This window comes from Dysidea avara, chromosome 5 (assembly GCF_963678975.1).
Source record: "Dysidea avara chromosome 5, odDysAvar1.4, whole genome shotgun sequence".
Lineage (NCBI taxonomy): Eukaryota > Metazoa > Porifera > Demospongiae > Dictyoceratida > Dysideidae > Dysidea > Dysidea avara.
The window spans coordinates 15,330,740-15,402,828 of NC_089276.1; the positions used below are offsets into that span (position 1 = coordinate 15,330,740).

Here is a 72,089-nt window from a genome sequence, read left to right on the forward strand (position 1 = left end):
ATCTATGGTTGTAGGTGGTCACAGTTGGGGAAAGCCAGATTCTCTTGTTAGCTGCTGCATTTTTGAACCAGCAAATAGTCACCTTTGTAGTGTCTCACTTGACATTTTGGCCTTTGCAGATGGTAGTGATATCTTAAAGCTATGTAAAAGGCTATTATCTCTTAAACAACAGCACGATGATAATTTCTTTAGAGGCACTTAGTATGCACGAAGGTGCTGGGGGACAATTTTACAGCTAGTTTGACTTTGGTTCACTTTCAAAATGGTTTCAGGTGAATTTGTAATAAATGTTACTAATTCAATGTGCATATTTTCATGAATTGTAAATTGATCTTGTATAAAATTTAGCATTTTATATCAGAAGTGGGGGGGCATTTGCCCTAAATGCCCCATCCTGGATCCGCCATTGATATGGTAGGACTCGCTAATTGTCACGCCTGTTTTGAGGTGAGGTTTGCAGATACCACATGTACAGTAGCTAGCTACAGTGAGGTAGTCAAGGTAGGCTTGGCTCTTGCGTGATGCCTGGCTCAGTAGCACTGTGAAAAAAGAGGGATATAAGATGGTATTTCCAGTGGCTTATTGAATACAAAAAAGCTTGGTATAACCTGTATTATACTAACAATCTCATGTAAGACTTCAGTTAATGTGTTAAATATACTGAAACCATATATATATGCAATGGTATAGTGTGGGCATTATACTAGATATAAGCTATTTGAGGTAATGTGGTAAATAAACTGAAACCATATATGCAATAGTATAGTATGGATTATACTAAAGTATAAAATGAGTATAATACAGGATTTATATTAAGGCTTATTTGTATTCAATAAGCCACTGGAAATACCATATTATATCCCACTTTTTGCACAGTGTAGCCCTTGGTCGAGTAGAAAATTGATCAGTTCAAGGCTTGGTTTACTTTTTTCTTCACCAGCAAAATATTTGGATGGGGAAAATTTGGCGAATTCATGGTCATTCGTCAAAGTTGTCAAATTTTAATGGTGCCAAAGTTTCCCCTCCATACAGTATAGCTAAAAAAAATTTAGGAATTTTAAATTGGAGTAGGGACAGTGTATAGTGCTGCAATCAAAAGTACTGAAACAAGCTGGATCAGAGTAGTATGTAATGTCCAAAAGCTGTAAACAATAAGAGGTGAAAATCCCTACTGTGCTTACAATTCTGTAGCAACTTGACAGAAACATTTTCGGGTCAATCTGAAGACAATTTTGGGCTTGATTTTACCCAACCAATACTGTTATTTGATGTGAGGAAAAATCGAGGCAGGTTTTTGGGTTATGTTATATCACGGGCGACACCAACACCTTTGCTGTCCCAATATCAGTCGTACTGTATGATATATGTGTAAAGCAAATGGTTCAATTATGCAGTAGCAGCTTTGTATATAACATAATTCATTTACAGAGCAGTATTGTTATGGTACTGGGGCAGTGTATACATGTGCAGTATATTGGTGAACAGGCGCAAGTTTCCTCAGAAATGCAATGATATAGAGCTGTAAAGACTGTTATCAAAGGTGTTTTTTTTTGTATTTACAGTAGCCTATGGCAGAGACAGTGAAAGAATAACACATGTACACAAAGAAAAAAAAATCATGCATGCATAAAAAAATTTACAAAAGTGCAGTGGAATGGAAAGCTATATATTACAGGTTTCATGTTGTGGTCAGGCAGTAGCTGGAAATACAACCACATTCATTACAACTAGGTGACTTGCTGCTAGTTACGATGTTTCGTAGAAATGCTAATGTAGCGAAACAGTATAAACTTATTAGCTTATTAGTGGTTTAAATTAGAGAAAACAGTTGCAGTCACTATGGTCACTACATTATACTGGTATTGTTCAATCACTGAAGGTATTTATATAGGAGATGTAGCAGTTGCATTGGTTTAGCTATGCATTCAAGCACATTTCCTTTACTACAGTTATACATATTAGTACTGCATCAACATTAGTAACATAAAGAAATATCTACAGTAACAACTGAAATATCCCACTACATATGATTTAAAGAAAGAAACTACTGTATTATCAGACTAGCCTCAAGAAGAACTGATCTTTTGTGAATCAGTAACAGGGCATGATGTTTCAACTTTACGCAAAGCCAGTTAGTGCAATAGTGAGATACTGTAGCAGTGCATAGGTCAAGATGAAGAGGTTCAATTTTATATTAGCTTACACTTTTGTTTCGAATTGTAATGATGGATGTTTATTCTAAGAGTATTTTGATTTTTAGCAGCTTTACGTAGTTCAATGTATTTATCAGTTTGACCCTTTTAAGAAGAGATCATGAACTCTTTCCATCTTCACATTAATTTTGCTTAAGTTGCAATTGCACCTGCACTGTTCCTCACTAGTACATAATAACATTTTGGAAAGCATAAGGCTGGTGCTTCAATACTCCATGCACTCACCCTTGTCATTGACACAAGTGGCTGATTCACTTGTCTGGACAAATATGTAATGTACAACAATGAATTGTAGGTGTGTCTGCTGTATTACCAAATGTCGGTAATATAAACATTGGCTAAAATAATGTAATGGTCAAGTTTAATTACCTCAAGATTCAAACAGATGTTGACTTCAGTGCATGCAGTACCTCCAATTTATTTTGTGGGTTACAAGCTAAGGCTTTACATATAAAATTTATGTATGCTGCAAGCAAGAGCAGGAACACACCATATCTCAGCTTTCAGGTAATAGCTCAACTGATGGTATAGGTATTAAATATAATAATTTATATTAATTAACCAAAGAAATCTATAGTTGAATGTATGTACAATTAATTTTGTGACAATCTTCTGCATATAATGAACTAAGTATATAAAGCAACTGTATGTGTTTGCAGTTCTAAACTCATAACTAATAATGTAAGGGTAGAGAATGAATCATGTAGCTACTGTAGCGGTGTCCTTCACTGTGCACCTATAAGAAACACACAACATTTACTACTATTTGAGAAGTCATATAGCTAGACATGCAGTGCTAGGAATCTTCAGTGGATGGAATACTGTATATAATAATCTAGCCAAGAAATATAATTATTTCTGAGGGGTGTTTATCCACTGAAGAGTCCTAAAAATGCATGCCTTAGTTAAGCATTCTTCAAGCTAATATTGGCAAACCCATCAGTGTATACATATTGACTTACTATATACAAGATATACCCTTATTTGGAAATGTGCAATTCATTATCAAACAGTTAACATTTTTATTATTATTTTTTTACTTCTTCAATCCTCAGAAGTATCAGTTACTGTTATATATAATAACATTAAAAATTGAAGACTTAAAACTACTGCAAGTGAATCCTATACTTAAACAATAGCCTGTGCTACAACACTTTATTAAGTGTTATAACACTGATGTATTTGCTAATGCTAATGCAATCCCCCGCCATGGCATGTTATGTACATGTATATAAGTTAATATATGTGACTGGGTCTGGGAAAACTGTTCTTATCACCCATGTCAGCAGATTGGATTTTTCACTAAGAACACAAAGCGACATGAATAAACTATCTAATTTCACAATCAAAATCAGCTAGACTTGAGTGGTCTGCTTTTGCTGGTTGCTTTTTCAAGCCCAGTGGCGATCAGTACATGTGGTGTGGGGCCGTAATGGAGTTCTGGTCAGTCTGGGGATGGCTGTATGTGGCTGTACAGCTCCGTGGTGTTGAATAAACACTTCTGCTGTGAATTCCCTTTCATTTTAGCCAGTTTTGAGACCTGAATGACCTATAGCTTCATCCCTACACCTTTCTTTTCAATTTTTAAACAGCCTCCTTCCCTCTTTTCGGCCCCCCACCTCCCTCTCCTTTTGGAAATCACCTGATACAGTCAATCACGGTTTAAAAACTATCTAAAATGGCAGCAAACTTAGCTGTTGGATACTTGCACAGTGGATGCTCTGGAAGGTAAGGAATTGGTGTAAAACGTGTTAAAACTTGGTACACATAGCTTCAACCATTGGCTAGCTACAACACACTAAATACTTAAAACTGGCATTTCTCGATGCTTTCAAATAGGTGATAAGACCGTTTTCCCAGACTGGGTCACATATACATGTGCAAAATGCTTTGAACTAATTCCCTACCCAGTATCTGGTCTCTCATTGTCACTATACGTACAGGTAGTAGCATGTAATCGAAACAAAGGTCTAACCTGCAATTCCACCAGGGTGACCATAAGCCTCGAACCTACGAAATCCATACACGGTAACTGTCATTTTAGCATCGGGGTCACTGTGAACAACTTCATTGACACCTTCTGTTATTTGGATCTGTGTAGAGTATGCTTCAGTGATATTATTAACCTTAATAGGCTCCCATTCTTTTGCACCTAGAAGACTGCTCATGCCACATCCTGTCATACTGATCATGTCAGACTGAAAATCATCTGCAAGTACTACAATGTTAGCATAGTGTGCGTACTCAGGTAGACCTTGAAGAGTGGAAAATTGGAAGTTGTTGTCATACTGATTGGTGGCAGGTATCAGTGTCATCATTGGATCACCATCTACATTATCTTCACTTGTTCCATGAGCAAACTGGTTAACCATAACTGGCTTATCTGAAGCTATCGCACAGTATTCTGAAAGTGATAAAGCCTTGCTTATAGATCCACCTTCATTGATAATATGAGACTCTTGTGCATTATTACAGTAAATATCAACATTAGTGGAATTATATGCTGCCAGAACTTTAATAGTATATGACCTTCTGGTGGCTAATGGTGAAGTATAAAATACTCTACCCCATGATGAGGTGGGTGGGATCTGTTCCACTATGTGATCACAGTAGGCAACACCGGTTGGGATGTGAGCACACTGATGGCCACTAAACACAGATATTGGCTTGTCTGCAACAATTTTAGTTCCAGTCAAATCATCCAAATCTTTTATAAGCACAGTTTGCAGCCTATCGATCATATATATGCTGGGTACACCAGAGGTGCTTGTAACAGATACTGTTGTATTGTCTTCTGTACCAACTATAAGCAAAGAGCTGAAATATCCATTTCTTGATAGTGACACAGCAAAATACACATACGTATCACTGGCCTGAGTAGGTAGACAAAGAAATGTATCTATGGCATACTGCACTAGATTCTGACCAATCACATTGACTTTTTCACTACCAATCTTAAGGTAAACCCCCTGATTACCATTTGATGTTGCTATCAAATTGTTTGGAAGGTTCAGAACAACCTCATCCTCTCTTGTAACAAATCCAGTGGCAGAATATCCTACACCTGGAGCCTCGACTATGTATGGAATGAGTTCTGATTCTTGTGTTGTTATAATGATGGATAGTTGTGGACTTCCCAGATTTTGGAAATATCCAAAGTAATAATCACTCCTCTTAGTGCTGAAGCCTAATAGTAAGTGAGGTTAATATTAAAAATTTTAGTGTTTTAAAATCATACATTATAACAAATTAAAGTGATATTTATAAAAGTGAGTCAATCGGTGAGCACTCCACACATAACAGTCAACTGAGTCAAGCTGTAACAAATGTAGCATTCAAAAAGGTCCAGGGTGAAAAAGGTAAAGGTGGCAGCCAAGACATAGATCAAAAAATTGACACAAAATTACTGTCATTATAATTTTTTGACAATAACATTATTGCAAGTGAAAAACAAGTAGCACATTAGTCTACCAGGCACCACACTTAAAATAGATGAATTATGTTGAACACTGTGACAAATTTTTCAAAGATGAAAGTGGCTGTTAACAGTAAAGCATATTTAAATCCAGTAATAAAAGATGAATAAGTTATGATAATGCAAAGACACACATCTACACAGCTGGTGCTTAGATAAGTACTATGATACAGTATATAGAGCAGTCAACACTCTAGTGTAACATCCAGTAAATGGTAAGTTTATCTTGCAAACCATGACCTACAGAAAAAAAGTTAACAGCACTTGGCCATCTTTAGGATTTGCATGTACAAATCAAATAATATCTAAAATACCTACATCAACCAGCCTAACTGTGAAACTATGGATGTAGCCTTTTACTGTTACAGTATGTAATATTTAGGTATAAAAGTTAGCAATCAAGAAGTAGCTAAATATTAATATACTGTACAAAAGACCTTTAATGATGATTTAATTTTAAGCTGACATTGGACTTTAATATGTAGCAAGCATTAATTGCTCCATTACAACATGTGTATGGTCCAGTTATTTGCTTACTTGGAGCCACATCAATATGGTGTATGTACTTCCCGGGAACATTGACATTACTACCGGTGGCAACTTTAATAATATCTGGTGTACCAGAATCAGGATGAGTCTCCTTAATATCATCTATGCTAATTCCAACTTGTGCATGCTGTCCACCACTTGCACTCCAACCAATACCATTATCAGCATATAGAAATATAACATAGGTCCTGTCTCCATCTGTTGCCAGTACGACTTGAAATGTGTTTGTCTAAAAAAGTGACACAATAATTATAATAACATTAAAGTAGTGCTCGACAAGATGTCAACTAAATTTTACAGTATCAATTTGCTTGTTAATATCAATTCCTACAGCCATTATAATACTAATCCTTACTTAATACTCTGTATTCTTAGGTATCTATATTCTTAGGCAACTTTAGAGCTTATTTCATCAATATAATTATTGCTGTTGTTAGGATCTCACAATTAAATTACCCAAACATCCACATACCAATGTCTTTACTGATTATAATCTATCATCATAATTAACATAGCTTCCATACATCACTGCATTTTTATAATATGTTACATGAAAGAAGGAACTACAGAGATTGTGGTGTTCAAGAAAACATGCTCAATATTTGTCCTAGGCAGTAAATATACATTGATTGTACTTTAAGATCGTGGAATCAAGGCTGCACCTTTTAAGTTAAGGGGTGGATTTAGAGCCCCCCCCCCCTTCCCTTCAGAAAATTTTCAGTGTTGTTGTTCCTTGAACATATGGTAGCTAGTAGGCACCTTAGTTATAATTCAAACATTTTATGACTGTGTATAATAAATCTGTCTCTAGCAAATTGCTACCAATGTAGGTATAGCACAAAGGGAACTAGGTGGGTTAAAGCGCCCTCTACATTAAGAGATCGAGATACTCTAGCAAAAATAATGTGCTCTAATAAAACAGTCAAGAATAGTATAATCATAAGTCAATTTAAGCAACTAAAACACCTATTCTAAATTGAGTTACTGATTCTATCCACACCCTATTATAGTTAATATGACTAGAAATTCTAGAGCTGGAGATGAAAAATCATGCATCTGCGCATGCACACTACATGCCAGCAGTATCTATAATAATTATTATGTTTTAATAATTTTCAATGCTTGTGCTCTAGTTTATGTTAATTCTGCTCAGTAATATTTGAACATTCAATAAAAATTTTCCACTTATAAGTTCAGCTGAAATTACCACTCAAAAGGCCAAATTTTCAAAACCAGCTTATAGACCTTATACTACCAGCTCAGTAGTATTCATGTTTCCAACATTAAATATTCATAAATATTTAGTTGAAACTGGCATTAAATTCAAAGTTGATTTTTCAAAATTTCCTTGGGAAGCATATGCAATAGCCTCACTGTATATACTAGCTAATTCTGTTTTCTAGCTCAGTATATACTGTAGTATTCATACTTCCATTGTTGAACTGAGCAGATTTCTGGCACCATTGTTTCTTTTGATGTGGTATGTGCAAGTTCATTAGTCAAAACTATATTATAAAAAAAGTTAAAATCAAGTAGAAGGAAATTAGAAATTTTAAGGATCAGAGATCAAAGAATAGAATAGTAGTGAAACAAGAGAAGTTGCCTATACCTGCAGATATACTAATTGACATTTAATCTCTAATTCAGTCATGGTTTATAGGCTGAATTAGGGATTAAATGTCCATTAGTATATATGTAGGTATACGCAATCTCTCTTGTTTCACAACTTATTTGCTATTCCCTTGCTTCACTACTTTTCTATTCTTTGATCCCTAATGCAACTTAAAATTTCTTTTACTTGTACAATATTATGCACTTGTCAATTTCATGCCCCACCCCCCCACCCCCGGGCGTCCCCACACCCCAGGTGGGGATTTGACATTGCTTCTTGTCCCCACCCCTGGGGCAATTGACAGTTGTCCAATTCACTGACCGATTTTCGGTAGTTGCATTTCTAAACAATAAAATCGCACTTGCTATAATTTTACTAGCTACAGAGCAGGTTTATTACTAGTCGCATGAATAAAATATGCGCTTAGTCATCCTTGAGGTGTTGTAAAATCCTCTACTATGGGGGTGGGGACATAGTGGGGATTTGACAGCGGATTTTGCCCCAGTAGTGGGGAATTTGACACCACGATTTGTCAAATCCCCTGTATTCCCCCACCCCCCCCCCCCCCCCCCCGGGGGTGGGGGGTGGGGCATGAAATTGACAAGTGCATTATAGTTACTCTATGTTAAATAATAATAATTATCATAATTATATGGCACTATATGTAGGGACCCGCCGATTATGCTCATAATTTTACCTATTATGCTATGCTGCACTGCTAAAAAATTCACCTATTATGCTTAAATTAATGCTCAATATTTACCTATTATGCTCGATTATGCTCAATGTTCATGCCTTAGTTCATATGCTTTGCTACTAGTTTAACACTGTATAGAAAAAAAATGAGTGGCTGGAGCATAAATGATAAATTCTTGCTCCATGTAGGAGAAAAGATCGATATACTCTAATAAAACAGTCAGTTTGATGATTGTTCTATTAGAGTTACTGACTGCTCTATTAGAGTATATCGATCTTATTTTGCAATTGTCATTTTCCAGCAAGAATTTATACTATCGTACAAATATTTAACCTATTATGCTGGCATTATGCTCAATGCTTTTAGGTACCTATTATGCTCAAAATTATGCCAGCATAATCAGCGGGTCCCTAACTATATGTAGCTGAATATACAATGCTAAATCTAAATCCAAAACTAACTCCATTTTGATCCTGCTTGTCTTACAAGTAAAATTCCACCACTAAAAACTCTAAATAAGAAGTGTAATCTCAGCAAATTCCTTGATAGCAATCTACAAAAGCTCCAACAGTTCTAGTACACAACTCAATTTAATAATTTCAGTGGTGGATCTAGGATTTTATGAGCACACTGGTAAAAGTGATGACTCCACAGTATGCTTCTTGCAAAATGCGAAGTATATGGTTCCTAGGAGGTGTCTGGGAGCATGCCCTCCCCCCCTCCACCAAATGTTTTTTTCGGTAATTTTGCTGCATATCAACCACTAAGAAACCAGTACAGCCTTCTGAAGGCATTTTTGGGCTTGGTCATGCTTAACCAATACTGCCAAGCTATTATGAAGAAAAACTGAGGCTGTTTTTTGAATGGCAAGAAACCCAAAACACCATGATCAGCAAGACACATGCATATGGTGGTAGTGTGTCATGCAGCCAAAAAGGCTGACATATCACACAGTGTATAATATTATTATCAAGACACACGGTAGTGTGTCGTGCGGCCCAAGAAGCCGGCGCGCCACACCGTGAGTATATTGACAGGAAGAACGAAAACGTCATTTTCACGCCTTTGTATCTCGGTGATCACTTATCTGATTGGAACCAAATTTGCTACACAGTTGCCCGCCAGCCAAGGGAGTCTACATTCCAAATTTGAAGGAAATCGCTCTAGCCATTTCCGAGATACGAGCTGCCAAAGTTTCGTTTTTTTTTCTTCGTTTTTTTTTCTTCTTCTTCTTCGTCTTTTCGCACACTTGCAAAAATTGCTATAACAAGCAAACGCGTACTCCGATCGCCTTGAAATTTGGCACACAGAAAGGGAGTCCAAAGGCGAATCCTAGCATCAAATTTGGTACAAATCCGATGAATGGTTCAGGAGTTATGACCGATTATTCGCGTAAAACAAGATCGATTTGTTGTCACGCCTACAGGGTAAACCGCTTCATGGAATGAGTTGAAAATTGCTATGTAGATGGAGTAACCATCGTAGGAGTGCCTTTTGGTGGTTTGAAAGGAATCGAGATAAAGACCACGGAGATATGACACAAAACCCAACCTGTGTCACAATTACGCGATCGATTTTTATGAATAAAAAAGTATTAGTTTTCACGCCTACTAGGCAAACCGCTTAGAGCAATGAGCTGAAAATCGGTGTATAGCTGGAATAATCTTCATAGAAAGTCCTTGCAGTAGTACAGAAGAATCGGATTACAAACCACTGAGTTATGATTCGAAAGCCAACTCTGTGTAGCAAATGCGAGATCGAGATACTCTAATAGAACAGTCACCCTAATAGAGCATTCGGCTAATTTATTTATTCCATTATAGAATTGTATTACATCATAAGTTATACTGTAGGGAGTTCAGCTGCAAACAGTTAATCTTATAGACAGTTCAGCAAGAAGACAGTCACCATGTGGAGAGTTAAGCAAATATACCACTATAGAGATTCAGAACATTACAAGTCACACTGAAGAAAGTTCAGCTATAAACAAGTCATGCACTGTGTAGAGAATTCAGCTACAATTAAGTCACTCTCTAGAGAATTCAGTTACACAGAATTCTGCTACACACAAGTCACTGTGGAGAGAGTTCAGCTACAAACAAATTACCCTTTAGAGTGATCAGCTACAAACATAACACTTTGCAGGGTGTTCAACTGCAACAAATCAATTACCTTTAGAGCGATCAGCAATGAACAAATCAACACAAATCTACCTGTAGAGAGATCAGCTAGAAACAAACCACCCTGAAGAGAGTTCAGCTACAAAAAATCACCCTGTAGAGACATCAGCTAGAAACTAGACACAATGTAAGGAGTTCAGCTACAAGCAATCACCCTGTAGAGAGTTCAGCTAAAACAAATCAACCTGCAGAGAGATCAGCTACAAACAGATTACCTGTAGAGAGATCGGCTACAAACAAATCAACCTGCAGAAAGATTAGCTATATACACACAAATCAACTTGTAGAGAGATCAGCTACAAACAAATCACCCTGTAGAGAGATCAGCTAGAAACTACACACAATGTAAGGAGTTCAGCTACAAACAAATCACCCTGTAGAGAGATCAGCTACAAACTAGACACAAAGTAAGGAGTTCAGCTACAAGCAAATTACCCTGTAGAGAGTTCATCTACAAACAAATCAACCTGTAGAGCAATCAGCTAGAAACAAATCACCCTGAAGAGAGGTCAGCTACAAAAAATCACCTTGTAGAGAGATCAGCTAGAAACAAATCACCCTGAAGAGAGGTCAGCTACAAAAAAATCACCCTGTAGAGAGATCAGCTACAAACAAATTGCCCTGTAGAGAGATCGGCTACAAACAAATCAACCTGCAGAGAGATCAGCTACACACAAATCAACTTGTAGAGAGTTCAGCTACAAACAAATTACCCTGTAGAGAGATCGGCTACAAACAAATCAGCCTGTAGAGAGTTCAGCTAAAACAAATCAACCTGCAGAGAGATCAACTACAAACAAATCACCTTATAGAGAGTTCAGCTACAAACAAATTACCCTGTAGAGAGATCGGCTACAAACAAATCAACCTGCAGAGAGATCAGCTACACGCAAATCAACTTGTAGAGAGATCAATTACAAACAAATCACCCTGTAGAGAGATCAGCTAGAAACTACACACAATGTAAGGAGTTCAGCTACAAATAAATCACCTTATAGAGAGTTCAGCTACAAACAAATCACTCTGTAGAGAGATCAGCTAGAAACTGGACACAATGTAAGGAGTTCAGCTACAAGCAAATCACCCTTTAGTGAGTTCAGCTACAAACAAATCAACCTGCAGTGAGATCACCTACAAAAAAGCACCTTGTACAGAGTTCAGCTACAAACAAATTACCCTGTAGAGAGATCGGCTACAAACAAATCAACCAGTAGAAAGATCAGCTACACACAAATCAACTTGTAGAGAGATCAGCTACAAACAAACCACCCTGTAGAGAGATCAGCTAGAAACTAGTCACAATGTAAGGAGTTCAATTACAAATAAATCACCTTATAGAGAGTTCAGCTACAAACAAATCACTCTGTAGAGAGATCAGCTAGAAACTACACACAATGTAAGGAGTTCAGCTACAAATAAATCACCTTATAGAGAGTTCAGCTACAAACAAATCACTCTGTAGAGAGATCAGCTAGAAACTGGACACAATGTAAGGAGTTCAGCTACAAGCAAATCACCCTTTAGTGAGTTCAGCTACAAACAAATCAACCTGCAGTGAGATCACCTACAAAAAAGCACCTTGTACAGAGTTCAGCTACAAACAAATTACCCTGTAGAGAGATCGGCTACAAACAAATCAACCAGTAGAAAGATCAGCTACACACAAATCAACTTGTAGAGAGATCAGCTACAAACAAACCACCCTGTAGAGAGATCAGCTAGAAACTAGTCACAATGTAAGGAGTTCAATTACAAATAAATCACCTTATAGAGAGTTCAGCTACAAACAAATCACTCTGTAGAGAGATCAGCTAGAAACTGGACACAATGTAAGGAGTTCAGCTACAAGCAAATCACCCTTTAGTGAGTTCAGCTACAAACAAATCAACCTGCAGTGAGATCACCTACAAAAAAGCACCTTGTACAGAGTTCAGCTACAAACAAATTACCCTGTAGAGAGATCGGCTACAAACAAATCAACCAGTAGAAAGATCAGCTACACACAAATCAGCTTGTAGAGAGATCAGCTACAAACAAATCACCCTGTAGAGAGATCAGCTAGAAACTAGTCACAATGTAAGGAGTTCAGCTACAAGTAAATCACCCTGTAGAGAGTTAAGTTAAAACAAATCAACCTGCAGAGAGATCAGCTACAAATAAATCACTTTATAGACAGTTCAGCTACAAACAAATTACCTTGCAGAGAGATCGGCTGCAAATTAATCAACCTGCAGAGAGATCAGCTACACACAAATCAACTTGTAGAGAGATCAGCTACAAACAAATCACCCTGTAGAGAGATCAGCTAGAAACTAGATACAATGCAAGGAGTTCAGCTACAAGCAAAATCACCCTTTAGTGAGTTCAGCTACAAACAAATCAACCTGCAGTGAGATCACCCACAAAAACGCACTTGTACAGAGTTCAGTTACAAACAAATCACCCTGTAGAGAGATCAGGTAGAAGAATTCACCTTGTAGAGAGTTCATTTACAAAGAAACCATCATATAGAGAGTTCAGCTACAAAGAAATTACCCTGTAGAGAGTTCAGCTAGAAGAAGTCACCTTGTAAAGAGTTTAGCTACAAAGAAACCATCATGTACAGAGTTCAGCTACAAAGAAACCACCTGTACAGAATTCAACTATAAACAAATCACCCTGTATAGAGATCAGCTAGAAGAAGTTACCTTGTAGATAGTTCAGCTACAACAATTCACCCTGTAGAAAGATCATGCTAGAAGAAGTCACCTTGTAGAGTGTTCAGTTACAAAGAAACCATCATGTAGAGAGTTCAGCTGCAAACAAATCACTCTGTAGAGAGTTCAGCTACAAAGAAACCGCCATGTAGAGAGTTCAGCCTCATACAAACCACCTAGTAGAGAATTCAACTACAACAAATCACCCTGTAGAGAAGAAGTTACCTTGTAGAGAGTTCAGCTACAAAGAAACCACCATGTAGAGAGTTTAGCTGCAAACAATTCACCTGTAGAGTGTTCAGCTAGAAACAAATCACCCCGTAGAGAGATCAACTGGACGAAGTCACCTTGTAGAGAGTTCAGCTACAAAGAAACCATCATGTAGAGAGTTCAGCTGCAAACAAATCACCCTGCAGAGAGTTCAGCTACAAAAAAATCACCCTGTAGAGAGTTCAGCTAGACGAAGTCACCTTATAGAGAGTTCAGCTACAAAGAAACCATCATGTAGAGAGTTCGGCTATAAAGACACCACCATGTAGAGAGTTTAGCTGCAAACAAATCACCTGTTACAGAGAGTTCAGCTACAAAGAAACCATCCTGTATATTTTTCAGCTACATTTCAAGTCACCCAGTAGAGAGATCAGCTGCAAAAAAAATCCTGTGGGGAATAATGAGCATGTAATAAATATATGTATATAATTTGTATAATTACTAATAAAATCAAAAATAATTGAAGTACTAAAATTCTTCTTTAAGTTCTTTTCTTCTTCCTGTGGTAAAGAAAAAAACACATGGGTTAAAAAAGCCCCAAAGCCAGCCATAGGCCGGCTTTGCAGTATACAAATACAAATAGAAGCGATATCTAATCAAAAACAGCCAAGCTGTAAAAAACGGTGCGGCCCCCATAAAGGCCATGGTGAAAAAAGATGTGAAATCCAAGGTGGCGGCCAAGAAATGGCTGTGATGGTAGGTTAATGGTTACATTTTAATAACGGCAATTCAGGTGAATTTTGTGCCGCTTGGTCTTGGCACCAAATTCACCTGAATTGTTGTTATTAAAATGTAACCATTAACCTACCATCACAGCCATTTCTTGGCCGCCACCTTGGATTTCACACCTTTTTTCACCATGGCCTTTATGGGGGCCGCACAGTTTTTTACAGCTTGGCTGTTTTTGATTAGATATATATTTACAGGAAGAAACAAAATTTAATTTTCATGCATATGTAGCTCCGTGCTCCTTTCTCGAATTGGAATTTTTACACTGCAAACACCCTCCACCATCAGCACTCCACATACCAATCATGAGCAAGATTGCCAGCGCAAGAGCCTTCAAAATCTGGCTTAATTTCTTCATTTTTTCTTCTTTGCTTAGATTTGTTCTTTTCACACACTTTACAAAAATCATTATAAAATGCAAATGCTTAGCTTGATTTTTATTGAGCTTTGGTACATTTTATGAACATATTGTGACACCATGATGTACCAAGTTTGGTGCAAAACTGATCAATAGTCATAGTGTTACGGATGATTATTTGCATTATAAAAGGCTGACTTGTCACACCTACAGAGTAAGCCGCTTATGGAAATACCTTAAAAATTGGTATACACATAGGTTAACCAACATAGTTCAAATCTTTTGTGGTTAAAAGGAATCACACTGACAAGTTACAAGGCAAAAACCAAACAACTGTAAATTGTGGTGCTGAAATACTCTAATAGAACAGTCACCACAGGGTAAAAAAGTGCGAGAAAAATGTCAAAACAATTACCAGCATTCAAACCAGAGAAACCCTTAACCACTGAGCTGCTGCTATCACAGCTGTTCAACTCACTTAATTTCTATTTTTATAAATGAAAATTCTAGCTAAAATCTATATACTCAATAGCAAAAGTTCATAATTTTGTAGATCTACCAATGAAGCATCTATGTAGAAATCCTCAAAAACGTGTGCACTCTATTAGAGTGTTACAAAGTTATCAAATAAACTGTGTAATACAATACTACTGCAATTTCTCTAGAATTCCATTGAATCAAAGCTGATATTATAGCCATTTTGGTAGGGGTAGTACAGTGCTATTAAGACCTACTCTTGCCAATCATCATCATCATAATCATCATAATAAGTGCTATGTTAATAAAACTTGTGACAACATGTACAGGCTGAAAATTGTTTTCTAGCATAAAAGGTAGGATTTACTTTCATTGTTAAAAATTGAGCAACTGCACCTTATCACGTTTTGCATGAAAAATAGAGATACTCTAATATAGAACAGTCACTGTAAACCTAATAGACAAATAGTACAATCATGCATACCTAACTTGGACTTTGTTATAAAACATGTACACCATTGCAAATAGATGCAGGCACTAAAATATAGCCATGAACAAGTAAGCACAAAGTTAAAAGGTATCGGATCAGTAGGTATTTTGTAGAGCACTAGTTTGTCTTATATCACCTTCATTGCATCTGTAGGACAATGATTTGTATAAAAACAAACCTCAAAGCCAGTTTATGGTTGGCTTTGGGGAATATGTTTAAAGTACAAAAAGAAGTAAAACCTGTGCAAAAATAACCAAGCTGTATAAAACGGTGTAGCCTTCAAAAAACCTGGACGAAAAAAGTTGTGAAATCAAAGGTGGCAGCCATTTCCGATGATGTTGATTTTAATAATGCACAAAGCCATTATTAAAATTTATTATCATTATTTTAACAATTTTGCAGTTGATGAAAGTTCCCTTTATGCCTAACATTCGTGGGACCAGATTTTTGTAACTTTTATTTGAAAAGAAAGTTACAGTAATTTTTTGTGATTTTCATAGGGTTTCATACAACATATCTAGTTTCAAATACTTCAAAATTTTTATTGATTATTTTCTGTAAGAATTAAAACAAACCAGACTAAAGTTCGTAGAAGGGGAATATTAATTTTTTCCTTGGTTATCATTAATGATTTTTACTCAGATTGTGCACTTTTTAATGACATCTATGGAGAACAACTATTTTAAAAACCGTGTGTTCAGAGACACTACAAACATGTATAACTACAATAAAGGAGTAATAGGTTTGCGTCAATTATGCTGGCATAATTTTGGCATAATATAGAGGATGAAAAGCATAATGCTGGCTAAAGGGAGCATTAATGGGCAAATTTCTGCCAACAAAGTATTTTTTGCTATAACAGTCATGAAGTCAAGAGTTAATCTGTTTTGGGCCAATTTAGGCATGAGGCTATTATGCTCCAAAAATTGAGCATTATGCTTTTGAGCAGTGCTCAAAAAGCCACCTATTATGCTTTTGAGAAATGCCCATTACTCCCAAAATTATGCCACCATCGTTGTCCAATAATGTATATATTATATCATTTAATTGATGTTTTAACTTCAAATAGTTTTCTTTTCTTTTATCTGGTTGCTACATTAGAATATTTCGTTACTATGTGACTGCTTTAATAGAGTAGTAATATTCGGTGACTGTTCTATTAGAGTTTCTGACTGCTCTATTGGAGTATCTCTATCTTTTTAACAGAATTGTGCAATTTCCTGCTGTTAAAGCTTTATAATTGCTTCAAATGCTAGCATAATTCCTGATTCCCACACATACCTATTATGCTCGAAATTATGCCGGCATAATCGCCGCATGCCTAAAGCAATTTTCACCCACGTAAATAATTAAAACTGCTTGAAGACTAGTCTCAAAAACCATAGATATTAGAGAGTGTACTCTAATATCTATGCAAAAACGTATTTCTAAACAATATAAGCTCACAGTGATACGTTAGCTACCAGAAACCAGAATAATCTCACAAGTCACAAATCACACTAGCTACGGCAATCACGCGTGAAGTTTCAAAAATCAAGTTTTAAATCACAAATCCAATTCAGATCACAAATCAGGTTTCAAATCACAAAATAATTTCAAATAACGTACAGTTTCGAAGGTGTCACACGAGTCGGTGTCCGGCACACCCCTCAACATGCAGTCATGCATATGCCAACTAGTACCAAGGCATGGCAAAGCAGTTTAGCTAAGTTTCAGTCATTGAATTTAGTATCAAGACACACGGTAGTGTGTCGTGCGGCCCAAGAAGCCGGCGCGTAACACCCGTGAGTATATTGACAGGAAGAAAGAAAACGCATTTTTCGCACCTCCGTAGCTCTGTGCTGCCTTGATGAAACAAGGCGATTTTTTCTGTGTACACTCCCTCCACCTACAGGACTCCACATTCCAAATTTGAGCGAAATCACTTCAAGTGTTCCCGAGATATGCGACTTCAACAATTGGCTTAGTTTCTTCGTTTTTTTCTTCTTACTTTTCTTCCTCTTTTCGCACACTTACAAAAACTGCTATAAAACGCGAACGCCTTATCCGATTGCCTTGAAATTTGGCACACTGAAAGGGGGTATAAAGGCGCATCTCGGTACCTACTTTGGCTGGAATACGATAAACAGGCAAAGAGTTATGAGCAATTATTCACGAAAAATAACACCAATATGTTGTCACGCCTACAGGGTAAACCGCGTATGGGAAGAAGCTGAAAATCGGTGGGTAAGTAGGTTAACTATTGAACCTCAAACCTTTTGTGGTTTGAAAGAAATCGAGCTTAAAACCAGGAAGATACATCGAAAAACCCAACAGTGTGTAACAATTACGCAATCGAGATTAGCTAATAAAGAAACGACTGCTTGCCACGCCTACCAGATAGACCACTTGGGGTAATGCTTTGAAAATCACTGTACAGATGGAGTAATCATCTTAGAAAGGCTCATCAATGGTGTAGAAGAATCAGACTTAAAGCCACGGAGTTATAACACGAAATCCAACTTGGTGCAGCAAGTGCGAGATCGAGATACTCTAATAGAGCAGTCATCCTAATAGAGCAGTCACTTTGAAGAGAATTCAAGAGATCAGCTGGAAACAAGTAACCTGTATAGAGATCAGCTGTAAACAAGTCACCCTGTAGAGAGATCAGCTACAAACAATTCACTTTATAGAGAGATCAGCTAGAAGAAGTTACCTTGTAGGGAGTTCATGCAACTATGGAAAGAGATAGTTCAACTAGAAGAAATCACCTTGTAGAGTTCAGCTACAAAGAAACCACCATGTAGAGAGTTCAGCTACAAATAAATCGCCCTGTAGAGAGATCAATAGAAGAAATTACCTTGTAGAGAGTTCAGCTACAAACAAATCTCCCTGTAGAGAGATCAGCTAGAAGAAGTTACCTTGTAGAGAGTTCAGCTACAAAGAAACCATCATGTAGAGAGTTCAGCTGCAAACAAATCACGTGTAGAGAGTTCAGCTACAAACAAATCTTCCTGTAGAGAGATCAGCTAGAAGAAGTTTCCTTGTAGAGTGTTCAGCTTCAAACAAATCACCCTGTAGAAAGATCAGCCAGAAGAAGTCACCTTGTAGAGAGTTCAGTTACAAAGAAACCACCATGTAGAGAATTCAGTTACAAACTAGTGACCCTGTAGAGACATCAACTAGAAGAAGTTACCTTGTAGAGAGTTCAGCTACGAAGAAACCATTCTGTAAAGAGTTTAGCTGCAAACAAATCACCTGTACAGAATTCAGCTACAAACAAATCTCCCTGTGGAGAGATCAGCTAGAAGAAGTTATCTTGTAGAGAGTTCAGCTACAAAGAAACCGTCATTTAGAGAGTTCAGCTACAAACAAATCACCCTGTAGAAAGATCAGCTAGAAGAAGTCACCTTGCAGAAAGTTCAGTTACAAAGAAACTACCATGTAGAGCGTTCAGCTACAAACTAGTGACCTTGTAGAGACATCAGCTAGAAAAGTTACCTTGTAGAGAGTTCAGCTACAAAGAAACCATTTTGTAAAGAGTTCAGTTGCAGACAAATCACCTGTACAGAATTCAGCTACAAACAAATCACCCTGTAGAGAGATCAGCTAGAAGAAGTTACCTTGTCGATAGTTCGGCTTCAAACAAATCTCCTTCTAGAGAGATCAGCTAGAAGAAATTACCTTGTAGAGATTTCAGCTACAAATAAACCACCATGTAGAGAGTTTAGCTGCAAAGAAATCCTGTAGAAAATTCAGCCACAAACAAATTGCCCTGTAGAAGATCAGTTAGAAGAAGTTACCTTTTATAGAGTTCAGCTACAAAGAAACCATTCTGTAAAGAGCTCAGCTGCAAACAAATCACCTGTACAGAATTCAGCTACAAACAAATCACCCTGTAGAGAGATCAGCTAAAAGAAGTTACCATGTAGATCGTTCAGCTACAAACAATTCACCCTGTAGAGAGAGCATTCTAGAAGAAGTCACCTTGTAGAGTGTTCAGTTAAAAAGAAACCACTCTGGAGATTTCTGTAATAAATGTATTATATATATAATTTGTACATTTATTGATAAAATATTTAAAGTACATCTACTTCATCTTTTCTTCTTCCTGCGGTAAAGAAAAAAAGATAGGTTAGAAAAGTCCTAAATCCGGCCCTAGGCCAGCTTTGGGGTATACAAATACAAAAAGAAATGAAATCTAATCCAAAACAGCTAAGCTGCAAAAAAAGTGTGCGGCCCTCAAAAAGGCTATGGTGAAAAAAGATGTGAATTCCAAGGTGGCAGCCAAGAAATGGCTGTGATGGTAGGTTAATGGTAAAAATTTTAATAATGACAATTCAGGTGTATTTTGTGCCAAGACCAAGCGGTACAAAAATTCACCTGAATTGTCGTTATTATAATTTTTACCATTAACCTACCATCACAGCCATTTCTTGGCCGCCACCTTGGATTTCACATCTTTTTTCACCATAGCCTTTTTGAGGGCCACACACTTTTTTTACATCTTGGCTGTTTTGGATTAGATTATATTAACGTGTATTACAGGCTGATTTTGATGATTATGATTATTGGAAAGCTCAATTGGAAGACAGTAGGCACTTTGACAATAAAGATAATAAAGTTATAGTGTTGAGTCAGTATAGCTAGTAAATGTCTGGACATTGAAAATAGTAAAGGTCTGCGGTGAGACTGGGGTTAATACCAAACTGGGAAAATATTTCAAAAAGATCGAGATTCTCTAATAGAACTGTCAAACATTCTAATAGAACAGTCATTGCTGCAACAGGGAGAATGAGAACCATTTAAGTGTTATCCCAGGAGGCTATTATGTTCTTGGCATGGTATTGCATACATGGCAGTTGCTGTCCTTTGAAAACCAATTGCTACAACTCGGAAGATTAATCAGAAAGCACGCATAATATTTTATACATACTCAATTGCATACAAAAACTGATACTAAGCAATATAATGTCTACAGTTTCTGAGGGGCTATAGATATTCCCCCAGTATATAGTAGTATATAGAAAAATTGTGTGGGTGGGTGAGTTATAATCTTATGCCTTGTTGCATTATAAAAAGTGAATTTTTGATATATAGCTACTGGATAGTATAATATTTGTACACCATAGCATAACTGCTGTGGCAATAGAGGTAGCAACCAATACACTTGTAGCTGATATAACCACCGCCTGTGTTTTTATTATTTTTAATTTTTTTACATTCAATTCAGCAGAGTTTTTAGTGTATGTTTCTGACTATCTACTTCACAAATACTGTATTAGCCTTTTTGCTGATCCCTAGCAGGATAGCATACACTTTACTGCTCAATTAGAGCCAAGGGTATCATGGCTATTATATATTAGAGTATGTGATTGGATTCGACAAAATCAGACTTCCACATGCACACATCCAATTATTCAACTTGAATCCATTGTAATGTAACTACTAAGTATGCTATTGACCTACACTTTTTACACAAAGCTTTCAGTGCATTATACAATAACAGATCCAAATGTTAAACTGAAAATGTGACTGGGCCTGTGAAAATAGGGCATGTTGGCACATAAAATTTGCCTGGTTCTTTAAAGTCATAAATCTGGATGTGTGTGGAAGCCTGGTTTTGTCAAATCCAGTCACACACATATATATATATATATCTTCATCTTCTACATGACTGAATTCTATGTATATAGTACATACATACCTGAGTAGGTATGCCTCCGACTGCTGCAACTTTCTCCCAAGTTACAACAAGTAATTCAATAGATGAAAAATTGGCTTGGCAAGGAAAGGCATCATTAATGCACTTGTTAGCTTTCTCAATTAGCTCCTTTTCATCAGTCATTCCAAATACAATGGATCCACTTAATAGACTAATATTTGCCCAATATGGTGCAATTAATTGTATTCCTAATCCCAGTGGAAAAGGCTGGATTGTAAAATCCACAGGGTCATCAAGATATCTGAAGATTGATAATCCTCCACTTCTCAACACCTAATAACAAGTTGGTAAAGGACACAACCACAGTATATACTTGATAAAACAAGCTATCAACAATTGTTCCCAAAAATAATAAGTCTTAGCACACTACTGTACATTGTATCACTGTAGATTATAATAGGCATGGCAAAAATGCTCATCATCTATGTTGCATTGCATATACACTACCATTCTGTGATTTGTGGCTTATTGTATTATAGTTTACGTAGATTAATGATCACTTAGTAACTATTAAATAGGTAATCTGCATAGTTCCTCGGTACCAGATATACCCTGTAAATAAGATTCCATTGTACTGAAGGACTTCTCTACAGCTATACTATACAATGCATCCATACATAATGTAATGATTGTTAGTAAACTAATGTATGGAATCATCTTTGACAGTCTTACGCATCAGGAGACAATATAGATTTACAGTAAGTGTGTTAAACTCTATGATTGGCCATTATGCATGCTTCCATCTGTTTGTGGCATTATACACACACTCCAGCCTTCAATACCTAAGTAATCAGGTGAGTAAGGTACGTACCTGTATAATTGAAGCTACCAGTATACTAACAATAACAACAACAATACGCTGTGTAAACTGATTAGTGTAGCTACTATGTTGTTGTAAAGTGGCTAAAAATGGAATGTTTGGGTCTCCAGCCAGTCATGAGTTCATCAGCTTTCTATGGCCGACCTGGTTAAATCAGTGAAATGTGTAGTGACATTTACAATCCCAAGTACCACTACTGAAAATGTTGGCTACTTTGAACTGATGAATTCTCCCACTTAATTATTAATACCTACTAGTGACTAGCAATGTCATGTGGTTTTAATTTTCACTTTTAAATTATGACTTTTTTGACTTTATAAGTACGTACAAGCCTACTGCCTACAGACCTTTAATATACTGCTTATGTGTATCGTTATAGCAACCAGGTGTCCCACAGACCTTCCCCACTTGCACTGTAAAGCTATAATAAAGCGTGCACACTTGTCATTTCAGTGGTAGATCTTGGATTTTTAAAAGAGGGTTTCTGGAAGTTGGTATTGCTGAATAAGGCATCTGATGACATTTCTCTGGAAAATGTTGAAATTTTAGAAGCTCTGAGATTGGATTTTAGGCTATTTTTAGTTACCAATTCAATGCTTTAAACTGTAAATACTATAGCTAACTATAGGGTGAATAAGGTGACTATAAGCTGTAGCTTTGATTGCTCTATTAGAGTTACACGATTGCTCTATTAGAGTATTTCAATCGTTTTTAATGCAGTGGGAGATGAAAAGTGAAGTGTTGCTGAGGGTATAATAGCTATAAATGGTGTTAGTGAAGTGCAACTGCATGCATTCTAGTGAAATACAGTGGTATATAGTTGTTTGATGTGACAAATTGTCCGTACAGCAATATATTTATGCACAGCCACTGAGCTATGTAAATTTAAAAGGGGGTGAAACCCCGCCACTGCAATGATAATCATTCAACTCATTTCCAACATCTGCGTGCAATGTTTCAACAGTATGTAGCTAGCTATAGTCTACCCACTAACCACTATTGCAACAGCTATTTCACAAAAACTGTTCAGTGAGAATGGCACTTAACTATTACCACCACATTTGACTACTTTTCTAATTAATTGGCAGATGAATGTAACTTTTAATTGTTATTGCTAAATCCTAGGAACATCAGCTGAACTGGCTGCCAAACAATTTATAGTGGGGAAAAAAAGCTAAATAGCCGCTATCTAGTTCAAAGTTTTTAAGAGCGTCACGGTCTGCTACGGCTGTCAATAGCTACTAGTAGGCATTCCATCCCGATTTTTAAGTTTTGGAAAATTGGACTTTTTGTATGCCCAATAGATAGAGCATTGATTGCCGATCTCAGAAATATTATAGTTTGTTGGGTTGCAATTAGCTACTTTGAAATGCACAGTGCTTAAAAACTGTAAAAAGGTATGTCTTTCTCTGGGGAATCCCATACATTTCAAAGGGAAAATGGCACAATTGAATCAGGAGCCATCTAGTAATCTGGACTGTCTTGAAACTGCAGTTGCTTCTAGTAAGTTGCAAGTTTGTACATGTACAGTAATGAGAGTAACTTCAGATCTTATTGGGTCTCAGTGATCTTTGTCACTGCTTGAAGTATCTTAGTTTACTACAGTGGTATATCCCCAGTATATGGAACAGTTAATTGTTTGTTATTTTAGTAGTTTTTCAGTAAACCCGCATTCACTGATGTTTTACTGAGAGTTTAAAACTTAGTAAAATAATTATGTTCCATATACTTAAGTTTACTGACACTTTACTATCAGTATAACTACAGTAAGGCATTTTAACAAATTAGTAAACTAAGAACCTTCAAGCAGTGTGTATGCTTTGTGGTGAGCAAATATGTTTCACCAATTGCACACTTCTCAATACAATGGCAGTGTAGCTATACCCATAGGCAAGTGGCTATCTCAAGTAAGTAAAAACATCAAATTAACAACTTATAAAGGTAAACAACTAAAGTGGAGGTGCCACAATGATGCAACAATACCTAAGGTGGAGTTGTGGTTTCAATTGTGGCATTGTTATGCCGACTTTGAAGTGGCTGTATTTTGAGCTGATGATAGTCATCAGAAAATTGCTCTGGAGCTGAAAATTGCTAACCCGAGCGAAGTAACTATGCACTTAGACTTAATTAGATCATTATGGTATCAGAGGCTCAACTTTTAAATGGATATCTTCATTCCTAAGTGGACGTAGTCAACGAGTGGTCTGTAATGGTTACACATCTGCACCAGTAAATGTTACAAGTGGTGTTCCCCAAGGAACTGTATTAGGACCATTGTTATTTCTTGTTTACATAAATGATTTACCCGATACTATTTCTTCATGTTGTAGTCTATTTGCTGATGACTGTTTGTTATATAGACAAATAAAAAACAAAAATGACCAGGAAATTCTCCAACATGTCATTATTGATTTACACAATTTAGAGCAGTGGGCCAAGAAGTGGATGATGATCCTCAATGTCGATAAGTGCCAAGTATTACAGACATCACTAAGAAGTATATTTGCTTTCTCCTATACATTGTATAATCACTTTCTTGAAAATGTAAATGAAGCTAAATATTTGAGAATTGTCATCGATTCCAAGCTAAATTTTAATAAGCATATTGACTTGGTGTGTAAAAAGCAAACAGTGTTCTAGCTTTCTTAAAGAGGAACTTGTCTTCATGTAAATGTGAAATGAAATCTGATGCTTATCTGATGTATGTTCGACCAATTTTAAAATATGCTGCTTGTTCCTGGGCCCCCCATACTAAATGTAACATCGATAAACTGGAATCGGTACAGCGACGAGCAGCAAGATTTGTAAATGGCGATTACCGATATACGAGTAGTGTTACTGAGATGATAAATACACTAAGATGGAACAGCCTGCACAGCCGTAGAGATACTCTCAGATTACAAATGATGTATAAGATTACCCACCATATAATATACTTAAAACTACCTAACTATATCAACTACAATCCAGAAATTACTAGAGGCCATGATTACAAACTTACTGTATACCCTTTACACGGATTGATCCATACAAGTTTAGCTTTTTCCCAGCCACCATTGCATTATGGAACAAATTACCAACTGAAATAGTTAACGCTACTTCAATTGACTCTTTTACTTACTTACTTAATATTAATTAATTTTGTACATATATTGCACTTACATACTCGCTTGCGAGGTTTTGCAATTATTATAATAATAATAAATAAATAATACTTATATGTAGCTATATAATGCGCACGACAAAACTAAGATTTTCATGATAATCAGCGTGTGGACAAACCCCATAACGATTTTAATTTCATCCTCATTGGAGCTAGTCTCGTGCCCAGATTGCTTTTTTTTCTTTTTGTGTGGGGGCGGAGAAAAAAAGGGTCTGGTGGATCTCCAATACATTTTTTGTGCAGCCGGATCTACAACTTTAGGGGATCGTTGATTAGTGGTGATGAATAGCAAAGGTTTGTTAACGAAGCGACAATAGGAAATACGGCGCGCGTTTGCTTAGCAAGGCTGCATCTTTGGGTACGCACGCCGTATTTCCTATTGTCGCTTCGTTAACAAGCCTTTGCTATCCATCACCACTAATCAACGATCCCCAAAAGTTGTAGATTTGGCTGCACAAAAAATGTATTGGAGATCCACCAGACCCTTTTTTTCTCCGCCCCCACACAATAAGAAAAAAAGCGGTCTGGGAACGAGACTACATTGGAGCTCGGACTACGGAGCAATCCCAAGTCAGTTTAGTCTCGCGGGCGCCCGACCCTAAAAAGAGGGTCTGGTGAAACTCTGTACAAAAAGTTTGAGCTCTGGAATGTTTATTGAATGACGTTTACCTGTTAACTTACGTAAGTGCAATGTTTAGCTACGTAAGTGCAATGTTTACGTCACAACATCCATTCAACCAGATCCGCTTACAGCATCACCAAACTAATGGTAATGGCGCTACTTTAATTGTTCAACATTAAAACGAACCCAACAGAATTGTATGGCCGTTTTCTCAACGATTTCTAAGCGGCAAAGTCACCGGGTGTAATTAACAGTAAGTCACGAATCTTTTGAAATGTAGCTACGCATTACATAATCAATTTGAAATGGAGCGATCTGATTGGAGCTTCCAACATTCCGGCAGCGCCAAACTTTTTGTACAGTTTCACCAGACCTTCTTTTTTAGGGTCGGGCGCCGCGAGATTATCCCAAGTTAAACGCAAGTTGTTATTTTGTGCCAGGGTTCTATTGGAGAATATACGGAGAATGAAAAATCTCGGCCCGGATACTGGAATGCCTACTACTAGTTAATGAGCTACTTCTTGACTTAATCAGTTCACGGTTTACTTACACATACTCCGCTGTGCTTCACTCCGTGCACCACAAATCCTCCAGATATATAATTGCTACAATCGGACTGCACCTCTTGACCCATTTGTTTGGTAGTTTACGCACCCAACATAAAGAAGTCTCTTGCGGGAACACCCAAGATACTATGCACAGCACAAAACAATAAAACTATTTTGTGAAGCATAGTTGCTGAAACGCGAGCTGAAACGTGTCTCGGACTGAAGAACTACTTCTGTGAAGACATTCTTATAGCAATTCTAATCCCGTAAAATATCGGACATTTGCGTGTTAAGACGGAAGGAAACTTTGTTAACCTTATACAGTACTCAGTAGCTACAGTATTAATATCCCTCCACCTCGGCCTCGCTCGTTCAATGCATGTTTACAGACGAGTTCACTGCTCTGATAAAACAGTTAGCTAACCACTCTAATATGAGAACAGTCACACACTGTAAATTCAGAAGTATGAAGTTCATACTAATGGTATGCTACCTGCGGTCACTTAGTATGATGTACATATTTCACATACTTCAGAAGTATGTACATCATGCTATGTGACCGCAGGTAGCACACCACTAGTATGAACTTTATGCTTCTGCATATAGCTAACTAGCTATCTCTTCAAAAATTTAATTGTGTGCTTACCTGCAACACTTTCATTAGCATTGTTGCACAATGAAAATGCCACAACCCCTCCCAAAATGGCATCCATACCTTTTGTATACTTAAAGCTTTTCCTGTGTAAATTTAATTCCTCTGCCACCAAAGTTGTCCCTTCTCTCTACACTCTGATAGCTCGGCTATATATTAGCTATACACCTCATCATGTTTAGTAAAGAGCATAATTTGCATTTTCACGCAGGACATTCAAGACAAGCTAAGGCATTCATGCACATGCATGCAAATAATATAGACATATATATACACTAATTGTATTGAATAATGATTGAAGCACTTCAAAAGAGTTGATATAGTGCAGTGAAACCACCATGGCTTCTTCTTGGTCTATATTGATCCATTTTGACACAGTAGCTTGTGCTTTGAGATACTGCAAGCTTAACTATTGCTATACATAGCTAATAATTTAATATGTACATATAAAGTCCATTCTAATGGAACTTTATATTATTATTAAACTGCTTGTAGATCTGTACATGTGTTGTGCTTTTGTACTGCCAATGTGACTGAGTTTTGTAGCTATATATAGCTAGCTAGTAAGTTACATGCAACATTGTAGCTACTTAGGTGGGAATAATTATGATCGTAAAGGATGCTTCTTACTTTGAATATAGTTATAGTGTTAAAGAAGTTGCTGTTTCCTCAGAAATGCAATGATGTGAAACAACATCACCTATATGGTTTCATTAATAATGTCTATACTCAATTATACCAGCCACAATGCCTCTAATACTGTACAGCTGTAGCCTACTACATGGCAACTACTATAGCTGGCAGCCTGGCACCATATGATCCCAACATCAATGTGTTTTCATAGTAACACAATGGAGTGAGCTAGTCATTTTATCTAGAATGCAAGCATGCATGCAAGACTACAATCAGTGGTTTAGAAAATAGAATTAGTGCAATGGAGCATATATACGCAAAGTTGTTACTGTAACAGTTTCATGTCGCTACCTACTTACTGTATGAGGCAGTGATGATGAGCACAGTAAAATTCACTACAAAAATTATATGGGTACTACCAGGCTAAAGTGTTTCAAGAGAAATGCAATAGAGTAGAACTGTACAAGATCTAAATAAGCAAATAATTAGTGCTAATGGTACAGCACACAGTACATATACCATTGTACACAACCCATTGAGGTTGACAAGATTTTACCTGCAACAGTCAATAAGTGTAATTACCCTTATGAAACACAGTTAACTAATACTTTTATGATACCTACAGAGATGTACTTATGATATGCGTCCAAAGACATCAATTTCATTAAATAATTTTGTTCCAGGCTGAGTGTAGCAAGCCTTATTTTCTTTGTAAGATATACTGTACTATCCCAAGTAAGTCTTCAACTGATTGAAATATGTACAATCTATAATAACACTTGTATGGATGCATCACAAGTATTGATGCATATAATGTACATCCAGTTCTGAATATGTACTACTACAAAAAAGAAATCTACAAAACGAGATACACAAGATGCTAAAACAGTTGCAAATCTGGACTGCAATGTTCATGACAGGACCTATGAATCTGTAAGAAACACATAAGCTATAAAATTCTATAGATAGCTACTCTGTACATATGCAGAGTAAATGCTGTAGCAACTGCAAGAAATGCATGATAATGTGTTATAGATATTTGTTATGATGCTATAGGCTGAAATAAGTGCAGTATACATAACTACAGTAATATGCCTTCACCATATGTGACCCAGTCTGGGAAAACCGGTCTTATCACCTATTTAAAAGTATCAAGAAATGCTGGTTTTAAGTATTTAGTGTGTTATACCTCGTCAATGGCTGAAGATATATGCACCAAATTTTCACACGTTTTACACCAATTCCTTACCTTCCAGAGCATCCACTGTGCAAGTAGCCAACAACTGAGTTTCCCACCATTTTAGATAGTGTTTAAAATGTGGTTTACTGTATCAGGCGAGCTCCAAAAGGGGAGGGAGGCAGGGGCCAGGAAGGAGGGCAATAATAGACTGTTCAAAAAATTGAAAAGGAAGGCGTAGGGATGAATTAGGCCAAGTTATGGGCCATTTAGGTCTCAAAATTGGCTAAAATTAAAGCAAATTCACAGCAGAGGTACTTATTCAACACCACGGAGCTGTACAGCAACATACAGCCATCCTCAAGCTGACCACAGCTCCATTAAGGCCCCACACTGCAAGTACGGATCACCACTAGGCTTGGGAAAAGCAGTCAGCAAAAGCAGACCACTTAAGCCTTGCTGATGTTGATTGTGAAATTAGATAGTTTATTCATGTAGCTTTGTGTTCTGGGTGAAAAATCAAATTTGCTGACATGGGCGATAAGACCGGTTTTCCCAGACTGGGTCACATATGATCTTGCAAATCAAACACTTGTGTTGCTAAATCCACAGGAATTTACAGTAATTATCCACACTCACTTGTTATGTAACATATTTACTATGTGACAGTATATGCCTAGCCATCATACATTAGTTTACTTACATACAATACAAAACGTTTAATTACTTTATGATGATGTAGTGGACAAAACAACCAACTACATACATATCATTTTACTAGCACGAAGTAAAATTTGATTACAAGAATGTGAATTGAATTATAATATTTTCTGTTGTATAAATTGAAATTTGATGGCTCATCTTGCTTATAGGTGGCAGCACTAAAATGTAGGCACTGACCATGAATGTAAGTATATTTTCGAAGTGGAAGAGCACACTACGAGTATTATGACAACATGTACATATATGTGCATCCTAGGCTGGACCCCACAGGTACAAACATTAATATACTATAATAGACCACTTTACCAGAAGCCATGGAATGTTAATTGGATAATGAATTAGCTCACTGGAGTACTATGGCGGATGGATTGCCTTCTTGAAAAATGCTATTATTTGGCCTATGCTTTGCCACAAGTCTATGAAACTAGCAGTTATGGTCTAAGGATAACTGACAAGGTCAATCAGAGCCTTGCTCATTACTTGCATGGTGCACTCAGTGGTAATAATTTGTAGCATTGTAATAAACACTCCTTTATCACCCTGTTTAAAGCATTCTGAGGCATTGCAAATGTTGTTTTACATTAGCAAGGGAAACCATTAAGCACATAACAGCAGCGTAGTCATAATGCTGCGATCATTTTGATATATATAAAAAATAGTCATTGAGTTACCTGTAGTTCATCTTACACTATGATGTTTGATAAAGTTCAACCTTTATTACTCACATTAGTATTGCCACAGACCACACAGGATAGCAGTTTAAACCAAAATCAATTATAACAGTAAGTTACAGACCCCAGCAAAGTATCTAGTAACAGGGCAAAGTATCTAGTAACAGAATGGGAGTATAGCATTATTTGACCTTTACTGCACTGTCATTAAGGATTGATTATGGCTTATAGAACTGGATACTGATACATTAGGATCTTTTCAGCAAGTATTTCTGTGACTAATAGGCTTTTCTTCACCACAACATGTACTACATTCTTGAAGCCATATCTTCATCTATGAACATGCTATTTTCACTCTGTTTGTGTCAATTGCTAGTTCTATAGATGGTAAACCCTGTGTCCAAGTGTCATTTCAATATAAGGAACTGTAAGTCTGTGAGACACTTTGAAAAACATACAAATTTGTATGAGACCCAATGTGTGGTTTAGAAAATATGTACTCCAAACATTGCAAATCCTTAATTAAATTCCTCATGCCTTTAAATAAAGTGGTCTATTCGCTTTATTTTTGTGCAAATTTTTTTTTGTGATAGAAATTTTCATGTAAAAATATTTTTGTATGATTTACGTGAAAGACTGCTCTATTAGAGTAGTTCGATTTGTGGAAGTTGTACAGCATAGACAGACAGTATATAGTAGAATGCATATACTGTACTGGAATGCTGTCACGTACTGTATGTATAAGTGATCATATTCCAAGAATATCTGATAGCCACAATAAAGCTAGATGTGCTATGAAGTAAAACATGGCTAAAAATTGGTGAACCATTTGCGACAAGTGCATGATAACTGTAATGAAACTGCAAAGATTATTTCCCTATTGGAATTTCAGCTTTTATCATACACATATAGTATGACATTTACATGAATAACAAAGAACTACAGTATTCAATACAAACTATACACTGCTAACCTGAAATTCCTCCAGGATGACCATAGCCCTCAGACGCGGCAAACCCATACACTATCACAGTCATTTTAGCATTGGAATCATCATGAGTGATCTCATTCACACCCTCAGTAATCACCAGTTGTGTAGCATATGCTTCAGGATTACTATTGACCTTGATAGCTACCCATGTCTGTGTATTCAGTGGATTGTTCACACCACATCCTGCCATGTTGATCATGTCAGCCTGAAAATCATCTGCCAATACTATAATGTTAGCATAGTGTAAATATCCAGTCACGCCTTGAATAGTGGAAAATTGAAATTTACTGTCAAACTGATTAGTTGCAGGTACCAGTGTCATCATTGGGTCACCACTGGTACCATCGTCTTGAAATCCATGAGCAAGTTGAGCAACTAAAATAGGCTTATCTGAAGATATCGCACAGTATTCTGAACTTGAGGCTGTTTTAGTAACAGATCCTGCTTCATTGAGGGTATGAGATTCCTTAACATCATTACAATAAATATCAACATTAGTGGAGTCATTGGCTGCCACTACCTTAATTGTATAAGACATTCTAGTGGTTAGCGGTGCAGTATAATATACTCTACCCCACTTTGTGGTTGGTGGAATCTGTTCCACTATTTGATCACAAAACCCAACACCCACTGGGAAAAGAGCACATTGATGACCACTAAACACAGATACTTGCTTGCTTGCAACAATTTTAGTTCCAGTCAAGTCATTTGGATCTGAAATGAGCAAAGTTTGTAGACCATTAATCATTCTTGTTCCACCGGAATATGTGATTGTGGTGTCATTTTCTATACCAACTATAAGAATATAGCTTACATATGGACTCCTGGTGGTAAAAGGTATTGACACAGCATAATAGACATATGAATCACTCATTATAGCTGGTAGACCAAGAAATGTTCCGACAGTGCTGGGTGCTACAGCCTGACCAGTCACAGTGACCTTGTCACTACCAACCCTAAGGTGAATTCCTAAATCACCAATACCACTTGATGCTGCTACCAAATTGTTTGGAAGATTCAAAACCACCTCATTGTTTCTTGAGACCATTCCACTGGCAGAGTATCCCACACCTGGAGCATCAATAGAGTATGGTGTAGGTCCTGATTCTTGTGTTGCTATTGTGATAGATGGCTCCGCGTCACCAATAGTGTTGAAGAATCCCAAGTAATACTCACGCATCTCAGTGCTGGAACCTATAAACACCAATTAATATTTTAGAAATCTGAAATTGAAATTACCATGTTAATTAAGAAAATGTTTGAGTGCACTATAAAAAGGACTTACATAGGAATGGAATTTTGATGCTCATAAAAATTGAGAATGGTACATTTGAGCACTTTCCAGAGATTAAGAATTGTAATTTGAGCACTTTCCAAAGATCTATTCACCTTTCCATAAATTCACCTTTACCTTCTTATTGAAGATGCCTGATATTTCCTAAAAGTTGATGCCAGTTAACTGCCATTACCTGACTACTTTATTAGAGTAGTTTTTGACTGTATAATCTTTATGCTTTTGACTGCTCTAGTAGGGTATCTTGATATTATTCACCAATATGTGTTTGAGTATTCTTATTCCTATAAAACTTTATAATACCTACTGTCTTCAAAATTATGCCAGCATAAATACCACAACCTAGAGGGGTCCAGGGTATGTGTGTTTAAAACCAATTTTATACAATTTTTGAAAGTTGAGACAGAGATATTCTAATAAAAAGCAGTCACCTATGCTTATACAATATTTGGTGGATAATTCTTCAGCACAGTCACTAATCATCTTAAAACTAAAACAGGATTTTTACTACTCCAAATTCTCTGCTGCAATAATTTAAGAAGAACAGGTACACCTTGGGGATAAAAGCATAATGTAATCTCTTTTGAATAATGGGTACAAGAGCATAATTTATATAAACTTAAATTGGAGAGGAAGCTTTTGACTATAATTCTTTGTGCCCTACTTCATCCTTACTTACAAATTTACCTAGTGACAATGTGGTACGACAATAACAAATATGAACTTCACCAGCAAAACAATACAGTGCATTGGTGATACTGGGTGATGCTACAAAGTGTATCTTTGTGACAAGTTTGTAGTGTGTCATGTGGCCAAGAAAGTTGGTGCACCATACCATGAGTATATTAACAGGAAGAAAGAAAATGCATTTTTCATCTATGCATAACATCATAGTCCCTTCTCATAAACACACAATACTTGCAATATGTGACCCAGTCTGGGAAAACCGGGCTTATCGCCTATTTAAAAGTATCAAGAAACGCCGGTTTTAAGTAATTAGTGTGTTGTAGCTCGCCAATGGTTGAGGCTATGTGTACCAAATTTTCACACGTTTTACACCAATTGCTTACCTTCCAGAGCATCTACTGTGCAAGTAGCCAACAACTAAACTTCCCGCCATTTTAAAACCGAGGTTGACCGTATCAGGCGAGCTGCAAATTGGGTGGGAGGCGGAGGCCCTGGAAGGCGAGCTGCAAATTGGGTGGGAGGCGGGGACCCTGGAAGGCGAGCTGCAAATTGGGTGGGAGGGGGGGGGCCCTGGAAGGCGGGCAAGATGGTGTTCAAAAATTGAAAAGGAAGGTCAAGGGATGAATTAGGCCAAGTTTTGGGCCATTGAGGTCTCAAAACTGGCTAAAATGAAAGGAAATTCACAGCAGAGGTACTTGATTCAACACCACAGAGCTGTACAGCCACATACAGTGATCCCCAGGCTGACCAGAGCTCCATTAAGGCCCCACACCACACGTACGGATCGCCACTGGGCTTGGGAAAAGCAGCCAGCAAAACCAGACCACTCAAATCTAGCTGATTTTGATTGTGGAATTAGATAGTTTATTCATTTAGCTTTGTGTCCTGGGTGAAAAATTGAATCTGCTGACATGCGCGATAAGACTGGTTTTCTCAGACTGGGTCACATATACACCTGTACCTATAGCTGCCTTCTACATGTACTTCTGGTACCCCACATACCAAATGTAGTCAGTCATCAGTAGTGTAGCCATGTCTGAAGTAGGGATTAAATGTCAACTAGTATATGTGCAGCAGCATTGAAACCGGGTCACTACTGCTGACCCGGATGACCCACTGACCCCCGGATTTGACCTGGATTGACCAGCCGAGGCGTGCGATAAGAGCTATGTTTCGGCTAGTCACGAGCGAGACTACGTTTTGAGCGTTCAATATTGCAACTTCAGCCTAGCTGTAGGTTGAAGACCAAAAAAAAAAAAAAAAAGGTCATTACCTACTGACAATAGCTACCCCTCACCATAGATACCCTCAGTTTCGTGCTACATACTGCACTTGCTAATAAATGGGCGTAGCTGAGCGTATGTTGGTAATGCAATAAGTGGGCATGGCTCACGAAAGAGCTACGCGATAGCGTTTATAAGCTTCCACGTCGTCAAACGAACAATTTAGTTTCTCACGTGATCCAATCCGGGTCAGACCCGGATAATTTGTAAACCGGGTCGGACCCGGATGACCCGAAGAAAATGTGACCCGGTTGACCCGGATGACCCGACCCGGTTTCAACGCTGATGTGCAGGTGACCTCCCTTGTTTCATTACTTTAATCCCTACTGAAGTGTAAAAATTTTTATGCACTTTTTTTGTAATAACGTAGATCATTACTGGTGAACTATCACATATCAAATCAAAGGAATGGTACCAGACACAATATATTGCACAACTGAATGCATACCCCAACTATCAATTAATGAAATGTGAAGTTGTCATGTTGCCATTCTACTTTATTGTCAGCGATATGTTTCACTTGTTATACACTATTCATAACAAAGAAAAGTATGAGAAGCGCATTCCTAATACTATGGCAATTATGAGTGAACATGCACACGATTATCAATTTGTACAGTGGCCATAAAGCTTCAGTTTCAACTATGTTTCCACCCATTACAGGGTATATTACAAACAAAGAACAGAATGAGAAGCACCTCTATAATCAATCCAGCACCTATGTAATAGAAACAGGACACAAAGGAAGACAAAGGTACTGCACTGTAAGTCCATGACATGTGCATTGTAGCTATGGCAGTTGGTGAAAAGGCACAAGTTAGGTAAAAGCGATGTCAGCCCATATCCATAGTCGAGTTATACTTGCAGTCAGTTAGTAGAAAATTTGTTCCACAGAAACTTGTTGAAAGGGTTTGGTGCTGCTTGAGCACATTTATGGGCTTGGTTGTGCCTAACCAATACTGCCAAGTTGTTATGAAGGAAACAGTAAATTTTCTATTGGCCACACTAGTTATATAACAGTGGCGGATCCAGGATGGGGCATTTGGGGCAAATGCCCCCCCCCCCCCCCTTCAAGATCGAGATACTCTAATAGAGCAGTCAATTACTCTAATAAAGCAGTCACAATGTTCATGAGGTAGTGTAGCTTACCTATGAAGCTACAAATAGGATTTTATTTTACATAACAGACGTGATATAGTTGGTAAGGATAACTAGCTATTATTGTTGTAACCTTTTTTTTTTTTTTTTTTTTTTTTTTTGGTCTTCAACTGGTTTTCAGCAAGTTTTTTTTGTCTTCAACTGTTTTTCAGAAAGGTACCCCCCCTCTTTCGAAACTCTGGATCCGCCCCTGTATAACTACAGTACATCTCATCTTCTTACTTGGTCCCACATCAATACGGTAAATATATCTTCCAGCTACATTGACATTACTACCAGTAGCAACTCTGATGATGTTCGCTGTACCAGAATCAGGATGGGTCTCCTTAATATTGTCTACACTAATTCCAACTTGTGCATGTTCTCCACCACTTTCACTCCATCCAATACCATTATCGGCATATTGAAATATTGCATAGGTCCTGTCTCCATCTGTTGCCAGTACAACTTGAAATGTGTTTGTCTATAAGAATAATACATCTGTACATATGCTAAATTTTTCAATACAGCAAATTATGTCATTTTTTTGTATTTCACTGCAATAGTAAATGTGATATTGAAATATATACAACCATAGTTAGCACAGACTTCAACCATGTATACTCTAGATTCCAACAAACCAAAGCCACTAGGAGAAATACACTCAAACAAATGAAATGATGTGAATAATAATCAGAATCACTTGATTACATGTTGTTTTTAATAAACCACACATAAAGCGATTCCTGTTAAACAGTACAAGTTTAAGAAATTTTAAATTTGATTAGGGATCATAGAAAAAAAAACAACACATAACTCACATAAAGCGATTCATGTTAAAGAGTATAAGTTTAAGGAAAAATTAAAAAATTTAAATTTGATTAGGGATCATAGAAAAAAAAGTAGGGAAACAAGCGAGGTCCCCTAAACCTGCAGATATACTATAGTGAACATTTAATCCCTAATTCAGTCTATACCCAAGACCACTGAAGACTTGATTAGGGATTAAATGTTCACTAGTATATCTGCAGGTTTAGGCAACCTCCCTTGTTTCCCTACCATTTTTTTCTATGATCCCTAAAATTTCTAATTTTTTGTTAAACTTATTTGTTTACTATTATTATTATTGGTGAACCCATGCATACCACATCAAGAAAAGATGGCACCAGAATTAATGTTTTTGTCTGAACACATGTCCCAGCTATCAAAATCTGCTTCGAAAGTGCAGTGGCCATTACGCTTCGCTTTCAGCTATGTTTAGCCTGCTACACAGTGCTACAGATGAAAAACAGTAGAAGAAGTGCCTCTGCGACAATCCAGTCACCTTGAAAATATGACAATTTGTGTGCCCCCAACTATCAATTACTGTCTTGAAAGTGCAGTTGCCATTACACTTTGCTTTCAGCTATGTTCAGCCCGTTATCGAATTACACTTGCCTGAAGGCATCAGGCAAGCAGTCAGTCAGTAGAAAATTCCATGAATAATTAAAAAATAATAATAATTCGTAACTATTTATTGGAAGATTTTAGGATCGTACTGAAGGCACTTTCGGGCTTGGTTATACCTAACCAATACTGTCAAGGTGCCAGGATGGAGTTGTGAAGCTGGTTTTTGGGTGAAGTTTTTGGCTAGAAAAACCCAAATCTCCATGATCCCTAATATACAGTACTACCATACTGTATGATAACCTTACTTTAGTTTAGTGTCTGTTCTATTAGAGTGCAATGATTTAATCTGCTTCCTTCAATAAGATACTGTACCTACCTATGCTATATGTTATATAATACAATCACTACATCTTAATGGGTAATGATGCATGTGTAGCATAAAGTTTATTAAGCTTAAGGTGAAACTGTTTATTGATGAAGTAGTAGTGGTGGATCTAAAAAGTTGGTTTATACCACAAGGGTAGTTCTAGGATTTGCTTAGAGCTAGAAGTGGAATTCACTTGAGTGAAAGTTCACTTGAGTGGAAGTCACTTGAGTGAGTGTGAAACACACTTGTAATGCAAAGCATGCTCTAACTAGGGGAGTCTAAGAGGCATGTCTCCACAGGAAAATTTTGAACCATCCTGAGATTGAATTTAGTAACAATTTGGCTGCTCATTTTTATTGAATAAGCAGTATGAGTGATTGCATGTTAAAAGAATGTTCATTATTCAATAACAAGAGTCTATAACTACCAGTAGCAATTTTAAATCTGCATGACATACAATGGGCACAGCATCAATGTAGCACAACAGCTTGACTGTAGCATTTGGAGATGTACTTCACAGACGTACTCCTAACAGCTATAGCTATAAATAGCTCTTAGGTATACCTGACCATTTTAATAGAGTACATTTTAGAGTAACTGACTGTGCTATTAGGACATCTCAATCTTGAAATTTGATTGGCTGCAAGCTAGCTACTGTAGTCTACCCCTGAAGTCGAAGTTCTTTTTATAGCAAAGTTATGATGGCTAACATGTGCATTGCTTTTATTGGGGGGTTTATATGTGAAGGTTTCTGTTTCTTTCATACAATAGTCTCATGCCACTATGGCTGCTTTTCCAACCCTGATAGGGGCAGTGCTGGAACAGCATTAAAGACTATGTCATTATACATATATAGCTATGGTAAGCATACGTAGTTTTACTATCACTTAATACTTTGCTGCTAGTATGCAACTATGTACCCGCCAGCTCTTTTTCAGGTGTTCACTGTTTCAGAGGGGCAGTGGGAAACATTGCAACTGCCACTGAGAGTAAAGTACTAATACCTAAAACATAAGTAACAATGCATTCACCATTAAAATTGAAAAAATAAATTTAGTATCACTATGCCCCAGAAATACCCATAGAGCCTACAGCTTTTGCAGTATTGTGTGGTGGAAAAACATGGTAGTGACAGCTGGAGTGTAAGCAATGTATGGGCTGGCTAACCTGTGTTGCTATGAAACTTGTAGCATTCCACCTGCCTCAAATTGTACTGTAGCTAAACAAAAACATTAAATATGAAGAGCTTCACATACACTTCATGCTGTTAGACTGGTTTTATGGCTTACTTAAAAAGTATCGATTGGCGTTCAAAAATTTGAGTGATTGCCTGTGACTATACCGTAACCTTAAGGGAACTTGATGTCCTTGTGCAGTTTCCTTTTATCCTAAAGCTTACAAATTACATTAAAACTACCAGTACAAAAAATCTGACTTCAGCATAACTTATCATTAGTAAAATTGTGACAGCAATCAAGCTGTGTCCCTAGTGGGGTGTGGCTTCCATTCCAGATGTTCTGTAATATATACTTTTTATGTTAACAGCAAGTTTCTAGGAATTTCAACCAGAAGTGTATTCGATAGTAAAATATGATAACCATTTATACCCTATGTAACTAAATCTTCAAGATTTTTTAGCAGGTTTTATTGACCAATAATGCTTTATTTTCAAATATTATATGCATGATTATTTGTGACTCAGTCTGAGAAAACCGATACAGTCAATCTCAGTTTAAAAACTATCTAAAATGGTGGGAAACTCAGTTGTTGGCTACTTGCACAGTGGATGCTGTGGAAGGTAAGGGATTGGTGTAAAACGTGTGAAAATTTGGTACACATAGCTTCAACCATTGGCTAGCTACAACACACTAAATACTTAAAACTGGCATTTCTCAATACTTTTAGATATTAGGTGATAAGCCCAGTTTTCCCAGACTGGGTCACATTTATCTTCTGTGCTACATATTTTCTTTACATGCAGTGCATGCTGTACCTGAGTGCCTCCAGCAGCTACAACTTTAGTATAAGTTGCAATCAATATCACAGTAGCTGAAAAGTCAGCTTGGCAGGGATATGCATCATTGACGTAACTATTAGCCTTCTGGAGCAGTGTAGTATCATCAATTGCAGCAAACACAATAGACCCACCAGGGCCAATGTTGGTCCAAAATGGTGCAATGACTCTCACATCATTTCCCAATGGAAATGGATCAGTTGTAAATGGGACAGCACGAAAAGGAAATGCCAAGATGTCGGGCACTGTTAATCCTCCATATCGCGTTACCTATGTAGTGCATACATACATGTGGTAAATCACATACTGCAGTTGTAGCTACATCCCCATATGCATACACACACACATACATGCATACACACATACATACATGCATGCATACATAGAAGAAACTTAACCTAGCCAAATAAGTTGTATTAGTTAATTTAAGGCTGTGGTATGAATACAGATAAAGATATAACCACAAGAAATGTTGGCCTTTATAATGTTGGCCTCTTGCGCTAACAAGTGTGTGAAGGAGGATGAGAAGGAGAAGAATACGATGTATGACAAAATGTCATGTGGCATTACTAAAATATGAGAGGGATTGTTTACTTACTAATATGCTTACATAACATTATACCAAAGGTTGTGCTGTATCACGAGGTGTTCTTTTTACTGTTTTAAAAGTTGAGCATTCGTCATTCATGTAAATAACACAAGGTAGTTGCATGCCCTAATTTCCTTGACCACACAACGTACTACTATGAGTCTTGATAAAAGCAAATTAGTTAGCCATCAGCTACACATAGCACATGCAGAAGCTAAAGAATGAAAAAGAGTTGCTGATAGCAAGAAGAAATTCAGCATTAGCAGCAGCAGCAGTATATAGCAGCAAATTTGATACATAGATATACAATTGCACCTATACTTGAAAGAGCATTGTTTCTTTTACCAGTAACTGCTCCTGTTAGCTGCATGCTGCATTTAGTCAACTATTAATTTTTTTTAAATTAATTATGCAGAATAATAACAATAACTAGTGGCCTGGAAGCTGCAGTAACATCACTGTGATTTTCAAGTGCCTGAAGGAAAGTTTATTTACCATGTGATAAAGTAGGAAACTTTTTATTTAGCTACCTCACATGATGGCATGTACACTGTAGCTAATTTGAGATATGGAGCTACTACTATTTCAAATTTGATTTTGGCATCTTATTTATATAGTTCAAAATAGTAATTCTGTTTTAATAAGCATTGCAGCCGCTCTTTTAATCTGGTGAGTATATAGATTAGCTAAACATTAAGTATATTATATTGATTTACGATTTTATATAGTGACTAGATATTGTAAAAATGAGTTAGAATTGGCTATTTTGGCCTGCATAATGCTTGAATCAAGTGCACAGTGTTTATTATATATATATATCATCCCAAAAAGTAATGAAAGATTCTTGACAGCAATATTTGCTTATAGCCATTAGCTGGCAGCTACATATGACAACTGCATGCATATGTAAAAAGTAGCTACAGAATGAAAAACAGCTGCAGCACCAGGTAGCAGCAGCAAGCAGGCAGCAAGTAGAAGTAGGTAGCGACAAGCAGACAGCAACAAGCAGAAGCAGTCAGCACGCAGAAGTAGGCAGCAGCAAGCAGAAGCAAACAGCAACAAGCAGAAGCAGCAAAAGCAGCAGCAGTATCAGAAAACAAAAATGTCACCAAAACAGATTTCTGATCCTTGGCCAGTATGTGCATATGCTCTAGACCACTGTGCTAACCATTCAGCTATCTGTGCCAGCTAACAACCTTTCTCTTCTCCTCTACCTTATAAAATATGAGTCAAAGAGTATGATATATTTAAGAAGATCAATGAAGAAGAAACCAAGGCTGAACCTGTCACTAACCCTAATGCTAACACTGAAGTTTGCCTGTCAAGCACATGATGTATTTATGAAGGTAAGTTCAAGGTGAGCTAGGGTTGGCTCATCCATCTACTTGAACAACTCACCAAAAAATTACCATTTTAAGTTTGATTAGGGACAAATGAAAAAAATCAGAAAAACAAGGGAGGTCGCCTACACTGCAAATAATATATAATATACTAGTGGACATTTAATCCCTGATTCAGTTGATGCCCATGACTGAATTAGGGATTAAGAGTATATCTGCAAGTGTAGGTGACTCTCCCTTGTTTCCCTCATTTTTCTATGATCTCTAAAATTACATATACGTACAGTGTACTTGTTTGTCTACTGTTTTAAAATATTGTAATGATTGGTGAACCCACACATAGCACTGCATAAAAAGAAAGGATGGAGCCAGAGGTAATGTTTTTGATTGAACGAACATCCCAGCTATCAATTAATAATCAATTGCCAACTCAAAAGTGAAGTGGCCATTACGCTTCACTTTCAGTTATGTTCAGCAATGTTACAAACTAAGAACAGTAGCTTAAGCACCTCTGAAATCAATCCAGTCACCAAGGAAAATATGGACGATACTTGTTTGTAAATTATTGTAAGGAAGCCATTGCACTACCATGAATTAATGCTTGGGCTGTCAGCAAAAACATAGGACACAAAGGAGGACAAAGGCAATGGACCATAATGTGTGCAGTGACAGTAGTGCTGAAACAAATAGCAACTTTTGCTCTTCAAATAGTTGCAAACAAAACAATCGAATATTTGATTATTCTTTAAGTTTTTACTTCTATTGAATAAGTACTGAAATCTTTTGTGAGGGAGCAAGGTAAAGCCTAAGAGCTATTTCTATCCTTTACTGAAATAGAATTATTACAGCATAGATACATTACTTCATTCACAATCTTAAATTTCAAGGCTGGCTTTTCCATCTGAATACAGTGTACAAAGTGCTAATGATTATTCAAATAGTGTGTTGACAAATTGAATAGTGTCATGCTGACCAAATAGTCAAATAACCAAACAATAGTTTCAGCACTAGTTGACAGTACATACTGCAGTATGCCAAAAGGTACCTACTGGGTTGAAGTGACATTGAACAATAAAAAAATCAAGCCCATAACCTTAGCTGTTATTGAGTTATTATTGTCTGAAGGCTCTAGGCAGGCAGTTAGTCAGTCGGTCAGTAGAAAATTCCATTGCATAAAAATATTTTAAAATTTCATAGAAATCTATTGGAAGCACTTTGGGTCACACCAAAAGCACTTTTGCGCTTGATTATACCAAACATATTACAGCTCAATTTTAAATTTAGATTTTTTTATTTGCTCAATAGATAGAGTATTGATTACCGATTTCAGAAAATATACTGTTAGTAGTTTATTGAGTTGGAATTGGCTACTTTAGCATGCACAAACTAAAAAGGCATATTTTTCTCTGAGGCTCCCCATACATTTTAATGGATAAATGGCACAATTGAATTAGGAAGCCATCTAGTAATCTAGAATGTCTTGAAACTGCAGTTGTTTCTAGCTGCAAGTTTGTAATAAGAGTGACTCTAGGGTTTATTGGATCTCCTTGATCTTTGCATGCTGTTGTGGTGAGCAAATATTTTTCACCTACTGCACACTTGTCAGTGGAATGGTGTATAGACATATGTAAGTGGCCGAGTGAAAAGATTAAAATCAGCAACTTTAATTGGTAATAATTAAAGTATAGGTGTCACAATGATGCAACAATTTATACCTAAGTTGGAGTTATTGTTACAATTATGGCATTGTTATGCTGATTTTGATATACAGTAGTAGCACTAGTTGTGAAACAACCACCAGAAAATTATTGTGTAGCTGAAAATTGCTAACATTAGCAAAGTGGTGTAATGTATTTCATGGACTGGACTCATGGACTGGAACATTTTGGTCTGGGGTACAAATTGGTCTGGCCGGACCATTTTCAGTCGACCAAATTTAGTCTGCCTGGACCATTTTTAGCATCCAAAATTGGTCTGACCTGGCCAAAATTGGTCCGGCCCAAACTTGGCTGGCCACATGCACCCCTGACCACTCAGACCAATTTTGGTTGACAAAATTGGTCTGGGTGGCCCACCAATGCATACAGCCAATGGTACATAGCTAAGTTGTTTGTGATGGATCACTGCAGCCGACCTAGCTATAGCTATTCTCAATTTATCAATCTCAAATAATGAGCATTGCAGGCATTATTACTGCATGGATTTATGCTAAAGGTTATCCAACAAGGGAATGGGTTACTGCATGGGATCAGCTAGCTACATTGGAGGTGCATAAGATAGAGATACTCTAATAGAGCAGTCACCTATAACATTCATCAGCAGGCACTGATCTGGAGATAAATCAAGGTGGGTGGCCGGCCCAGATTTTAAGTTGAGAGTCCTGAATGTCTTAATATTTATACATCAGGGTAGAGCTGACACTATTATTTGTTTAGCTTGTACAGCAAAGCACACAGTAGCATGATAGCCTCTTGTACATGTATTTATTTATTTATTTATTTATTACTGTGTAGGACTCCATCAAGGAGTATAACACACAGATACAAAAACAAAATCAAAGTAAATTCAGATGATTTAACAAAATATCCTTAAAACAGTTTATAGATGGCTGATTGACCACATCTTCTGGCAAAGTGTTCCATAATTTAATAGTGGATGGTAAAAAGGAAAATAAGTACGAGTTGATTCTTGCTTGTGGGATTCTGAAACGTTGTGAATGACCTCTGGTAACTGATGACATTGATATTAGTGAGATAGATGGAACTTCCATTTGACAATTGATTATCTTATAAAACATGACTGGCTTGCAAAATGTACGTCGTGATTCTAGAGAGAGCCAATTAAGTGATGTGAGCATGTTAGTAACACTACTTCTCCAGGAGTAATTGTTCATTGTATACCTTGCAGCACTACGTTGAATCTTTTCTATGGCAAAAATATCAGATTGAAGGTGAGGAGCCCATATAGGTGAAGCATATTCTAGTATGGGTCTGACAAGGGACTTATAGCAATGAGATCTTACAGAAATTGGACAACGATTGACGTTCCTCCTCAGAAAAGCTAAGGCTGAATTGGCCTTATGACAGATGTTATGAATATGATTTTTCCAAGTAAGATGTTCATCAAATGTTATTCCTAGATATTTTGCCTTGGAGACCTTTTGAATTAGGTGATCAAATAAGTAATAGTTATGTTCAATAATATGATGTTTATTTGAAATTGTAAGATGTACACATTTAGCTGGGTTAAATTCCATTTGCCATCTCCTGGCCCATGCTTGTAAAGTATATAAATCTTGTTGAAGATGCTCAGAGTCATTGGGAAAATGAATGATGTTGTAAATTAAGATATCATCTGCATAAAGTCTAACAGTACACTGGAGATCTTGTGTAATATCATTTATAAATATTAAAAACAATAAGGGTGCCAAAACTGTGCCTTGTGGCACACCGGAAAGTACTGTAGAAGGACAGCTATTTTCTCCATCAATAACAACTGATTGTGTTCTTTCTGTCAGAAAACTTTTGATCCAATCTAGCAAGTGGCCATTTATTCCATAGTGTGATAATTTGTGACAAAGTCTTTCGTGAGGTACCTTATCAAATGCTTTGGAGAAGTCAAGAAACAAAGCATCAATTTGTTCTCCAGAGTTCAATGCTTTAGCAAAATCGTTCACTATAATGTCTGATCATGAGTTAACACCAGTGGCTAGAACAATACACCTGTGACACCTCATGTGCACATACTGCGCATTCTTTCTTTAGTATGTGATATGTAGGAGATGATAGCTTAAGTTTGCTCCATTAAATAACTAAATGTGAACTATCACCCCTACTGATCACATGTAGCCAAAGGAATAAACACTTCCTTAAAGGTTATAATATTATAAATTATAATAATAATAATAATAATAATGAACTTTACAGTATACATATACATACATACATACAAGTTGCAGATGTTGATATGATAGAATCGGGACATATGGCAGCACACTGATGGTCCACTGACATCCTGTGTCAGTGGCCGGAAGCTAAATTGTAGTAGTGATTAGCTACAAAGTTTACTTACTAGTCTAAGATTACTTAAAAGGGGGGAAATTAACAGTTAAAGAGAGTTGAAGTTAGGTTAGTGAGGGTATGTAGCTATAATATTCCCTGTATGCTTTTCACTACTTGACCAACTTTAAAATTTTTCTAATTTTTACCTGTGCACATACTACACATTCCTATGTGATACGTAGGAGATGATAGTTTAGGTTTGCTCAATTGAATAAGGAAAATTTACTGATCACATGCCACACAGGATAAACATTACCCTAAAGGTTATAGTTATAGTATTCCCTGTATGTTTACTTTAAAATTTTACTAAGTTTGATGTGGTCGTATTAATATTATGCTGGGGTGACTTGTCAGCAATTATAAAAGATGTATCTGTAAAGTAGACCCCATTTGTTCCTTCAAGAACTACGCTGCCAGGTGATAGCTAACACTGTTCAATATCTTAGATTAATACCATACCTGTTTCACTGCCTATACAAAAGTCTCAATAGTAGCAGTGAAATTTATCCCGTATTTCACTGGTAGCAGTGAAAAAGTTGTAATTGCAATTTCATTGGCTAGAATTTATGTTAACAATGTAGCGCCAATTAGTGTTGACGCGTGTTTAGTACATAGTGACAAATTAATTGCGTACATAGCAACGCTAATGCACAACATGCGCATATGTAGCGAGTATGGTATTAACTGGGAATAGCATGGGTATAGCAGTGAAATTTGGGATAAATACCACGAGTGTTGTATTGGAAATGGTAAATTTCCACGAGTGTTGTATTGGAAATGGTAAATTTCCACGAGTGTTGTATTGGAAATGGGGATAAATTTCACGAGGCGAAGCCGAGTGTATTTATCCCAAATTTCACTGCTACCCATGCTATTACTAGTACAAATTCACCAATGCATACTGTAAGGTAATAGACTGGGTATAGTATTGGAATCTGATTGGCATGCACTAGGAACTTAGTTCATATTGACATATGCAAATATTTTGTTAATAACAAAAGAGTGTTCATGATTAGTATTGCTATCATTTTAGTAAATATTGTATGTCTGAGTGGCTGCAAGGCCATGTATAGCTATAGCTATGACATGGCATTTAGTTTAATATGCATTTTTCGTAAATTAGATCAGGAAACAAAACTACACTACTCATAATAATAGTTTGCAGGCCATGTAGTGGTTCAGTCCTGTCACTGAAATATCGGTCCGGGTAAAATCGGTCCGGCCGGACCAAATTTGGTTGACCAAGTTTAGTCCGGCCGGACCAATTTTGGCATCCAAAATTGGTCCGGCCTGACTAAGGCCCCTATTAGGTGATTATTAGTTTCTCATCCAGCCTTTCTAATTATTATGATGCGGGCGGGAGGGTATTACCATTATACCATTATTTTATAATATTAACACACTGATGTACAGACCTTGTCCAAATTGTCTTTTTTTCTTACTACAAACATTTCCTTCACCAGCTGATTCTACTTTTCGTGATCGCCACATGTTTTTCGACAGTCAACTGAAAGCCTGCTTTGATGAAGTCGATAGAGCACGATTGCAACTGGCACTGCAGCAATTTGTTAAGGAAAACAACAGTTCTCCTGGTGATATATAGCGCATTGTAGCGTTCATCAACAAAAATTATAACAGTTTGGTATCACTTGTTCTTCTGAGCATGCGCAGAGTAAATAATGGCTTACCGGGGTTTTCAAGTCCGTTGTCCTATGTATTTTGGCGCATGCGCTTATCAGTGCGAAAGAAATGGCAGATTCAAGTGAGATCAGGTAACTGTGTGTGCCCTATTATGATGGATGATTGTAAATGTGGTAAAACTATTATTCAATGTGTTGTTGTGACTCCTTTATCACCAGTTAATGGCCCTTCGGTTAGTAGGTTTTTTAGCGCATGCGCAATTATAATAGGACAACGGACTTGAAAATCCCGGTACCATGCGGTAGCTTAAGAAGGATGCGGGCGGTGGATGAGAAACTAATAATCACCAAATAGGGGCCTAAAATTGGTCCGGCCCAAACTTTGTTGGCCACATGCACCCCCTGACCACCTGGACCAATTTTGGTTGGTCCGAGGGTGTACCCGGCATTGTGTGGACAGGTCGGTCCGTGCTAAGTATATTGTGATGGATCACTGCAGCCGACTTAGCCTGGAAACTATAGAAATGAGTAGCGTAGTTTAATTTCCCGAGTTGATTTACGGAAAATGCATATAGTAGCTAGAAACTAAATTCCATGTCATATAGCTATATATGCAGGGGCGTAGGGAGGGGGGGTTCCGGGGGGTTCAGGAACCCCCTGTAAAATTTAGACTTCTGCAAGCAGGATCTTACCACACCATTTAGTGTGGCAGGACAAAATGAGTGAGTAATATAGTGTAATGGCGCAGCACAACAATTGATAAAACTTACATTCATCTCTCAGGGAAGGATTTACAGAGGTAACATGAGCCCTCTTCAAAACTTGTTAAAAAGATCGATATACTCTAATAGAGCAGTCAGGTATACTCTAATAGAACATGCATGTAAATATATCCATGTCCATATGAAGTTTTTCAGACATTCTAACATTAAATACAAACTTAGCATGACCTTATACTGCTATAGCTTTGGTGTGCAGTGTTTAAAGATATAGAGCTCCAGTAATTTATCACTTGTGTTATGCAAAATGAATTCATACTATACATATTTGTATAGTTATATTGTTTCGATTGTAAGTCATTCCATTTGTATCAGTGGATTCATGGCTCCTATACCACAGTGAGATATAACTATCACTTACAGATTACTATAATTATGTGTCTCTGTGTTAAGCTGTCTGTTTCCACTAGGTAGCTTTATCTAGTACTACCTTCATCCCAGGGGCACTTATATGCATCATAATTAATGTACTTTTGCATAAAATATAGCAATTTGCTGAGTTTTGATTCATTAAAATATTGACAGTCTCTCAGCGGCTGGGGGCTGTGCCCCCAGACCCCTGCTTCTGATAACTCAATGCTGGTGCTGGAACCCCCCTTCAAAAAATCCTGGCTATGCCCCTGATATGCAGCGATGAACAGTCGCAAAATTAATGTTGTTTTAATTTAAAGCAGTGTGGTATGATAAAAGTCCTGCATTCTTCTTCTCCATGTCAATAGCTAGCTGGGAAGTAGAGGTTTTCTTCCGGCATATATCAACTCAAATGCATGGTCAATGCTGGATTCATGGTGGTCAATGTTGCATGCAAAAACACAGGTATCAAAATATTCTTCCCAAGTACGTTTTTATATGTTCAACCACTGTTTGAATGTGAAAACCTTTTCTTGTATTATTGATATTAACTACCAATTAAATTTTTTTTTTTAAATGTTCAATAAACTTCACAAGCATCATCAGCTCTGCAGTGTTTGGTTGAATCTTTCATCCAGCTTGTTTGTGTTGATTATGACAAACAACTATATATAGCAACATGATGGAAATCACCAGCCTATGCTGGATCACTTATACTTGAGGATGGTAGACAATATATAAAATCTATCATTAAAACATGTCTTATCTTCAACTTCTGCATATATAGCTCAGAATTTAATTTGTTAATTCTGACCCTTGGTCAGTTTTTTATTAATCTGGGAATACCCATGCACGCATTGTCATAAACAGATACACATATTATTTCAGGGACTGATCCAGAGGGGTGGATGAGGTGGCTAGCCACCCACCATGCATGGCCTTGCAGCCACTCAGACATGCATTATTTAATAATGAATATTACTGATCATGAACACTCTTTTGTTATATCAATATTAACTAAATTCCTACATTGCATCAGATTCCAATGCTAGCTGGCTATATCCTTACAGTAGATGGTAGCAGTATACATGAATTTATCTATGATCATGGGCAGTATTAACTATCACCAGGCAGAGGACTTCTTGAAGGAAAATATGGGGTCTGCTTTAGGATTGAGTCGATTTTACTTTTATGTCTGCAGCAACTCACCCTAAGGCTGTGGAATAATGTGACTGCATGCCTCAAAATTTTAAGTTGGCTAAGTAGTAAAGAACATACTGAGAATATTATAGCTATAACCTTTATAAGGTGATGTTTCTTCCTGTGGGGCATGTCATTAGTAGGAGATGATAGTTCACATTTAGTTATTCAATGGAGTAAACCTAAACTATTATCTCCTACATATCACATATGACAGAGAGGAATGTGCAGTATGTACACATGCAGGTGTTACAGATGTATTGTTCTAACCATTAGTGTTAACTCATGATCAGACATTATATGTGCATAAGAGCACAGTACACATGATACTGTGCATGCACTTCACTGTACAAGCCAAACAATAACAGTGTCAGCTTTTCCTGATGTATATAAATATTAAGACATTTAGGACTCTCAACTTAAAATCTGGGCCAGGCTGGGTAGCCACCTACCTTCATTTATTTCTGGATCAGTGCCTGGTGATGAATGCTATAGGTGACTGCTCTATTAGAGTATCTCGATCTTAAGCACCTCCAATGCGGCTAGCTGATCCTGTGCATGCAATGATCCGTGCCCTTGTTGGATAACCTTTTAAGCACAAATCCATGCAGTGATAATGCCTGCAATGCTCATTATTCGAGATTGATAAATGAGAATAGCTATAGCTAAGTCGGCTGCAGTGTTCCGTCACAAACAATTTATAGCTATGCATCATTGGCTGCATGCGTTAGTGGCCCACCCGGACCCATTTTGGTATACCAATATTGGCCGAGTGGTCAGGAGTGCATGTGGCCAACTAGGTTTGGGCCGGACCAATTTTGGTCAGGTCGGACCAATTTCGGATGCTTAAAATGGTCCGGGCGGACTAAATTTGGTCGACTGAAAATGGTCCGGCCGGACCGATTTTTTCCCCGGACCAAAATTTTCGTTACAGTCCTGACACCAAATATTTACAATTCTACCCTATACCCAGTGCCGTGGAATAATATACTTCGCTGCCGCATTGTAAACATACCTAGCTACACTGACATGCTAATGACTGCGGAGTCATCTAGTAGAATTCGCACTAGCTTCCCTGGACCACTTTTGGTCAGGCCAGACCTAATTTGGATATCAAAAATGGTCCGGCTGGACTAATTTTGGTCAACCAAGTCAGGCCATACCAGTTTCAGTATCCAAAATAGGTCCAGCCAGACCAGTTTTACCCAGACCAATTTTTCCATGCCATGACTTGCGGATTGGACTCATGGACTGAGCTGGAAACAGCTTTTAAACAATAATACAGGCATTATCCATCTCTTTCAACACTGGCGACACCATTATCAAGCTTTATTGCTGGTACTGCTTTTCCTTACAAGTCACAAAAGTTGCACACACACTAATTTATTAGAATACACTTACAATACTTGTTTCCTAGTAGTGATAAAGCATGATAGAGGCTATTGTTGTAGCATAGATGTTTTCTTTTGTTGCTTTAATATTGTGTTAGGGTTGTAGCAATGGGCCAGTTTATTAGCATAGTCCATCACCTTGTGCCGCCCACCTGCTGAGAGCCTGAGAATAATTACTGGCTCATTTCTAGCTATAGCCTTAACACAAGTGCTAAGTACTGAAGCAGCAAAGAAAAACATCTGCACTACAACAATAGCCTCTATCATGCTTTATCACTACTAGGACACAAGTATCATAAGTGTGTTCTAATAAATTAGTGCAAATGCAACGTTTGTGACTTGTAAGGAAAAGCAGTACCAGCAGTTATAGCTCGATAATGGAGTCTCCAGTGTTGCAAGAGATTAATAATTCCTGGATTATTGTTTAAAAGCTGTTTCCAATCCAGTGCATGAATCCAGTCCACTAGTCCAGCCCGCTAAATACATTACGCCAAGCAAAGTAGCTAACTACGCACTTTAAAGTGAATATCTTCCATTTGATCACAGTACATTTTTATGGCAGTGGTTACTACCAAAAGTTATTGGATGGAGACAAAAGGTTACTAAAACAGACAAAAAAGGTGCAGCATCCGGGGTTTGAATCCTGTACCTTTAGTGTGATGGTCAGTTCTGTGTACTACCAGCTGTGCTACCATTGCTATATAGCTGTCCAACTTTCTTCCTTTTCTATCTTATAAATGTGACTCAAGAAATAAGCTGTATATAGTGAGAAGAATGTAACCTAAAGGTGATGAAGAAACCACAGCTGAACTCGACCTTAATTCTAATAGAGTAACTAACCTAATATCAGATGGGCTCCAAAATCGGACGTGATTACTTGAGCTACTACAGGAATTTTTGAACAACTTATATAATGTCTTTAGATAGTCCAAGGCTGTGGGACTTTGCACACCAAGTATCAGCTTTCTCGGCTTCTTTGTCTCATGACAGTAGCGGAGTAGCCCTGCATAGTTATGTCCAATTAATACCTATAATTATCTCATGGCAGTAGCCCTGCAAAGTCACTGTTGATTAGATGTAGCTGAGGCCACTTCAACTAAACCTTTTGCTTCTCGGACTGGAACTAGTTGAAAAGTGGGTCAGTAGGTAGGTATAAATAAAATAATAATAGGTGGTAATAATTTTTTTTTAAAAACTGAAGTTATGGCAACACATGTAACTACGTCGTTCGATAACAAACTATTAGCTATGGTTAGTACATTTAAGAGACCAAACGTCCATCCATAGTCTGCTTTTACAACTCTTCTTGTAATAACCAAGCTCGCCCCACGCAAAGCAGATATGGATAGCCAACAATACATCGACGCCACAAACTCACGTGATCGAACATGTGATCTTTAAAAATGAACAAAAACATTTCATTTACAAATTTTATGGGTCGGTCGGGCCCGAGAAACAAGAAATTTAGTTGAAGTGGCCTGAGTGTGATTTGTTGACAGTGGGTGTCCGTGAATCGCCTCTTTCCAAAGAAGCCGGGGCTACTGCCATGATACAAAGAAGCCGAGAAAACTGATGCTTGGTGCATGTGCAAAGTCCCACAGCCTTGAACTATCTAAAGACATTAAGTTGTTCAAAAATTTCTGTTGTGGCTCGAGTAATCGCGTCCGATTTTGGAGTCTGTCCGGCATTATTATTATTATTATTTTATTATTATTAAAGCTTTACAGTGGCCTGCACTGAAGGTCTGACAGCAACATGTGCTGCAGCCTTTGGATTAACCTAACCTAACACACTGGAACTGGAGACTTAAAGATTACATGACCTAGCTAACAATAAGGTGAAACAGGAAAGGGTCAAAGAAAGGAAAAAAATCTCTCCTACCCCAGGATTCGAACTGCAGGCCACCCAATGTCTAGTCGAGCGCCACACTCAGTCTCCTCCAGGAGGGATGGATTTTCTTCCTTTAAACCTAAGTATTTATTATTATTAAAGCTTTACAGTGGCCTGCACTGAAGGTCTGACAGCAACATGTGCTGCAGCCTTTGGATTAACCTAACCTAACACACTGGAACTGGAGACTTAAAGATTACATGACCTAGCTAACAATAAGGTGAAACAGGAAAGGGTCAAAGAAAGGAAAAAAATCTCTCCTACCCCAGGATTCGAACTGCAGGCCACCCAATGTCTAGTCGAGCGCCACACTCAGTCTCCTCCAGGAGGGATGGATTTTCTTCCTTTAAACCTAAGTATTTATTATTATTAAAGCTTTACAGTGGCCTGCACTGAAGGTCTGACAGCAACATGTGCTGCAGCCTTTGGATTAACCTAACCTAACACACTGGAACTGGAGACTTAAAGATTACATGACCTAGCTAACAATAAGGTGAAACAGAAAAGGGTCAAAGAAAGGAACAAAAATCCCTCCTACCCCAGGATTCGAACTGCAGGTGAATTCCACTACTACTTGTCGCGTGCCAGGCCTTCGACTGAAGTCGAATAGCTACTTGGGCTCGGAAACTACTAGACGCGTGCGCTGAAGTCGAAGGCTCGGGGCATATATTATAGCTACAGGAAATTTAACATTTCTTGCAATTTCGTGTGGTGAATGTGTACACATGCGTGCTTTAAATAAGCGATTTATCTGGTGCTAAAATGGTAGTGGATACCCATAACGTACTTCAGACTGCTGTATATGCGAGGGGTGGTAACACTAAACATAGGTTATTTCACTTCGAGAATAGCCAAATCAGAGTGCAAACATAGCAAATAGCTACGCATGCGTACGAACACTACAAACTTCGTACAAAATTGTAAGAAGTGTTACAGCGGTTTGATTATGATTATGATTATGATTATATACTGGGTCGAGACAGCACAGCTGATAATTGACCCAGGTAATTACAAACAAAAAAAAAACATTTAACATATATATGCATACATAAAACTATTTATTGTGTGATGACAAGGTGGTTGGTAAAAATTTCTGTGGATTGCTCTTCAATAAAATTGTTAGGTGTCCCATTCTCTTAAAGTATTCGGAAAGAAACTTTTCTGATACAATACAGTGGAACTGACTGGGACAATAAATCGATGTTGATGGAGCTATCTAGTTGGATACTGAGTTGGTAAGAAATAAGATGGTAGCTGTATGGAAGGAGTAAGCTGATGAACAATTTTGTGAAATTGGCTTAACCTATTAATGTGTCTTCTCTCTTGTAGGGTTGGCCATTCAAGGAAGTTCAACATATCTGTCACACTACTGTACCAACTAAAATCAGAAAGGACCCATCTTGCAGCACGTCGTTGGATTTTTTCTATGTCATATATTAAGTATTCATGATAAGGGTCCCAGACACAAGCTGCATACTCTAACAATGGTCTTATAATGGTAATGTAGGCATTTTGCTTGACATTACTACTACATTTACTTAAGTTGCGCCGAAGAAAATTTAAGGATCTGTTTGCTTTAATGCACATAGCTTGAATATGATGTGACCATTGCATGCTTTCATGAAAAATAAGTCCCAGGTATCGATGTTGTTCTGTTACTTGAAGAGTTTCGTCTTTTAAATTATAATCATAATTAATGGGAGATGTTGATCTTGTACACCTTAATACTACACATTTGTCAATGTTCAATTGCATCTGCCACTTTTTAGTCCAGTTAAGAATGGTACTGAGGTCTCTTTGAAGGCACAGTGAATCTTCTAAGGAATCAATTATCCTATACATAACGCAATCATCAGCAAATAGCCGAACAGTTGAGGAAATATTTTCATCAATGTCATTAATGTACAACAAAAACATGAGAGGTCCCAATACGGTTCCTTGTGGAACTCCTGACTTTACGGGTAGTTTACTTGACACATGATTTTCTAGAGTTACTTGTTGGTTTCTTTTAGTCAGCCATTGCTCTATCCATTTAACAAGGTTACCAGTAATTCCATAGTGCTTTAGTTTGTTTAATAGCCGTCCATGTGGCACTTTATCAAAGGCTTTGCAAAAATCTAAAAAGATCAGATCTACTTGTTTCTTTTCATCCATAGCTTTAAGAATGTCATCGGTTAGTAGCAGTAGCTGACTTTGACAGGAATGAGAAGGCCTGAAACCATGTTGATGCTTATTAATGATGTTATTGTTGTTGAGATGTTCCATTATGAAATGAAATACAATATGCTCCATTACTTTACAACATGTAGATGTAAGAGAAATAGGCCTATAGTTGGATGCCAGGTTTCTGTTAACCTTCTTGTGGATCGGTACAATGTTAGCAGATAGCCAGTCTGTAGGAAGTGTCTGATTTTTAAGGCTTTGAGTGAAAATTACCTGTAGTACTGGAGCAATGATTGAGCTACAGAGTTTTAGTACAAAGTTAGGGATACAGTCAGGTCCAGGAGATTTATTAGTAGACAGATTGTTTAAAACATTTTCAATTCCTTTAGTAGAAAAACTAAGACTTCCAATTAGTGGAAAAGTGGTTTCTAAGTTTGAGAATGAAGTATTTTCATCTGTAAAGAAAGTAAAAAATTGGTTGTTCAATGTTTCAGCTTTCTCTTGTGGAGAGGTAATGCATTGCCCATCAACTTCTAAGGATGTTATGCTGGAGAAGTCTTCCCGCTGATGTTTAATCAGTGACCAAAATCTTTTACGATTATTATTATGAGAATCATCAAATAGATGTGTACAATAATTATGATAGGCATCTCAGTTTCATTAAGTTATTAACCTTGTTTCTCACATTCCTATATGCGGACCAATCTGATCCTACTTGTGTGCGTTTAGCATGAACATATAATTTGTTTCGGAGTCTCATTTTTTGCTTGATAAACTGATTTAGCCAAGGAACATCTTTATGAGGCTTAATTACTTTAGTGGGTACAAATTTCTCGATGATATCAATAATACTAGTTTTAAAGAGATGCCAATTATCTTGGATAGTTCGATGGTATGGATCGTGTTCAAAGAATGTTTCACAAAATTCATGTATTTCTGATATAATTCCATCTTTGTCAGCTTTGTGAAATTTCTTCTTTGTATTTTGTGCTTTTCTAAACTAGTGAGCACCTCAAAGCTCACAGCATCATGATCTGACATACCTGGAATTGTATCTATTTTATTTATTGTATTGGGTTGGGATACAAACACTAGATCTAATGTGTGATTTTCTCTAGTACATTCGTAGACTTGCTGTTCAAGTCCAAATTCATTTACTATATCTAGAAACATACTATTTACTTCTCTACCATACACTGGGTTTGCTCCAATTTGTCCAATGCCGTCTTTCCATATTATGCTTGGTAGGTTGAAATCTCCAGCTAGGATTATATTGTTAACGTTGGTTACCATACTTAGGGCTGTTTTGAGATCTTCCATAGGATTAACATTATTGTCAGGTGATCTATAAAATGAGCAGATACTTATGGGTTCTCCATGTACTGGGGAAACTTTCGCCCAGATCATTTCTGCGTTAGTAGTCATTGCCACATTAAGGAAAGGAATACTTTGAGATATTGCCAGAAACACTCCTCCACCTCCACAACATTGATCCTTTCTAATGATGGGATAACTTTGTGGGAACACTTCACTACTCGTGTATGTTTCATCTAAGTGAGTTTCACAACCTATAATAATGTCAGGCTTATGTTCATCAACCATGGGCTCTCTTTCCTAAACTTCTTAAGCTACAACAATTTAAGCTGATTACTTTTAGAGAAGTTAAACAGGATGGGTCATCTGAGGGAGTACAGTGACTTTCATAATCAAAGGTTTGCTTGAACCTTGCAAAGACCTTCAGTGCTGGTCACTGTAAAGTGCTAATAATAATAATAATAATAAATTATTCGAACTAGACGCATGCGCGTATTTATACAGAGACTTTTTGCCACACTGGAATGACACTCGGCTGTGAGAAGAAGTGATTTCTGTCCTTAACAACTGCCATCAGGCACTACTAAAACACTTGCGGCTACTTTTGACATTCAAAACTGATAAATTCGCTAGCGCATGCGTCATTCGACTGGCACATTTTTTTGCAAGGTTCACGCAAACCGCTATAAATTCCCTGTAGTTTCCAACCCTAGCATACAACTAGTGCACTTTATACTCGAGAAGTTGTCAGTTAATTTGTGTTATCCGCGGAAAAAACCCATGCAAGCTTGAAAAAACCTTTCGGTTCAGCAGCTACGGGCCTCTTCCGTTTTTTTAAGTTCCACAGTAGCTACATGTAGCCTCTCCCTTGGTTTCGGCTACTGGAGGTCTGGCTCATGAAGCCACTATCTTTTACAAACGTCTGGCTTATCTTTTGTCCAATAAGTGGGGGGATAATTACTCGGTTACTCTCCGTTGCCGGCTGTCTTTCCTTTTCTTTGCTGCGTTCTGCAATTGCATGTATCCGTGGTGCTCGGTCATCATTAGTCTCGCGGCGCCCGACCCTAAAAGTTAAAAAAAAAATTTTTTTTAAAAAGATAAAACAGTACATAATAAGTGGGTCTGGTGAAACTGTGTACAAAAAGTTTGGCGCTACCGGAATGTTGGAAGCTCCAATCAGATCGCTCCATTTCAAATTGATTATGTAATGCATACATTTCAAAAGATTCGCGGCTTACGGTTAATTACATCCGGTGACTCTGCCGCTTAAAGTCATTGAGAAAACAGCCATACAATTCTGTTGGGTTCGTTTTAATGTTGAATAAATAAAATAGCGCTATTAGTTTGGTGATGCTGTAAGCGGATCTGGTTGAATGGATGTTGTGACGTAAACAGTGCACTTACGTAACACGTAAAACGTCATCCAATAAACATTCCAGAGCTCAAACTGTTTGTACACAGTTTCACCAGACCCACTTTTAGGGTCGGGCGCCGCGAGACTAGGTCATCATCCGGTCACTTTGACAGAACTCCACCTCCAATGGATCTAGTTAGGATGGAGTCACGTTTAAGGAACTGATTTTACTTAAAGTTTTGTTTACTGTAGCTACTTGTGTGTTGTTATTACAATTTTATGCTTTCAAAAAAAAAGTACATGTAGCTAGACTAACTGAAATTGTATACATTAGCTACAACACAAAACACTTGCAAAACTCACTTAGATGTAACGCGCATGATAAGACTAAGACTTCCACGATGATCAACTTGTACCGTAATTATTAACTTTATTTTAATTTCGTGATAAAAATTTCCGTGCAAAAATATTTTCGTATCATTTACGTGAAGGACTGATCTATTAGCCGGAGTAGTTCGATCTTATGTAAAAAATTTCGTGTAAGAAATGTTCGTACAAGTTTTTCATACGAAAATTATTATACGACGAAACAAAATTACGGTATACTAACTGCAGGGCTCTATTTAACAAACCTCGGATACTGGAATGCCTATACCAGTAGCTACCATATACGTAGTCTAACTTGAATGTTTAGAAAAATTCGCTGATTTCGAGGCCGGTTTTCGGGGTTAGCTTACAACGAAAATGTTGACCCTGAAACATTTCAGTTAGAATTGCAAATCTGCAAAAAATGAAAATAAATAAACTCTGAAATCACGTTAGCTACAACATAAGCTTACACATGTGAGTTAAAACAATAATTATAGCTACTAATTATACCGGAATTCAGTGCTTAACTTCGAAATGTTTGCCCGTTTAGGCTACACGGTATAGCCATAGATAATTATATACCTTCCAACGATCAGCTGGCTAGCCATTTGTGTAAGCCCTCCAGTTACCAACGGGTAACTAGACTAATTTTATTTAGCATCACTATAATTATATAAATAGCTATTTTAAGGTCACATCAATTTTATTGTCAGAATCATTAGCTACTTACACACACTACATCGTAGTACGTTCCGTGAACAATAAATCCTCCGTCAACAATCGTTGAGCAATCCGTCTCAGTTGCCTGGCCCAACGTTTTTGTAGTAGTCAGTCTACCCAGATTGAAAAAATCTGCTTCTGGAACACCAATCGCGGTGTGCACTATGCATAAGCAAATAACACTCAGTCCTCCTTTATGCATAGCTGCTATACTGTAGACCTAACACTAACGTACTGTGCCACTTACAGATCTTTTATAGATACGTCATGTTTTAAAAATCGTCTTCCGTAAAACATCGGAATACTGTATAGTATTCTAGACTATACAGCAGGTTGTTGCAGTGATACATCAGCGACTTACCACTGTGACACTTGACTCTGTATCCCCTCGTACACCCCAGGACAGGGGTGTACGAGGGGATAAATACTACTGTATTTAGCTATAGCTACACCTTTTCTGATAGCTAGCTATTTTCGTAGGTTGACTATTGCCGTGTGAAGGTAGCTAAACAGTATCAAAATCATATTCACGATGCCATTTAGATGAGATCATAGAAGTATGAAATGTGAATTTATTGCTATCTTTCACAGAACCATTCATCGTGTATGCATGACAGTAATTATTAATGGTCTCCTCCATTTATTGTTCACAGGGGTTGAGGGATTTTCTGATAGCTAGCTATTTTCGTAGGTTGACTATTGCCGTGTGAAGGTAGCTAAACAGTATAAAAATCATATTCACGATGCCATTTAGATGAGATCATAGAAGTATGAATATGTGAATTTATTGCTATCTTTCACAGAATCATTCATCGTGTATGCATGACAGTAATTATCAATGGTCTCCTCCATTTATTGTTCACAGGGGTTGAGGGATTTTTATCCCTTACTTTGACCCCTTTTCACCTTATTAGCTATAAGTCATTCAGTAAGTCTGAGTCCTTGTATATAGGATAGGCAATTCTAAGGCTACAGCACAAGTAGCTGTCAGACATTCAGTGCTGGTCACTTTAAAGTGTTAATAATAATAATAACAATACAATAGATTCTAATAGCTACCATCATCTTTGATCCACATTCTTCCCACAATGCATGTGTACCTATACCCGTGGTTCCATCCCGTTCCGTTCCATTCCGGCTTTCATCAGTACCCAGGTACATTAGCTACATACAGCATGTACAGTACTGTAGGTCGATTAATATACTCACAACAATCGGCACAATTCCGTTCCTCCTTGTTGAAGTGATTAAAAATTTTATTTTATTTTTAAAAAGCTAAACATACATGCATATACAAACACAAAGCAAGACAATACCAAACATTGCATGCAATGCACACAAACAATACAGTAACAGTGAAGTGGCAAGCAAATGACTATACATACATGCATGCATGTATGTATAATAAGGATTTCAGTACAACTGCGTACATGCACTGGTTAGTTTGATTTACTGCATACAACTTGATAATGACTGTAAGGGAACTGACTGCATTATAAATCAATTAGCTAACTTTCTGCTGGGGCTTAGTCAGACAGTATATGTGGCTATACTTTACTTTAATAATAAATCAGTAAGCACAACCTTTAGTGGTACAGTGAGTCACACATTAGCCATTTGACCACACATGACCACTGAAGACAACTACAGTACACACAAGTTATTTGTAAAGGTAATCACAGAGTAATTACACTATAATTTGATCAAAGAGTTCGATATCTGATGAACTGTCAGAGGAAGTGTTATCTGTTTTGATGTTTATACATCAAACTGAAATAATTCGTGTATTTGTATATACACAGCTACAGATGGTACAATTGCTACAGAAAATTCTTTTGATATGGAGTAGGTACAGTAAGGTATGAATTAATTCATTGTCAAGCATAGCAGATTCTTGGTAGCTTGTGTAAGAGAGTTGTAACAGATGTTCACTGTGCTGCAACAGGAAATGTAACTTTATAAGGCATCTCTGAGGTTTGTGGTCATTAATCATAACAGGAACAGAACAGGCAAGTAATAGGTACAATTACACTACCTACAAGCTACAAGCTAAATACACTAATCTGTATTCATAATAAGTATGTATGTATGATAAAGTTAACTCAGTCTATACTGTGCTTACACTGTAGATTTTTCAGTTCAAAGTCTGTTTTAGTTGGTGTGTAATCAAAATGATGTTAGTTATACATATCACAAAGATATACATAAATGTACTATGACTGGAAAGAGCCAATATGAAATTTTTAATTGTACATATGTATGTATGTGTAGCAGTTATTTTTTGAATTGCTACAATTACACTATGAGTAGCTAGGACGTGGTTGGTATTAATTTTACCAGTGTATTGTGCAACCAAAGAGTTTGGCATCTATATGTTTTATATTACTTTAAATCCTTACAGTAGATTAATCATGAATAAGGTCATAGCCACAATGAAGAAGCCAAAAGGTATAGCCTACATAGTAGAAAAATAAACAATGAACTGAGAGACCAAGCATTTATATTGAAGGAAGTGGTTATAGCTGACTGCATTTTCTCCCACATTGTAAAACATCACAATGAAAGTTCTTCTAAGCCAAACTATGGGTTACTGGCGATAATCTGTTGTAGTGTAACTGTTTAGCTAGGTGCTTATATGTTAAAGCCACTGACAAATGCAGTGAACATAACAGTGCAGCACTATTGTCACGTTCATACTTAAACTCCATGCACTATGAGTAGGATATTGTTGTTATCAACCCAAGGTTGAAGTGAAGCCAAGGCTGAGATGTCGATAACAAAGATATCCTATGAGTGCATGTGTGGTTTAACTAGCTTCTATCCCACATTTTGAAGCACACAACTCTCAAACAATGTGACGTTTGCTGAAATAGAGGTGTTAATATTACAGTGATATCATACTTGTTATAATATTATGCCTTCAAGTTGGTTTTAATATTTGTGTGATTTTAAGGATATACTATGGCCTTTGATCCAATTGAATATGCAAATCAACTTGTCTCCGATATTATTGATCCGTACTTACCTGCTAGGTTCTATTCCCAAGGTTTAACTACCATAATACTCCTACAGTAATTTTTGCTTGATGTAAGGGGATAGAAGATTCCATTAGCTAGGACTGGTCACAGATTCAGTCATGCTTAATATAGCCCACACAGTAATCACCATAATTCTCCATTGATTATATACCTACAATTAATGTTTGAAGAAATGTTTGCAGAAGATGATGATCACAATGAATCTGTAACTTTTCAAACACACCTTATGTAGCTAATGTCTTTGAGCAGGCTGTAGGACCAGGTGTTCTACAGACCTTCAGCACTTGTGCTGTAAAGCATTAATAAATAAAATAAATAAATACCGAAAGTCAATTAACTGTAAAGTGAAGAATAATATAATAGTTCTGACAATGCATTTAAGCTACCCAGATATTTGCCACAAATCAAGATAATGGACTGGAGCTGTATAAGCTAGCACAAAACTTTGTGTGTGGCTGTTAACCACAAACACACTAGCCAGTAATATGATAACAAATTCTTAATGCACTACTTGGCAATTAGACTCAAGTATAGCTATATATGTAACAAGATTGGCATGAATTCAGAGAATGAAGCAATACAGTATAGATCAGTAGAAATCATGGCCACAATGAGGAAAAAGTTGTTACCATAGTACAAATTAACTGCAGATTGCTGTAGGCTAACAGGAAATGTTGTAACCAAGCCAAAGTTAAATCATCCCACATTTCACCCACATTGTGTTAGTAAGGTAGTAATAGTATTAAGGTACAGTGTTTACAGCCCCCAGAAGCCAAGGTATACTTTATAATGTTTCAGTATTAAAGTTATTTTGTGATGTATATAGAGCAGTTTTAAATTAATATGTTCTCTAAGTGGACTGCATTGATCAAGAGTTGTAGAGATCAGTGACAGTCATAAGTAGTTCAGGTTATGAGCCAGTTGACATAATATTTATAGAATGGCACAATGTGCATTTTATTTGCAAAAATTCTAGCAGGCCTTGGGATGGTGCTACAGATGCCAGTTTTTGTATTATACTCAGCAAATGTGGAGGATTTTTAATAGCACTAATTACATGTGATGACTGTTCTTACACTGATTGCTCTATTACAGTATCTCACTCTTGTTTAAAAACATTGTTTTGTATATTGAAGTCAAGCGGGCATGTGCTCCTTGTAACTGGTTATCAAGTATATAATAACTATTTCTATAGATTAATATATCTGATACTTTCATTTGGTACTGATTTAATTCTGAGAAATTATTGTTAGACGTTCATCTCATTACTTGTGGTACACTGACCATCAACTACAGCATAATAATAAATATTTCTTTGTTTCACACAAAGAGCCATACTTGTGTAGCTACGTGCTTGAGCTACATGCTTGCTAACAGTATACGTGCCTTCAATTTCATGTAGTTCTCTGGCATAAGTATAAAGCAAAAATTCTATTTCATGCATTGCTAAAAATGATGTCAGACATCATTACTAGTAGCATAATCATAGCAAACCAAATATAAATGTATAATACAACTAAGTAACAACTACAGGTACATGATGTACTGTAAGTGTGTGCAGTAAGTGTACAGAAGTGCATAGCAAATAAGTATGATCAGTAACAAGTGTAGACTATATAACAATTAATCACCTCTGGCGGTCATCTGTAGTATCTACTGTGGCAAATCCTTGACATCATCTATGGTTGCCATAACAGATTCCTGATAACTAACATCAAAAACATCATCACTTTAGTTGCTATGAAAAAGAGAGGAAAACATACCTACTGTTAGTAATACCAAAGAGTATAATACTGTCTTATACGTAATTTTTGGTAAGACAAGGGTGATCAACTGAAAGAAAAGGATTGTGCACAACAGAACTAGACAAAATGAGATAGCAAGGTAGTGATGTTTCTGATGCATAGTCGAGACAAATTGTACATATGTGTGTGAAAGAAATCCGATGTTGATAAGAACGTACATTATATATATAGAGATGAACATCTATGCATTATGCATCCAATTGTATTAGGGCAGCAACTTGTTCATGTTTACATGTTCCTAACATGTAATTTAATACTAAACTCATTGGTACTTTATAGTTTCTATGTACGTAACTAAGGTGCTTGTTCTTATTGTATTATTTATTTGAGAACAGAGCTAAGTGAGGAGTAAAGTAATACATAGTCAGAGCATTTGCATTTGTAACATTAGTTGCACAATTACTGTAGATGACTGATGTACAGTGAATCATACAGTACGTTTTTTTGTTTTCTTAATGTGCAAAATTGGGTTGGTCAGGTCCGAGCAACAGCTTTTCAAGTAGGTATGGCCTGACCTTTGTAAATGGTTTTTAATCTGATTCCGTGTAAACCACTGAAAGGCTGTTTTAGAATAATTAATCTACCTATCTATTAACTAGTTTGTTCTTTTTATTAACAAAAATCAATCGTGTTCTTATTACACATGGTCGGTGATTTTGTTTTAATTCCATGACTATCAGGGCAATTTCTTTCATGCCACAAAAGGTTTGCACTATAATGGTTATACTCCATGTACAGACTGATTTTCAAGTCATTTCTTCAAACGGTTTACCCTGTGACTGTGACAAAATATTGCCATTAATATTTTGCATTTTTCAAAAATCACACATAACTCCATTGATCTTTATCCAGTGTGTATGAAATTTGGACTGTAGCATGATATTCTTACTTCACTCAAAATTTGAAGATAATTGACTAAAGCATGCGTAATTTTTCTACATGGAGCAAAAAGAAGATTATGAAAATACAAGGAAACTAAGACAAACTTTGAAGGTGTATATCTCAGTGATGGCTTGGTAATTCAGCTCAAATTTGAAACAAGCTAGAGGTGCCCCACCCTGAACACAGCAAAAATGGTTAACTCCTGGTCAGGCACTATCAAGTTACGGATGTATAAAGCAACATTTTCTTAGTTCCTGTATGGACCAGTCTGTAGCACACTCGCACTGTGGCTGTACTTGGCAACACAACACACTATCGTGTGTCTTGATCAGGCCTAGCTGGTGGAACAGGCTAAATAGTGTAGGCATAACTCTGCATGACAATGAATGTTGTAAGCTTAAAGCATACAACCCGTACAGATATGGATGCCATCATGGGCACCTCGAAGACTGTAAAAGCAATTGACTTAAATTGTTTGGCTTTGGAATTCCTCTGACTCCATGGTTTGCCAAGATTGATGTTAGCTCACTTTCAGTCTCAGCTGAGAATTTATAAATTAGTAACGGCACAGCTAGTTGCATTTTGTAACACTGACGTTTCATATGTGCTTAAAGAGCTAAAAAAGCATTCCCGCATTACCGAATCAGGGATTTTGATACTGGAACCCAGAAGGGCTGTGGCTAGACAGGGGGAGGCCATACGGTCAGGAAAGACCCCAGCAGTAAGGTACGCATGTGAAATAACAGCTCCTAATATGGGAAATGCTTGCATATTGACACAAGCGTGTGTGGCAGGATACAAGAAAGACGAGCCATCAAAAAGCTGCTTATATACTTGCTCGAAAAATGCTGTAAATGCATCTCTTGATACTCCTCCGGCATCAATTGCAAGTTCACCGTTGAATTTGACTCTAAGTGGATACTGAGATGCAGTTTCAAGTTCCTCTGGTATAGCTTTAGCACACCATTGTAAATATTCTCTCGGCAGAGATGATATGTCTTTCTTTCCTGGTTGATATTGACACCATAAACAATAGCAGTACTATATCAAATATATAAAAAAATTCACTATTTCGAATGACTTCTGGGAAACTTGACTGCTTGTCACAGTCATCATGTACAGCCTATCAAATGAAGCAAACTATTCAGTAGCAAAACTGGGGTATAATAGTAACTAACCTCACTGCCCTCAATAAATGTGAGGACATCTGGTGAATCATCATTGACTTCAACAGAAATGACCTCTGAGTTACCATGCCATTTTTCATCAGTGAGCTCTATTTCATGACGTGGAAAAGATTCATTAAGTGTGAAACAGAAGCCTTCAATTTGTCCAGTGACTCCAGTAGACAGAATGTATTCATAGAGCTCCTACATTATATGCATATATAATAATATATATTTGCCATCAGCAAGTTTATTACTTTCACTGATACATCATCTTGAAAATTCTGTTCTAGTCGCTGCCCATTTGGAAGACGAAAGTAAACTCTCTGTGTAGGTCCGCTCAACATATTCATAGATTGGAATCTAACTTGTAGTTGACGGCAACATTTGGAGCTTCTACCATACATACATGCATACATAAATTCAAATACTGTCAGAAGGGTGGGCAACATTTAAAACAGTATGATGCAACCTGGAATGGAAGTAGATGGCATGTCAAACCATTGGGCTACTTCTACTTTAGTAGTTCAATAATTAATTGTCAAAAGCAATGTCAACCACATTGTTTATTGCACCTGTGTTGTATAATCAGTTTGTGACTTTAGCATGCTGTAAAATCACACAACCCTGTAATCTGACATTGTACAATATCTACAATTATGTCAGATTATGTAGTATATTACAAGTAAACGGATCACACAATGGTTTTAACATGAATTAATTTTAGAATTTGCAAATTTGTAATACAGCCTTTTTTCTATTATTGTCAACCTATTAAATACTTTGGTTGCTTAAAAATTATATTCTGTGATTTGTTTATAATGCCACTATTATTCTCTGTTGGATTACAAAGGTCGAAAACAATGTACTTCCAAGTATAGGGAATCAAGTATGTGTTGATTATGGAGTACAGAGGTGTCAAATTAAAGAGGTTGTTAATACTAAAGTGTTGGTAAATGACATTTTGGCCAGATTAGAGAGGATTCTGGTGTCAGATTAGAGAAGTTCGACTGCATTCAAGCATCTAATGTTGCACTTTCTGAAATGACCACCAGCACTGGCACACTAATGTAATCATCGCTATAAATATTATCTAATCAACAACAGCCAAGCTGTAAAAAAAGGAGTGCGGCCCTTGAAAAGGCTATGGTGAAAAAAGATGTGAAATCCAAGGTGGCGGCCAAGAAATGGCTGTGATGGTAGGTTAATGGTAAAAATTTTAATAACGACAATTCCGGTGAATTTTGTGCCAATTGACCAAGCGGCACCAAATTCACCTGAACTGTCGTTATTAAAATTTTTACCATTAACCTACCATCACAGCCATTTCTTGGCCGCCACCTTGGATTTCACATCTTTTTTCACCATAGCCTTTTCAAGGGCCGCACTCCTTTTTTTACAGCTTGGCTGTTTTTGAATAGATTTCACTTCTTTTTGTATTTGTATACCCCAAAGCCGGTCTATGGCCAGCTTTGGGACTTTTCAGCCTATATATTTTTCTTTACCACAGGAAAAAGAAAAAGATGAAGCAGATTTTATAAATACTTTAACTCGTTCTGATTTTATCAGTTAATGTACAAATTATATATATAATGCATATATCAAGAGTTCATTATATTATAAACTCTTGCATATATTTATTACATGTCAATTAATCCCCACAGAATAATTTGCAGCTGATCTCTCTACTGGGTGACTTGAAATGTAGCTGAACTCTCTACAGGGTGATCTGCTTGTATGTAGATGAGCTCTTTACAGGATTCTCTCTACAGGGTGACTTGACTCTAGCTGAACTCTCTGCAGGGCTATCTGTTTGTAGTTTAATTCTCTACAGGGTGATTTGTTTGCAGCTGAACTCTCTACAAGGTAACTTCTTCTAGCTGATCTGTCTACAGGGTGACTTGTTTCTAGCTGGTCTCTCTACAGGGAGATTTGTTTGTAGCTGAATTCTCTACAGGGTGATTTGTTTGCAGCTGAACTCTCTACATGGTGGTTGCTTTAATTTGTAGCTGAACTCCCTAAAAGGTGATTTCTTATAGCTGAACTCTCTACAGGGTGATCTTTTCATAGCTGAACTCTCTACAGGATGATTTGTTTGCAGCTGAACTCTCTACATGATGATTTCTTTGTAGCTGAACTCTCTACAGGGTGATTTGTTTGTAGCTGAAATCCCTACAGGTGATTTATTTGTAGCTGAACTCTCTACAAGGTGATACTTCTAGGTGATCTCTCTACAGGATGACTCGTTTCTAACTGAACTCTCAACAGGGTGATCTGTCCATAGCTGAACTGTTTACTGGGTGATTTGTTTGTAGCTGAACTCTCTACATGGTGGTTTCTTTGTAGCTGAACTCCCTACAATGTGACTTCTTCTAGCTGCATTGATCTCTCTACAGGATGACTTGTTTGTAGCTGAACTCTCTACAAGGTGATACTTCTAGGTGATCTCTCTACAGGATGACTCGTTTCTAACTGAACTCTCAACAGGGTGATCTGTCCATAGCTGAACTGTTTACTGGGTGATTTGTTTGTAGCTGAACTCTCTACAATGTGACTTCTTCTAGCTGAACTCTCTACAGGGTGACTTGTTTCTAGCTGAACTCTCTACAGGTGATTTGTTTGCAGCTGAACTCTGGTTTCTTTGTAGCTGAACTCTCTACAAGGTAACTTCTTCTAGCTTATCTTTCTACAGGGTGATTTGTTTGTAGCTGAATTCTCTACAGGGTGATTTATTTGCAGCTGAACTCTCTATAAGGTGACTTTTTCTAGCTGAACTCTCTACAGAGTGATTGATTTTTTTGCAGCTGAACTCTCTACATTGTGGTTTCTTTGTAACTGAACTCTCTACAGGGTGATTTGTTTGTAGCTGAACTCTCTACAGGGTGATCTGTTCGTAGCTGAACTCCCTACAAGGTAACTTCTTCTAGCTGATCTTTCTACAGGGTGATTTGTTTGCAGCTGAACTCTCTACATGGTAGTTTCTTTGTAGCTGAACTCTCTACAATGTGACTTCTTCTAGCTGAACTCTCTACAAGGTGACTTGTTTCTAGCTGATCTCTCTACAGGGTGACTTGTTTCTAGCTGAACTCTCTACAGGGGATTTGTTTGCAGCTGAACTCTCTACAAGGTAACTTCTTCTACCTGATCTTTCTACAGGGTGATTTGTTTGTAGCTGAATTCTCTACAGGGTGACGAGTTTCTAGCTGATCTTTGTACAGGGTGACTTGTTCCTGCTGAACTCTCTACAGGTGATTTGTTTGCAGCTGAACTCTCTTACATGGTGGTTTCTTTGTAGCTGAACTATCTACAAGGTTACTTGATCTCTCTACAACATGACTTGTTTCTAACTGAACTCTCTACAGTGTGATCTGTTCGTAGCGGAACTTTCTACTGGGGGATTTGTTTGTAGCTGAACACTTTGCATGATTGTTTCTTTGTAACTGAACTCTCTACAAGGTAACTTCTTCTAGCTGATCTCTCTACAGGGCAATTTGTTTGAGCTGAACTCTCTACATGATGGTTTCTTTGTAGCTGAACTCTCTATTAGGTACCTTCTTCTGGCTGATCTGACTACAGGGTGACTTGTTTGTAACTGAATTCCCTACAGAATAATTTACAATGTAATATAATTGAGTAAATTATAAATGCAGCTGAATGCTTTATTAGGGTGACTGTTCTATTAGAGTATCTCGATCTCGCATTTGCTACACGTAGTTGCCTTTCGAATCATAACTCAGTGGTTTGTAATCCAATTCTTCTGTACTACTGCAAGGACTTTCTATGAAGATTATTCCAGCTACATACTGATTTTCAGCTCATTGCTCTAAGTGGTTTGCCTGATAGACACGAAAACTAATAGATTTTTATTCATAAAAATCGATCGCGTAATTTTGACACAGGTCGGGTTTTGTATCATATCTCCGTGGTCTTTATCCCGATTCCTTTCAAATTACTATAACGCACTCCTACGATGGTTGCTCCATCTACATAGCAATTTTCAACTGATTCCGCAAAGGAGTTTACCCTGTAGGCGTGACAGACCTTCGACCTTATTTTACACAAATAATCGGTCATAACTCCGTGAATGTTCATCGGATTCCTACCAAAGTTGGTACACAGATCCGCCGTAATGAGCCCTTTAAGTGTGCCAAATTTCAGCCCGATCCGTGCACGCATTCGTGGTTTATGGCGGATTTTGCGAAGTGTGCGAAATGAAGAAGTAGAAGAAAAAAGCGAAGAAATTAAAACGAAATTTTGTTCGCTCGTATCTCGGAAATGGCTGGAGCGATTTTCTTCAAAATTGGTGTGTAGACTCCCCTTACTGGCCGGCACCTATCTTGCAAATTTGGTTCCAATCGGGTAAGGGATCACAGAGCTACATAGGTGTGAAATTTGCGTTTTCTTTCTTCCGGTTAATATACTCACGGGTGGCACGCCGGCTTCTTGGGCCGCACGACACACTACCGTGTGTCTTGATACCACACAGTTTCTACAATAACTTTTGTACCTGGAACACTAAACTTGTCCAGATGGTGAACACTAAATATAAAACTACAGTATTATGGCAAATTACGGCATAAATGCCAGTACAGCATTTAAGTATGTTAAGCATGTCTAAACTGAAATAATGCTGGTGAATGCAGGTTTGCTTTATATAGTGGAGAAGAAGGAGACTAGTAAGACAGCGAAGACATGACTACCAGTGCCGGTCACAGTGGAAGTGTTGCATCAGGTTCTATAAAGTCTTGCAGAATTATAGTGAAGCCTGAAACTGATCAGAATGATAAGCTGGACCTGGTGATACATGATGCTGTTTAGCTTCAAAGCTTTCTACAAAATGGCAAAATTCAATACTGAAAAAATATTGTGGGGTAATTTTATTGATTCATTGCTAGCTAGTTTAAGCTATAGACATTATTATTATTAATTAGTTAACATTCATCTTAACAGCCTCAGCTGGATTTTAACTGAAACCCTCTTTAATTTTTTTTTATTCTGATGGTCAAGCAGTATAAGTTAATCTAATCAAAAACAGCCAAACTGTAAAAAAAGGTGCGGCCCCTAAAAAGGCCAAGGTGAAAAAAGATGTGAAATCCAAGGTGGCAGCCAAGAAATGGCTGTGATGGTAGGTTAATGGTAAAAATTTTAATAACGACAATTCAGGTGAATTTTGTGCCAAGACCAAGTGGCACAGAATTACAAAATGTGTTACTCAATTCAACGAATGCTTACTAAATGGCTATACACCTTGGCTTGATCAATTCAAAGACTTTCTTCATAAGCTATGTCTTGTTCTCTCAAGAGCTCACGTCTTTCATTTAATGTCTCCTGCATGAAAAATTGTTGTACAACTTGGTACTCATAGTGTGTTATCATCATAAAGAATAATTTGTTCAAAGTTAATACATAAACATCTAAAATACTTACATTCCTCCTACTATCTTCTGGTTTACGAGACCTTCCAAACATTACCGGAGGCAATTTAGCGTCATCATCCTGTATGTAAATGTCATCTCCACAAATTGTATACATGGAACAATGAAACAATTCATACCTCCTGACCATCAATTACAACAACGGGTGGTGGCACGTCCACACCATGATTACTTGACACAGGATCACCATCATCACCACCACTCTGTTCTTCTGCATCAACAACTACTGCGTTGCTATTACTATTATCCCGACTTTCCATATTAACCTACATCAATGAAATTCATAGTCACTGAAATTTGTACACCCATTATGTACTTACAGCTGTCTGTTCCATAGTGTAAATGGTTCCACGCTTACCTTGGTCAACTATTGCATTGCCATCCTTGTCTTGAGCTGTGTCCTTGGAAAACTTATGCATAGCATCAACACTCATGTAAATAAATGACGATGACTGTAGTGCTTTAAAAGAATTGAGAATGATTCTCTTGACTTCTAATGGGGACATACTACAATGGATCTCGATTTTATTCTGCATCAAAGATTATCGATGCACCCCTCTTGGTACGCTTTTACTTCCATTTGGCACCAACATCACAGTGTTCTTACTGGGCTTAGTTCGCACTGCTTTTTCTTTCTGAGTTAGTCAAATGCAGCACACTACATAGTAGGATCAAATGCTTCTGACAGATGAGGTCGTTTCACTGCTGACGAAGAAGGGAATAATTGGGACATGGCTGCTCTGTGCTTCTGTGTCGGGTTTTTAATATCCAAACAGGCTTTAGAAGCTTGAGCAATCAGTGTCTATAAATGATACAATTAAGGCATCATACTATGCAAGTAACATTTGATACACATCACACATAGCTACTATATACGTGGAAAAAAATGAACTTAGGGGTAGCTATCAAGTATATTAAGGTTTCCCAGAATTTCCACCTCCTTAATATTGACAAGTAGAAAGAGAGATGGAATTTTAAGTT

General features: G+C 37.3%; 3 protein-coding genes across 4 annotated transcripts; all 3 read right to left on the reverse strand.

Annotated features, from left to right (window-relative positions):
- Positions 1-2,782: 2,782 nt before the first annotated feature.
- LOC136256150 (uncharacterized) lies at positions 2,783-26,809 on the reverse strand. The gene is made up of 5 exons (XM_066049090.1): positions 26,606-26,809; positions 21,433-21,723; positions 6,226-6,466; positions 4,189-5,400; positions 2,783-2,949 (listed from the first exon to the last, which is right to left on the reverse strand). Exons 1-5 carry the CDS (start codon positions 26,687-26,689, stop codon positions 2,939-2,941), a joined length of 1,839 nt encoding a protein of 612 aa, XP_065905162.1. The 5' UTR covers positions 26,690-26,809; the 3' UTR covers positions 2,783-2,938.
- A 1,830-nt stretch (positions 26,810-28,639) lies between these two features.
- LOC136256357 (IgGFc-binding protein-like) lies at positions 28,640-58,996 on the reverse strand. 2 transcript variants are annotated; one of them, XM_066049293.1, is made up of 5 exons: positions 58,793-58,996; positions 39,601-39,891; positions 36,095-36,335; positions 31,433-32,644; positions 28,640-28,819 (listed from the first exon to the last, which is right to left on the reverse strand). In XM_066049293.1, exons 1-5 carry the CDS (start codon positions 58,982-58,984, stop codon positions 28,812-28,814), a joined length of 1,944 nt encoding a protein of 647 aa, XP_065905365.1. In that variant the 5' UTR covers positions 58,985-58,996; the 3' UTR covers positions 28,640-28,811. The 2 variants fall into 2 exon arrangements, with proteins under 2 accessions (XP_065905365.1, XP_065905366.1); XM_066049294.1 differs by lacking the exon at positions 58,793-58,996 and adding an exon at positions 47,027-47,265.
- Positions 58,997-70,909: 11,913 nt separating this feature from the next.
- On the reverse strand, positions 70,910-71,657 carry LOC136255306 (uncharacterized). Its single transcript, XM_066048034.1, has 4 exons — positions 71,429-71,657; positions 71,228-71,374; positions 71,101-71,169; positions 70,910-71,001 (listed from the first exon to the last, which is right to left on the reverse strand). The coding sequence occupies exons 1-4, from the start codon at positions 71,642-71,644 to the stop codon at positions 70,936-70,938; spliced, it is 498 nt and encodes a 165-aa protein (XP_065904106.1). The 5' UTR covers positions 71,645-71,657; the 3' UTR covers positions 70,910-70,935.
- Positions 71,658-72,089: the final 432 nt, after the last annotated feature.

What these genes read in the sequence shown, in the direction of transcription:
- LOC136255306 (XM_066048034.1), bottom strand. Translation starts at nt 71,644, where the DNA reads ATGCAGAATAAAATCGAGATCCATTGTAGTATGTCCCCATTAGAAGTC. An exon ending in ACACTATGGAACAGACAGCT is followed by an intron (nt 71,375 to 71,428) that starts GTAAGTACATAA and finishes TCATTGATGTAG; the next exon opens with GTTAATATGGAAAGTCGGGA. An exon ending in TTGTAATTGATGGTCAGGAG is followed by an intron (nt 71,170 to 71,227) that starts GTATGAATTGTT and finishes ATTTACATACAG; the next exon opens with GATGATGACGCTAAATTGCC.
- LOC136256150 (XM_066049090.1), bottom strand. Translation starts at nt 26,689, where the DNA reads ATGGGTCAAGAGGTGCAGTCCGATTGTAGCAATTATATATCTGGAGGA. An exon ending in TCGGAGGCATACCTACTCAG is followed by an intron (nt 6,467 to 21,432) that starts GTATGTATGTAC and finishes TCACTTTTTTAG; the next exon opens with ACAAACACATTTCAAGTCGT. An exon ending in CCATATTGATGTGGCTCCAA is followed by an intron (nt 5,401 to 6,225) that starts GTAAGCAAATAA and finishes ACTTACTATTAG; the next exon opens with GCTTCAGCACTAAGAGGAGT.
- LOC136256357 (XM_066049293.1), bottom strand. Translation starts at nt 58,984, where the DNA reads ATGCATAAAGGAGGACTGAGTGTTATTTGCTTATGCATAGTGCACACC. An exon ending in TAGCTGCTGGAGGCACTCAG is followed by an intron (nt 36,336 to 39,600) that starts GTACAGCATGCA and finishes TTATTCTTATAG; the next exon opens with ACAAACACATTTCAAGTTGT. An exon ending in CCGTATTGATGTGGGACCAA is followed by an intron (nt 32,645 to 36,094) that starts GTAAGAAGATGA and finishes TGGTGTTTATAG; the next exon opens with GTTCCAGCACTGAGATGCGT.